The sequence below is a fragment of the Anopheles nili genome, chromosome 2 (genome assembly GCF_943737925.1).
Source record: "Anopheles nili chromosome 2, idAnoNiliSN_F5_01, whole genome shotgun sequence".
Classification (NCBI taxonomy): domain Eukaryota; kingdom Metazoa; phylum Arthropoda; class Insecta; order Diptera; family Culicidae; genus Anopheles; species Anopheles nili.
In genome coordinates, this window is record NC_071291.1 from 51,596,015 (window position 1) to 51,665,137 (window position 69,123).

Here is a 69,123-nt window from a genome sequence, read left to right on the forward strand (position 1 = left end):
AATTTGTTCCATCCGGATTGCCTCTCTAAGGGCGATGTCAATGATAATATTCCTCGCTAGCATTAGCTGGTAATGTACATTTAAGCACCCCGACGTTGCCAGCTCCCAGGCAATGTTGGAAGAGGCAGGTCAGCTGTGACTGAATCTACGTTATCCTCAACACGTTTGACGTAAGGATACGGAGATACAGGGCGTTCTACTGGTCTCTGGTGTATTACGTTCGTATAAACAATAATATAAGATTGCTATCACGTCCGCACTGCCATTTCTATGCTGTGAAATTAAGTCAAGCAAAACTGAAGACAACTTTTCAACTAAAAACCCGAAAAGAGATAAAGCAGATCGGTGAGGTTTCCTATTACATTACATTAATTATTAAGCTAAGCTTTCTTCTCCACGCAGCTGTACACGATTAACATTAAAAATTGGATAAACTTCTCTCCCTAACCTGTTTGGATTTTTCATCCATTTCGATTGTTTGTTTGTTTTCTTTTACTCATTTTGATGTTTCCTTCTCGATACGGTTCGCTCCACATTTGAAGCTTCCTCCCTTTTTTTCTCTACCGATTCCTATACTTTTACTATGTTAAAGTTGCTTTCTTTTGCTTTTTTGCTTCTTTAATTTTATTCCTTTTTTATATTTATCCGTATCCATTATGTGGTATAATTGTTTTCATTAATTGCTAGAGTTCGTGATGTTGTTCTGCTCCATTTTGCTGAAGATGTTGTTCGTTCTTCTAAGCATTCTCCTCGTTTTGCTTGTTTTTACTTTGCATTTGTTTGTTTGTTTGTTTTTTTTTTATTTTGGGTACACTGTTTACTCCCTTTATTCAATATACACCCTGCGCGGTTTTTGATGACCAACCAGACAGTCCTATGAGGGAGAAGAATAAAACAATACACACAAGAATAATAGAATCGTTAGTATTCAATAGTGCTCGTTGAGCAAAGTTGCTGGAAATTACTGTTACAATGAATGAATGTTGTCATTATAGGAATTTCTTCTTGTGGATTGAACCGTCTTTTAGATCATCTATTATCCAAAACAATGGCAAAGACTAGATATGCGTTATAAGAACAAAAATCTACCACTGATCATAATATTACAATGGATAAGCAAATAAAGCCAGGGACATAAACACGTAATAGTCACGATACTGGAGAATACTTACTTCATATAGTGCCGAAAAAATTGTTCTCCAATTAGCGTGATTTTTGTTTTGCGTCGTTCTTTGAATGAATGATGTTCTGTAAGAGATGCTTTGCGTCGATTGCTGCGTGGTATTCAGTCATGTCTCGGTGGTGGTGATGATGTTGACTCAGTTATTGTTGCTGTTGTTGTTGGTGGTAGTAGCGATTCTTGTGTAAGGTGGTTACTGCAGTTCATGCGTCGAAAAACTTCGATTTTGCATTGCGAAGGTGCATTGCGTATTGCATTGTTTTGCATGTTTGCAACATCATTCTATGCGTTCATTCGCTTCTTGCTGCGTTGTGGTTGTGATGTAGTCGTTAAGATGGTGTATGTGTGTGTTATCATCGAATGCATAATATGCAACAGGACCGGGCAAGCCAGCAATAAATCCCCACCAGTTTATTATTGGTGTAGTTTTATCGACAGTTTATAACGCCCCTCCCGTCATGTTGCATTGTTTTGTGAAGTACCAGAACAGCAAAGATAGAGGCGCACATAGCATGCGTAATGTTTCCTGTCATCAAGTGCGGTTTTGTTTTGGATTCATTCGCTATAGCTTTAGCTCGCATGTCATTCCACCGTGCGTGCTTTATGTGTTGTACTACCCGGCTGTGCTCGGTTGTTGCATATTATAACTTCTGTTTGTGATCCTTTACAATTTCTCTTCATCATTATCTTCAATGTAGTCACGCTGTTTTCCCGCTAGCAGCCAGAGTCGATCCGTGTGCGAGAGTTCTCACTGTCAAATTATTAGTAAACGTCACCTGCACATCTGTGGGTCGGATGTCGTTTGACAGTGTAGGTGACGTTTCGCGTTTAGTGCACGAAGAAGCGTTTGATCGCTTTCGCCACCGGCGGTAAGTCCTTTCCATCGAATTCGCCTCTGCCTTATAGCGCGTTGTTGTTGTTTTTATCTCTCTTGTCGTTTTGCTCGCTTTATCCTCGCTTCCAAGTTCTTTCTTCCATGCGCTCTATTTCTCTCTCTCTCTCTCTCTCTCTCTCTCTCTCTCTCTCTCTCTCTCACGCGCATGGTCTTTCACATTCGCACGCTCGTTCGCTCTCACTTGCTTACTTGCTCTATCACTCATTCGCAGTCGTTCTGTCTGTCGTTCGCTCCATCAGACAAACCACTCGTCTTTCTGTGAGGTTTGTTGCGATAAATCCGGACCTAATTGTCTTAATTTTCCAGGCACCAAATGGGACGGACTTTGGCCATCAATTTGTGTGGAATGCGGAGGTACCCTGCAATAGACACGATCGATTCCGGTACCATGCGGTTCACCGAAAAGAAGAGGTTTGAATTTGTAGTTAATCGATCGGAAAAGGAAAAGCGAGACAATAGGGATTGGGTGGCTGGCATCAAGGTACAAAGATTCTCTCGGTACAAATACAATGTGGGTACGCCCTATAAATTGCCCAGCACCCGTTTCTGATTATAGCGATCTGAAAGATCCTGGAACACTTTCCTTGTTAAGTAGCACCGCAGGTCTGCTTGAGAAGCAACGCACAGTACAGTCGGGTATATCTTTTGGGGAATAGTGGAAGCAAATCTAATTACCTAATGGTCCCGCAGGGTGATGCAAGTTTCCCGAAGCAGGTAGTGTTGTTGTTTCCCGCGGCAGAGTTGCTTGTAGATGCTTCGATGAACCGTTCGATTCTATCATCTGGTTCACTGTGCGTTTATTAAATTTTGTCGTTTTATTGCCGAATGTTCGATTCATGCAAACCCGTCAAACGCAAGCCCGGTGCAACAGAATTCACAGCAGCAGCGCAAAATCGATTCCAAAGTCCAATTCCATTTTCCAAACAAGTTGGGGAGAAATTGATTCATCAGTTTTGCAACAGTTTGAGCGACACAGTGACGGTGTTCGTTACGAGATTGAGAGTCGGTTTCCGGCATTCGGGCGGTATGGCGGTGTTTAGTTTTTACCATAACGAAACAAAATGGATGACGAAAATCAAGCATGAGCCGTATGAAAGAAAGAAGAAAAGAAACAAATAGAACCAGTATGAGACAACTTTCGTTACATGATCAGGCGAGTCAATTTAGCAGCATAAATGCACATTTAATACCAAGGCACAGGCACAGGAAGGTATATCCCAGTACGATGCAACAGATTTAAGAAGGCACTATATACTGGAGTTACTTTCAACTCTCTAATAAGCACTATGCATTTCAACCGCAATCTAACGAAACCAATATCTACATGATGCGGGCTCGGAGGACCTTACTGCAGTTTTGTGAGCGGAATTCGTTCGATTGCAGATGCTCATGCACCGACCAGCTGAGTAAAGTCCTCCGAACTCGGGCACGGTGAAAGCTGTCTTAACAAGCACATCGTTCACGGGGCACCGATCCAGGAGACTGGCGTACTTACACTGTATCGAAGAGTTCAGCTGGTTTGGCGTATTGCGGGCATTGCGCACATACACGCAGATCGTGATGCCGATGATGCACCCGCACACGACCAGGCTGCTGACGCCTATCAGCACGACCCACGTCAGGTCGATGCCGAAGATCGTGTTGATGTAGCGATCCGGGCCAGGGCAGGTCGAACCGACGGTCTCATCTGACCCATCCGGACAGTGGTTCACACCGTCGCACAGGAGATCCAGATGTATGCAGAAATCGTGTTGCGTACACCGAAAGTCCGCGCAGTTTAGCTCTGAGGCGGGCGGGAAAGAGACATGGGCACGATAAGTGTCACACACCTGACGGGGCTGCCTCTGGTGGCGTTACCTACTTGAATCTTTGACGGATGTTATGACCATCTTGAAACCGTTAGTCTCCGTGCCCCAGTTGTCGGTCACGTACTTGAAGGTGAGAAAGTTGGTCTTCGTGAACAACGCTCCCACTGATTGTTTTGTGTCCTTGCAGGTCAGGTCCGCCTGCGGAAGAGATGGGTTTTGAGAATGCAAACTTTAAAGCTCCGCTCCCCGAAACCGATTGCTCCGATAGTCCGGTGGGTTGATGGGGGATTGGGAGATAATAAATGAGATAAGTTAGGAAAAGAATATCATCCATCCAAACATTCGCTCTGTCTCGCACTCGCCCACGGGGTGGATGATAAACGGGGGTGCATAATTTGTCGAATGGATTCCACGCCATCGCCGCAAACTATCCATTCAACATTCTTGGGACAAATCTTTGTCCCGGGACTTTGAGCAGAGAAGGCAAACGAGGATGGCTCGTTGATTGGCATAATATTTAAACCGTCTGACGTCTATTGTCCTGCGTTCGTGACAGGCACTGGTTCTTCTTCGCCGCGGTAATGGCGATAAGCTTTCATAATTGTTTTTTAAACTGCCTGTAATCGCAATGGCGCGTGGAGACTTCGAACCCGATTCTCGTTGCTATCCGTGCGCACCGGTTTTAGTTGTTTTAATTGCCCACAGCTCGTCCCTTTTCTCTGTCACCATTAGCTTGGATATGAAATTGCACGTTGAATATTACTTCTCGCAAATGGTGCACGAGAAACTATCACCTCTGCAGCGGAGAGCTGGCAGCATAACTGACAAGGGTTATGAATGAAACTGCGACATGAGTCCGGTTTAAGAGATTGCTCGTTCGTTCTCCACCCGTGAGTGAATGTTTTCCGCGAGGTAATCGAGAAGGAGCCAGTAAAACCCTGCGATAAAACGCTTGTGCAAACCTTTGCCACTTACCTTATGCGTACCGACAGCGTGTGCACCGTCATATACATACAAATGATCGTTACAGTCTAGTTGTAGCATATCGAAACGTAACATAAATCTCTGCAGTATGGAGTGCGTTTGAAACGTGACCACACAGTTTAGGTTCCTTTCGTTCCGCGACAGAAGCGTAGCACCATCTATTTTTCTATAAAGTAACTGTAGAAAATGATTTTTACAGATCGACTCCATGTAATCTGAAACGAATGGCGAGAAAAGCGGAGGAAAAAAATGCGGATTAGTCAGGCACAAGCTCGTGGAGCAGATTGATTGCAATGATTAGCGCGTGGCACGTTTGTTTGACGAAATTTTGTCATCACCACGGGATGACATCGGATCGGAGGACGTTTCGTGGCGCTTAATTAACTTTCCAATACGTTCACGTTTCGGAAGCACGCAGACAAGATGAAATAAAGCCTTTCGAGCTATCTCTGAAACCTCTGAAATATTTGGAGAGAAAAAAAAATCTAAAGCACTACCGGAGCTCCACACGACGCGAACTACAACGACCAACTCCCATTCGTGGTTAAGTGTAACAGCTAAATCTCTACCGATCGCTCTCGCTTTCTACGGTGCGACCCCCTTTGGTGCCTTTCTGATGTGTTCCATTTTTCATCTCGTATCGTGCTCATTTTTGGAAACCCCTGACCCCACTCAGTCTGGTTTTTCCCGTACACCGAGGATGGGCGAAAAGTTCTCGTTTATCAATCGTGCCGCGTGTGTGCGGTGCACAAGGACGCTTGTTGAGAACAGCCACGGTAACCACAGACCCGAGGAACCCGAGTAATGCCATCGGCCATAGGCGACCATCAGCGCTTCCGGTTTGAAAGCGCCGCGTTCGGGACGAGTTAATAAAAGTTTACGGGAAACGGGATAGCGAGTTGGGTTCTTCCAGTCGATCTGTTACCGTATCGATAGCCGCAGGGGAGGGCTCTGTCGGGGTGACACGCCACGTGTACGGTCGTGTTTATTGTGTGTCGGTTTCGCTGATTTCGGGACGCACGGTTATTGTCCTTTTGAAGTTTGACCGAACCCGGCGAACCGTCCGATAACTTTGGATTGTGCGGCTCGATGAGCTGGAACGCTGCGAAATAAGCGAGCCCCGATAATGGCACGAAATAACGTGATTTCAACGGCGATTTCAATGTCTAAAACTACCATTTGTCAAGTGAACCCGGGAGAGCTTCGGATCAACCCTGAAGCCGTCGTTGCGTCAATCGGCGTAAGTTTTAAGCGATATTCTTTGTTCTTTTCCGAGTGAAAATAAGCACGTGATGACCTCTGTAAACCTCTTAGATAATGCGAAATCGCTTGAAAGCTCCATAATATCCTGCAAAAGCTCCGCTCAGCTAAACAGCACCATCGGTGGCGAATAAAGGGTGAATCGATCCTGCGTCGGTGTGACGCAGAGTATGAATCCATTTTTGCACTTAACCTCGCCTGCTCGCACCAAAATCCCTCGACCCACAAATGGGCGTAGCTTCTAATCCTCCCGCACAAAACGGGGTGCCTCGCATGTAGCGCTAGACCGTAGCCATCGGGCCTACACATTCACCGTGCGCTCGGTGGTAATTGGCTGATGATTACGGTTCGTAAATAATACGAAAACTTCCGCGCCCGCGCTCAATTATGCTCAATTAAAAAGTAATTACTGTCCGGCTGTCCGTCGATGACCTTACCGTCGTTGGGTCCTTGGTTTTACCCCTACATCCGGTCCATCCCCAGGAACGCGAACCCACGGGTGAAAAGGACATTAGCGACTGAACACCTATCACCATGGTCGTCGTGTGCGTGTGTGTGTGTGTGCGTGTGACTGCGGTTTTTATTGTTGCAGTTGCAAATCACGCCTGTGGCCGGGAACTGGCACCATTATCAAGATTTTATCGATTACATCGCATTAGTGACCGCACGCGCGACGCAACCAGGGACATTGCACTTAAATGTTAACAACGTTGAGTTTCAAGTGTTTCTGCTCCCTTTTGCCGCCGCGTTTTTTTTTCTATCCTGCATCCAGTACCGTGTTCTGCTCGGGGTGTCATCTTTCGCACATCGCGGTAACCCTCGTGAGCGGACCTGGAACGTATCCGTTCGGCGAGGACGAGGACGTGTGTGACGGCGTGCAGTGACGTGCCACCATCTAGCAGCCCCCGATAAGCTGCTGTTGACACTTCAGGGACACGACGACGGTGTTGGCGAAGAAGCCGGTGTCATGGAGGACACTCCTGACATACTTGACACGCCGGGCATTTCCTACGTGTGGATCCGTGCCCGGTTGTCGTAGTCCCGCGGACGTGGGCAATGGTGCAGTGCGTGCGGGAGCATGGTTTCGATGGCGGTTCGCTTGGGGCCGTCACTCACTTAGGCTGGGGCTAGTTATGATGCGAATTAGCAGTGCAGCCATCCCTCGGTGTGCACGTCACGACCGACGAAACAATGGCACTGGTGCGCCACGGAGCTTATTGACTCATTTAAGGCGTTTATGACGTTCGACACTTCACCGGATTCCCGGGAACGGGGTTCCCAGGCGCAAGGCAAAGTCTTTAAAGCGGCACGAGACAGCTTAAATCGGGCTGGAGGGCGAGCATCCAAAACAAACCGTCAAGAAAACAACGCCGTGCAGTCCGGGCGGGTTTTTTGGAGAGTCCATTCAAGGAGACACTCTGGCGAAAGAGAGAAAATAGAAGAGCCGCTTGGGCGCCCTAGTAACATCACGTCACGAAAAAATAAATCAACTCGGGTTGGCGCCCTCTTCCACACGGCTGGGGAAAATGTTTTTTTTTCTAGCACAAAATAACAAAAACAAAATGTTTGCTCCAGGACTTAAGTAGATACGACGTCCGCTTGAAGCTCGGTCCGCCGAGTGTTATATTGTGCAAAGTTTGCGCGCCATTGTCACCCGGGGGTAACCCAGGTCTCTTGGTCTCTTAATCTGTTTCGTATTTCTGCTTTCTAAGGTGCGCTTACCGGGCCGAACTGAGGTTTCTGGAAGCGAGAAAAGGCAAGCAAGGGGATGGCCACTTCAAAACGTATTTTTTCAGTTTGCTTTATCATTGAGGTCCATTAGTCAAAATTGGCTACTAGCTTGAAAAGTTTGACTGTTGAAATATTTCACCGAGATTTGGTTTCTAGTGAATGTTTGCTAACATTTTAATACTCAACCATTTATGAACCAGAAACACGACTATGCTTGTAGTTATGGTATAGTATCCTTTGCAGGGAACATGGAAAAGTTTGGGAAATGGTTGTATACTTTACTGCCATACATCTGGTGTCTAGGCGACTCTACTTCTCACGCTCATAGACTAATCAAAATAGAATGCTTCACTCAGATTTTCCACCTCAACTTGTGGTCTTCATTTTGTATTTTAATTGAGCTTTTTTTCTCCCTTTCCACTACATCCTATCGGATGCCTCCCTCATTGGGCTCATTCTGCGGCTGCTGCTGCTGCTGCTGCTGCTGCTGCTGCTGAAGATCCTTCTAGCTTTTATCGGTCCCTTTTTCCGACAGGTGTGGGCGGTAAAGCGGTAGCGATTTCCTCTATTTTGTTCGCTTTTCTTTGGGCTGGATTTCTTCCCCATTCACCGGCGACCAAAGGTGCGTTGGCATTACAGCGAGAAAGAGTGAATAAAAAACGGACACACACACACACATACACACACAGGATAAGCAAGAAAAAGTAAATGGTCGACGGTTTTCTTCTGATAAGGTTCTGTGAATATCCGGACCTTCCGGGACCGCACTTGGCGTGCGCGATTCCCACTTGAGCTCAACGTTGCGTGAATTTCATCAGCGGTAAAACTCCACACTACCCCCCCCCCCATCTCATCCTCTTCCCAACCTTCAGGATCCGCACTTCCCTCACACACACACACACACACACCCGGTGGCTCAGGACTGCGAGCAATCCCGGGCCCGAGCGACGATCCGGCGATGATCAAAGGACTAATGTGCCAGTTTCGATTCTCTTCCTACTTTTCCGCATGGCTTACGATTGGAAACATGGCTGCGGATGTTGTCCGCCCGGTACCGGGATTTGCCGAGCCTGGGCCGAGTTTGGCACAAAGGGCATCCCAGGCATCGTATTTAGGCGGTCGGCCATTGAAGTTGCGTTCGTGCACACGCGGAGCGAACGTACGAAAGCGCCATTATGACAGTTTGCGTCCTAGCTGGGTCGCTTGAATCCGAATCCTGACACACACTCTTCGGCCACCCGTCCCAATGGTTGGACCCGTCGGGAAGAACCAAATCCCTTTAATCATAGCAATTTATAAATTTCTACACCAACATTTCGGAGCCACCGAAAGTGAATTTCGAATGTGAACCGGGTTACGCGCCTTTCCAGGGTGGTCTCCAATGAGTCGCCACTCTGGAGGACGAATGCCGGCTTCAGCCGGAAGCTGGTGTGTCTTTGCGCCATTTTTTGGCGGACTAGAACTCGGCGGTCAATAAGCCCGCTGAAATTATGCGAATCGACAAAGCGATTGCGTTCAATGACGCTCGGGTACGGAAAATTTATCTCTACCCTTGCACGTGATTGTTTTGTGGGCTGACGCGGGTTTTTGGTTGTTTGCCAGGGGACGCACCTTCCCAGAATAAGGGTTGGAAAAAATGTGTTCCGTCAGCCTCCTGTTTTGCCTAACTCGGAACATCAAAACCATCAGCTCATGCCAGCAGGTGGAGCAGCTTTGTTTGGTTCGTAACACGCCTGCCCATTAACCTGGGTGAAACAGGGCTGCTATGTTTTATTTAGCAGTAGATTGCGATATTTTATGATTAGCTTTCGTCTCCTCACACGACTCACGTGCAGTGCGTTTTACCGTGTACCGGTTGCTCTGAATGGATAGCACCACAGGAATGGATAAGGCACCACAGGAAGCAAATATATGCCTGTACATTTATATATACATATATTCATCACGAACCTTCAGCTCGATAATGAGCTTAAATTAGAACGAATAATCCAGGCCCGGTTTTTTGCTCCCATCAGGGAGAAGAACCTTTACGGAGCCTGCTCTACCCTTACGGTGGTCCTTTTTACCAAACTTTAAGCGCACTGACGGAGTTTAAGGGCAATCAAATTACCACATCTCGCGGAGCCCTTCGCGGGCGTTTACGCGCTCGCGCTAATGGCGGAAAAGCCGACGAACCATGAGCCGCGATGGCGGTGGTCGGAGAGAAAATCGATCGAACGTCAAAGATATTTTCCCATAAAATTTCAACCCACCTCCGGCAATGCTCGCAATGAGCCAAATCTGTGCGTGGCTGTGGGCGCGTCGTCGTTAGGGCCGACGAGCAGCGTTACGATGATGAAATTAATAACCTTTCCTTATCGGGCAGGGCATTAACGGGTGTGGCTAAGGTGGAGGAGGAAGGATCCAGAGGGAGCGTGTATGTGGCAAGAAATAGCGCCACACCCTGAGCTGAGCTACGAGGGATGAGGAGCTTTTTGCAGACAGTAATGGCGGATCGGTGTGCCTGAGCAGATGTTACTGAGATCGGCTTACATCAAATGATATGCACATACGCGCTTGCTTGGACAGGGTCGGAGTTGTAGTAGGCGCCGCTTTATCTGCCTCGCAGCAATCATCGATGGTTTTGAAATGGAAAACATCCACCGACCCTCTCGAAGGACGGTTTAACGGCGGTGACACAATAAAAATAACCAACACCAATCGCACCGGCCGATCGGAATTTTTCCCAAGCAACACTCTAGCGAAGGATTCCACCGCTAGGATGACGGGATGGAAGGTGCCTGACGTTTCCAAGCCCTTTCGAGTCTCATAATCTCGCCCATCTTATTCGTAAGCTAAGCTCGTGCATGTTACGATGCTTTTCAGCTTGGTTTTGGACAGCAACGAGCGACACCACTGCGGTTGGAGTTGGAACTTTATGTTTCTAGGGGGAAAATTTCAACAGTCCCGCTCAAAACGTGGACGCTTCCGGCGTTCTCCAATACCTTTGGTGTCTTGATCCATCGATGCCGGATTTGAAATTGCCTCCAACAGGCCATAAGGCGTCTTGGTGTAGCATCCAAATTGTTCGGACCTCCCTGTGAAGTCTCGTTGGTAGTTGCTCCTGCGGTTATCGGTACACATTTGGGTTCTCGCGAACGTGGAACTGGTTGTTTGGCGCTAGTGTGGTAAAATGCTCTGGTTGATCGGATTCTAGCACTGGTAGAAACCCCACCGATGGACGTCCTACCGTCGACTAGAGGTTCGGCACCAGGGACGCGTTCCGACGCCTGTGCGTGACGTCCTTTTATGTGCTTCCATTATAAATATAGTCATAAATAATACATACAATCATATTCAATTTCCAATTCCATGACTTCTTCCGGCAAGCGCTCCGGAGCCCGGATGCTCGGAAAAGACTTTCACGGCGGGTTTTCGCAGTCGATCCGCTTTTCCGGGAGGCGGTAGAGGCCGCTAAACATCGGGACTTTCCGGTACCTTCGTGCTGGCCGTCGCAGAAAACTTTCCCCCGAGCTGCTGATGGAAAACTTCTTCTTGCGGGACCGGGGTGGGATAGACCGGTCGGCTACAGTACCCGCTAGCCACACCGGCAGTGTACCGATGGCGCCGTTTTTCGGCCCAATTTCATAAATTATTCCCACTCTAATTTTCCCCAAAGCCTTCGCACAGTGCTCGGGTGGCCTCTTACGGCCCTAGTAGGCGAGCTTGGGGTTCGAAAAGTCGACAACAGCAAACATCGATTGATCGTCGCGAAATGCACCAGCGCGTATAAACGCATCCACCTAGCCTCGGGGTTCGGGGCAGTAATTTTGGCGAGCACTGTGACCGAACGGGGAGACCAGGCACTGTTTGTTTTCTTCTTCCCGACGGGGGGTTTTCTTCACCCAACCGTGGGGAAAGCGCGAAAGAAAGCGAATCCAGCTAAAACGGCTGCAGCCTGACCTAGATCACTTTTTTTAGATTAAGCAATAGCAGTCTGGCGTCGACGCCGCCGGCCAGAGCTTGGCTTCGTGGAAATGATACATTGGGCGCGCTGCAGCAGGACGCGAAGGAAAAGTTTCTTTTTCTTCTTCCCTTTTTTTCAACCACCCAGTTTTCCTTCCAGCGCGTTCGTCCTTCCCGCGCTAGGTGGGGTCTAATATTAGAAGCAGTATCTCTTGGAATTCGCTTCGCAACCGCTCACTCCCTATCTCTGCAAGCGTATGGATGTGTGTGTGTATGAGTGGGAGAAAGAGAGAGAGAGCCACCGGGACAGAGCGCATTGTTTGTGAAACCGATCACGTTCCTTCCATTTGTTCGCCCGCCAGAGTTCGCTTCGTGGAGTCGTGCACGGGATGAAACTTTAACTTCATGCGGTTCCCAGCTGGCAAGACGATCCTCCTGCTCTGTCCACACCGGGTGGCCGCATTTATTAGCATGCCGGTACACCGCAAAGGGCTTTGTTTCGTGGCAGGTGCACCGCGCGGAATGGACTTCGCGCCCGCAATAGACACCCCATCGTCCCATCGTTCCAGAAAACGGCACCCGGGAACCGCGAGGGGTGGCGATTGTGTATGCTAATGGACACCCCTCCAAAAACCTGGCATGCATCCATCGTACCACTTTCGGGGATGGCTAATGTATGCAGCAATCGATGCACCGGTCTCACGTTCGCCTCGGGACGCTGCGTTCCTTTTTGGCCATCTTGGATGGTGTCCTTAGCGTGGGTTCGGTTTCGTATCACCGATGCTCGCACGAAAAGTGGCCTGTGTACGCGATGGCTAGTAATTATTACAACGGCGAGGACAAACTTTTGACGCTCGGTGCTAAGCGCACGCCCGCCGTTGCTGAAAGATGCGCAATTAATAATGACACCTAGAGCGCTCGGTGTCCTTTTTTTCCTTCTATCTTCAGTGCCACCTCGCGGCTTTCCTGCCCAAAAGTTCCCTCCAGGGAAGTGAGCTAGTAACCAAGCGTGTGGAGCATAGAAGAGTACGTCTTAAGTGGCGTGTGGCTGACGGTGTCTAGCGTCGCGAGTTACCATTAACTTGCCGGTCTCGTGGAAAAGCACACCGTGGCTGCGTGAGGATCGGTGGGGATGAAAAGTTTTTGGAGAAGTAATTAATGACACCCTCCGGCGCGTCGGTTGGGATGGGATGGCCATTTTCACGTGTCGAGCCAGTGCGACGTGCGCGGCCTTCTACGGTGACATTATTGACAGTTATTAATTGCCCTCATCATCGAGCGCTTATACGTATTTGTAGTGTAACGCAAGAAATATCCCGCGGTCGGGACCTTCTACAAGCCAGCGCTGGAAGCGGGGCCAGCAAAATGGGTTCGTACCACTTTACACAATAGCATAAAAAGGAATTTTTTTGATGTTTTTAACAGCCCTATATAACGGGTGGCCTGGACCCATGCCTGAACTCGTGTTGGAGTGGTAGCAAATTGAAACAGGCATGCCTGACTGGTGCTCGTTGTACTGTCAATTAGCACTGTACACAATTTTGACAATTGTAGTGCTCGAAACGTTGCAACAATTTTGTGGTAGTTTGCGGCGCCTTTTAGAACGATTACTGCGTCCGGTACGGGAGGCATTACATATTTATAGACGAAGTAGGAAGTACGACTCACTCGCCTTAACGGAACCCGTTGCCTGCTTGGCAGGAATATTCAGCTCGATAGTGGAATGAATCGTGCCATTTGTGGAATGAATCCGACTACCGGTAGTGCGGCTAAGGATGGTACTATTTTTCCCCTGCAATTGATTCCTCGCATTCCGTGCCACTAGCAGGACCATCGTTGTTATGAAACTTTCGTTGGAACTCGTTTGCAAGTGGTTGCAATCAAGGTTTTGAAATCAATCAGAGGGTGCTGAGGGATTTAAGAAAAAAAATAAAAGACTTCAGAAAAGTTCAATCAAGCTCGAACGGTTTCCGTCTCGTTCGATTGGGTTTACTGGAATGGTGTCGATTTCAACTTTCCAATCGATTCGTAAGAGTTAGGACAGTAATGTAAAAAAAACCGTATCAAAGAGCCTTCATTATGCATTCTCAATTTATCGAGGGCTCGTCTTCGCGTATTAATGATGTGGAGAAACGAAAGTACGAGCAAAGTATGCGCCAATCTACACAGGTACGGGAAGAAGCGCGCAAAACTCTACAAATGTCCGCCATTTTGACTTTCAAAGTCCAGACATCTCTAATGATAGTTCGTTTGATGGGTATAACCAGATCGCAGTATGCGTTGACGAGCTATTATCCATTAGGCAGGGTATGTTATTTCTTCCAGATTCCTTTGCGGCATGTGGCCTTTTAAAACCTTCCCTAAATTTAGAACCCACATCAAAAAGTAGTTGCTAATTAATTGGCTACAAAAATACCGAAATCCAAGGGGAACGGAATTCGTTAATTATTCCTAATTAAACAACCAGCGGGGTGTTTTGAAACGCAACTTACTACAAGAAACCCTAATTTAAGATCGTATTACCAGCGCACAGAACGACGTTTGGTAGAAGGTTACACGTTACATCATGCACAAACTCGTTAAATTCAAGCGCAAGTTCAATATTGTGGGCGACCCTCACCCTCGCATACGTGAGCCGAAAGAGAGTTCCCGGGAGTTCGCTTCTCGTTTGCCGGTAGTTGACATTTAGCTGAGCAAAAATTTCCAGCCACCCGAGTGGGTGTTTAGGAAAAAGCGACCATGGGTTGGCGAGTCTCGGGAACGATGCTTTCTGCGATTTGGGGCAAAAAAAAGTTTGCTCGAGCTTCTTTTTTCCCTCTCTCTATCTCTCTTGCTCTCTCTTGCTCTCTCCTCCTACCTGTGTACGCGGTTGTTTATTCAAGGGATGGGGGATGACCTTTTTCGGCGCACCCACAGCAACAAGTTTGCTAGCGCTCGCTCCAAAAACGCGCCTCGAGGCGACGCTTTCTCGTGAAATTGGAGCTAAAGTTTTGCCCCGATGCGGAGGTGTGCGTGTGCTTTCGTTTTTCGTGCCGTTGTTCCCTGAAGAAGGGTTCAGCATCTTGGGATCGTTTGGCGTAAAAATGCTGCTGGAAATAATCAGCTTTTTCCAGGCGCTGCCGCTTCTGGGAGGCTGGAAGCTGGTTTGCTATCCACGCAGGGGGTTTGTTTTACGAGTAAAAATAAATTCTAGTTCGGGTCGTTCATGGAACACAACAGAATAGCCATTTTCTGGCCGGTGCGAGCAATCCCGGGTGCGCTTTTGTCGAGTTACAACCAACTTAACTAGTCAAACAGTGTGCTTCGGTGGACCTGCCAGACATCAGCATTATCATTTCGCTCGCTGCGTGCATCTTTAATCGACTGTGAACGAATGAGCACAGCACAACCATTAGCATTAACACCTGCAGCATCTGCCGATTCATGAAGCAGTTAGTTGGCGGTAGTTCTCCATTTATACCAGAAGCACCGCAATGTCCAGGAAGCCGAGACTGAGAAGGTGGACGCATTTCCAACGCGGTGTAATAAATGGCACACTTGGATGGTCAATCTCGACGGCGGAAGTATACACCGACCGGCGAAAGCGGATCAAGCGGAAGTGAACCTTCTGGTGCTCGTAAACAGCGCAACAAACGCCAGTGGCAGTTAGCAGGTCGCTCGCCTCGACCATCCTCGGGATGGGATCGTAACAATTGTGGTTCTTGGGAAGGCCAGGTGGATGCCGCTTATCAGTTGCAGCCGCGGGAACTTCTGGTGCAACTTCTTTTGTTGGGTATTTCGACCTGGGATATTTTTCTTCTTCTGCAATCTGTTCCCCCCCAATCGGACACAGATCTGCGCTCTCTGGGTGCTGAGCTCCTCTGTGGGGATGCTTGGGAAGTGGGAAATTGTTTGCACTTGACGCGCAAGTGATAGTGGAATAATGGCGAAGAAGTTTTGTTTGATGTTAGTAACAATTGCTGGCCAGTGCTGGTTGTATTCTGCGTGAAACCGTCACCAGCATATAACAGCACGGATAATGCCCGTACCAGAACATGCCGGGCTTCATTATTGTTACGATAACATTAGTCGCAGGCAGCATAACGTAACGTGGAACACAGTGGAATAGCAGTTCCATTCCAAGCTGGTACAATGCATCACCACGTGGCTTCATAGAGGGCGCCACCGGCACCGTTACGGTTCCGTGTCACTTCCTGGCCGTACGGCAAATAAAAACGTTCTTCGATGGTTTGCTAAACGGGGGAGGCCAAAAAATCGCCCCGTCAGCGCCCGACAAAACCGACGTGCTCTTGTGACCTCCCGGGAACCAGGTATCGGGGCATATAAAAGCCGAATAATTACCTTCCGTGCACTACGTGCCGAAATGCTGAACGGCATAGCTTTCGTTTCGATATTTTCGGGGAATTATGACTGGGAAATGATAAATTATACCCACCGATTGCCTAATACCGCTTGCCACGCACATGATTGACTCGAGCGAAAGGGGCTCCCGCTTAAGTTTTGCGCCACATCGCACACACACACACACACACGCACGGGGTCACCGTACGGGACGCTCCCCCCCCCACCCGTCAGCCTGCCTAATGGAACGGCATTCCCATTCCCCAGTGCCCGTAATGCAGCGATATCAATCGTTTGGTGCGGCGGTTTTTTTTTCTTACTTCCTTCCACCAGCACACTTTCTTCCACTGTTCATTGTCGGTACCGCGAGACCCCATCCCCTCCCCCATCGCACCACCACCATGCACGCTCGACCGTATGACTCATTTCAAAAGCAATTTCATTTTCCAATAATACCGGATGAAACGTGATATCTTTGCGAGAAAAGCACTCGATTTATGATATTTTGCACCACGCGAAGCGAAGCGCAAACGCAATAACGACGGTTTGTGCCCACCCACTCGCACCCTCCAGGGACTTTTCCCCACCACCGGTAAGAGGGAGGACGCCAGAACGCCCTGTCGATAAAGCAACTTGAAGGCACATCCTCGCCCGTGACAGACGGACGGATAGGTTCTGATAGAGGGTCGTGGATGGAGTGCTAGTGGGTGCAATTGGGTGAGATGGGGTAGTGGAGGGGTGGGACAGAAAAACTGCTGGAGTTATTAGAAGACGCACCGGCACACTATCTACGCTTCGTTCGCTAGTTTTCCGCCAGGGGGCGCGTACGGTGGCAGCAACTGGAAGACTAATGGATCGAAATGGAAATTAAGTACGTCGTCGTGGTCGTCGACGTCCAAAAGAAAGTTCCCGGATGGTTGTGTGGTATGTGCTTTTTTTTTGTCTGGCCCTTTAGCCCTTTCTCACTCTCCATACGACACCGGTCGGAGCATATATAGTGAACGATACGTGCGAACCCTGACGGCACGTTACGACTTGTGCGTGGCGTGGATACTCCCATCGCCCGGGAAAAGGTTTGTTTTCCTATTAGCGTAACAAGATCCGTTCTGGAAATGGGATCGGAAAGGCGCGTAATGTTGCGCGTAAATCAGGCACGTGTTGCCGCTGTAAGTGCCGGAAGCTGGAAGGCAGTTTGCTGCAAAGGCAGGTGCGAGTACACGTGCTTACGGGCCGGTACCAAACGGAACGGATCGAATGCAAATTGGATCCGATCGAAGCTTTCGGTGTTGACACTGTGAGTGGAATATCATTCGAAGCCCGGCGTGCAGGTGTAAGCTCCAGTCGTAACGTCCGAAAAGGGTCCGTGTGTCGGTTCTCGGACTTCGTTACACGGGACCACGTCCATTAGGCGCTAACATGAGAGCCACCTGGCCGAGTGCGTTGAGAATAAATTGACCAGGACGATGGTCAGATGCAGCGAAAAATAAAAAAGACATCCAACACACCAAAAGGGCCAAGCTCACTCGCCTAAAGCATCCCGAGTTTGGTTGTCCTATCTTCCGGATCCGTTTCGGCGATTTGGAGGATGAAATCACTTCTGACCCGGGCGTAACCGCCACGTCCCCGCGGTGGCGACCCTTAAAACAACTTGTTTTTCTTGCTGCCCCGGTGATACTAATCCATTTTTCATCCCATCGCGCGATCGTCGACCGTGGGCTTTTTGCGGGTGGCACACCAGCCGGGAAAATGGTGCGGACTCACGAAACGGATTCGCATACTTCAGCTAATGAGTAAGACTCTTCAACGGCACCCCGGCCCGGTGAATTCCGGATGAAGCTTTTCTTCATTTCCCGCTGGATGATCTGATTTAAATGAAGTCTGGCAGACGGTTGATGAGCTTCCACGCGAAGGCTAGTCCGTTTGGAGCTGCAGGGTGGCACTTTCGTACTTCGTTTTTCGATGCACGCGATGTGGTTAGGCTAATTGTACGTGATGAGTACTAATGGCTTGGTAAACATGAGCTTATTAATAGATAAAAAAGAATGCCCCTGAGATGGCATAAAATGATGCTTGTTTTTTAAAAGGAGGTCCTGAAATCTCGTACAATGTGGCGACTAATGAGGGATACAGAAGTAAGGATTTCTCTCTTGTTGATTCTTTTCAAATTTAAAGCAAATCTTCAAGATATTCAACCATTAGATGTAATATCATCACGTCTATTATTATGTGCTTTGCGAAGCCACTAAATTTCGACGTACTTTGTAATAAGGTATAACTAATAATTGCATAGTTCGCCTCGCTAAGTGTTACATTAAACACGAAAGTTTCGTGGAACTGAAAGTAGCAGCTCCTGTTCCCGAGATGTATTCCAATTTGCGACTAAAATTCATCCGACGCGGAAGGGCTTTTAGCGAATGTGAATTTTTCATAACCCATATGTCCAAGAAAAACGTAGAATTAAACATTTAAAAACTATAGGAAAAAAAAGCGTGAGGATTATATCATGAGCAGGATTCGTAATGAGCAGAATGCTCGTGAAGTTGCCGTAGCTAAAACAATAAAAAAAATGGTTTCCTTTTATAGTCCTTGAACCTAGCTTACTCCTATATTCATCACACACAGTGCTAGCCACTAGTGCGGCTTTAAATGTCAAATGGACGCGAGCTGGGGGAACGTAAAATACTCATATCTTCGGGAGATGATATCGCCGGTTGGGCATTAGATATTCCGCCGACATCACCCAATGGATGGTTCGATTTTATTGTCAACGCATTGATCCTCTTCAATATGCGTCCGGAGCATGGGGGTTTTGCTTCTCTTAGCCTGCGCCTTTTCGCTCACAGCAGGCATTGATATGGAAATCCAATTCCATATGCCCGATAGGTGCAGGCTCCGTTGCGTTCCTTTCGTTCGTTTTCCAAGAGAATAAATAAAAAGGGCACCCTGTTTGTTGTTGTTACTTCCTTTTTTTTCTCTTTCGCTTGACGCCTTCCCCAAGCAAATCCCAGACGCCGGGCCAAGAAACCGTCAACAACCAGCCGTCGGCGGGCCCGTCCATTTATGATATTAAATTTTATTGTACAAAGCCCCGGTGGTGTGTATTTTTTCTCGTTCAGTGGAAAAGCCCCCGTAAAGTATGCAACACGTGAAGCATGCAAACGAGCGGGCGCCTGGTTACTGCTAGTACGAGCCACAGGGTGGCCCTACGGCGGTTTGAAATGTGAAAATCTTTCGTCTCCGAATTTGTGTGTGTGCGTATGTGTGTCAGTGTGCGCTTTGCTGCAGCAATTTCATCAGGCAAAGTGGCAAGTGTGCCCCATTATTTAATTATTGGGGCTTCCTAAAGCAGCCCGCATAATTACGCCGATGCGCTTCCGTCGTTCGTCGGGTTTGGTCGGAAAAGTGAAACGAATTTTTAACTCCGCGCCATTTATGGCTTCCCCGGGGGCACATTAGCGGCAAAGGTGACTTTTGTGCGCTGAAATAAGGCTCCACCGCGACATCCGGGAAGGTTCTGTTAGAACAGTCTCTGATTGATGCACCCTCGCGACTGTAAACGGTCCAATTGCATTCGCAGAGACGAATTCCACCAGATCTCCAGAGTTTTGTGCACACACACACACACACACACACACACACACATAAAACATAAAATAAACCCTCCACTCCAACATGACCACCCATTCGCTCATTCCCTGGCCTGCTTCGGTTTATTCATTTCCACTGCAAGAGTCAGGCTAGTAATCGCTTAGCCAACTTGGATGAGAAATACAGCTGGGGGGAGTTCGAGTTGGGAAAACACAACGGACGGCTGGCTGGAATTGAAGAAATGTCAACAAACTGCACAAACTCCTGCTCCGTCACCAGACGGACTGGGCTGGAAATGGAAGGGCAAGAATAAAACCGAACCACCAAGCGGGTGCGGTCGAGTTTGGTTGTGAATTTTTTTGCCTGTTTTTCTTCCGGTTCCTGCCGCCCTCGAAACACTGGTCCACAAGCTCCACCGACCGTGGCAGGTTAAGACGGACGCAAGAACCCGTTGGGTCCTTGCACGTACGTTAAAACCCTTCGGATTGGTCATGCATGTGATGTATTTGATAGGTACGTGTGCTGATTTGCTAAAACCCAAAAGCTTTCCGGAGCCCTTTTTCGGAATGACCAATACATCCCGTTGGACTCTTTTCTACACCCTCGCCGAGGGGGAGTGTGCGATGACAAACATATTTTCACTTCGTTATTTTCCCGCCGGGCGTGGGGGCGGATTTGTTTTACTATTTTATTTGCGCCCGGTACGAGTTGTGGGAAACGATACAAAAAAATACCAGATACCCGGTAAATGGTAGCAACTACGGCATGGTGGCAAAAAATCACCAACCGTTTAACAGAGAGTGCAGGAGAGTAGAGAGCGACGAACTATCCCCCTGGACGGGGGTACACGAGCCGCAGAACCGTGCGGTTGTGGCTGGTTGGAAGTATAAACTGTTTTATTTACCGAAAACACGCCGCACCCTAGCTGGGGATGTGTCGGCTTCTGACGAAGCACATACGGCGGGTGCACTATGCGCTCGGGATGGAAATGGGATCCTTGGCAGGACGTCCCTATCCGGCCCTCAATATGTCCGCTTCAGTTGCCAGTTGTCACCCCGTTCGGTTCGGTTTCGAAGGTTTCTCGAGGAAGTTTTTTTTTGTTGGGAAGCAAGAAACAACTGATTTTCGCGCAGACCGAGAAGCGACACACGTGTAGCTGCAATCCGTCAGGCCCATGTGGTATGCTTATCGTCAGCGCAGCGAGACAGCGAAAATGATAAACAGCCGGCACTATTCTGCATACGAATGTGCTTATCTGGCTAGAAGCGAGTTAGCGAGTTTTAGCGTACACAAACGACGACGGAGGCGATGATAACAGAGCCAGCAAAAACAAAAAAAAGGCAACCTCTTCTAAGTCTCGCTGGAAAGCCAGCCCCAAAAGGCTGAAGTGCCCTTTTCCCGGGTCAGGAATCTTCCACTTCGTTAGCCACAATTCGTTCGCGTTCGTATAACACACAGCTCTCGGCGCGTTTGGAGGTCGTCCCGTTTAGTTTGCCCCGTGGACCCGCTGCCGGTGAGGAAGAATCGCAGCGTAAAATCCACGGAATTTCCGTACCACCGCCTAGCCCCGGAATGTAGCCCCGTAATGTGTGCCCGGAACCACCGGGTCACCCTGTGTCATGGCCCGCGTGCTGTGCCACGCGACGCAGAGCAAAAGATAGCGAATGTCAACTCTTCAAGTTGCATGTTTTATTCAATCTTGCCTATCAGGAATTTCTGGATTACCCATCTCGCTGACGTGACACCGGAAAGGGACGACTCGAGCGTTGAGTGGGGTTTTCGCGCCGAGCCTAACCGGACGCCGTTTACAACGACGGTGGAGTCATGGTGCTGGTGGGCCAGCATTCCACGCACTAAGCACTCAGCGCCGTCGTTCCGCCGTTAGCGACAGGGGTTTTCCGGTGTCTCGGATTGCTGGACCCGAAATTCCATTCTTTACCGGCGAACGGCAGCAAGAGACATGAGCGAGAACCATCAAAATGGGGTCACGTCAAAAAATGTCAAGCACTTTTCGAGCATTTTTCGAGCAGTTAGCAAATACTTAGGCTAGCTGTCATTGCTGTCATTCGCTGCGAGCCCGTGTGAAACGTGCCGCGTATGCCGGGTATGGGTAATTTTGTGTCACAAGCAACCATTTTACAAACGCCGCACGCGGTCTTTAATTGAAACAAAACATGGTGTAATTACCTACGCCGTTTGCAGGGATGCTCTTTTCGCTAGAGAAGCTGCCGGCCTGGAGTGCTATGGTGTGTACTGCGGGGGTGAGATGTGAAACATCAAGGAAAGGGCGCAAGACGCGTTGCAGAAAATAAGTCAGAAATAAAGTAAAACTTTCGCGTTCTCAAGCCCCCCCCCCCCCCCCTTAGAGGGTGTGGTCCTGATGGGGCTGCTTTCTTGCAAAAGCAAGAGGAATTCTTTAACCGAGGACCAAACACAAACTCAAAAAACATCACACGCGTCTCAGAAAACTCGCCTCTTGAAGTGAAGAAAACGAGCAAAAGGAGACGAGAGAAAAAAAAAGACGATCCAACGAGGATAAATTGAAAAGCAGCGGAGCATCTTTTCCTTGCCGTGCGACTTGCCATAGCCGAGTCTCGGAGATGGAAATAAATCCTTCAAAAAAAAAAATACGAACGCAAAGGACACCGCGCGGTGCCTTGGGAGAACGCGCATAAAAAAGCGCGTCCCTTACAGGGGCGAGAACAAACATGCGGTAGTATATGTATGGAAGGGAGATAGTAGATGGCATAAACAAACACCGAAAAAAGAATATGTTCGCGCTTTCAAGTTTCGCTGCAGCCCTGAGAAAATCCGGGAAAGATATCCCGGTCCGTCCATTTCCCATTCAACAAGTTTTCACCACCCAATTCCGGCTCCGGTCGGGATGGCGCCGGAGGAGGGTTGAAAATAAAAACGCGCCCACCCACAAAGACGCGCTTCCTCCTGGGGCAGAGTCGAAGCAAAATCAAGCCACTTTCCAACGGCTCTCAAAGGCCGCATTTTTGGTGGAAAAACGCGCGAGTCGTGTTCCCGGGTAGGCGGTGGAAGACGAAACCCATAAAAAGACGTCCATTTCGGTTCCGAAATGAATGGACGAATGGATCTGTGGACCTAACAAACACACACCCACACACAGTCATCGTAGAGAAAGGAAGAAAAAACGAACCACGAACCATCCGTTTGGCTCCAAATCCATCCGATCGCGGGACTGGTCCGGCCGGCCGAGAAGAAACGCAAAGGATACCAAACTCCACTTCAACTCGCGCGGATATAAACACAACTCAAATAACTAATAAAGAACGCCCGGAGTTTGCTTCCGCCCGGTCGCCATCGGATTTATCCGTCCACGTGGGGCGAATAAAATCCAAAGATATTGCATTTTCACGACATGTCCACGAGACGTCACACGATGGCGTTTGGCTGGTTGTGGCGCAGGCAAGCGACTCTCGAATGTCTACATCATAATAAAGAGCAAAGAAACACCTCTACCACGCCTGGGTGTGTGCGCGCGCGCGTCCTGCCGAGGACGACAGATTTATGCTTGCGCCCTGGCACCGGGCGTTGGGACAAGAAAGTACAAATTGTGATAAAGATTAGGGCCCGGTTGGGGAGTTGTTGCGGTCGCGTGAAAAAGCGGAGTGCTCCATAGTGGTAGTTAAATCAATTTCCTTCTGTAAACTACTGCAGGTGGTATTTTTTTCTCTCTTCTTCTACGAAACGCCTTTAAGCACAGCAACACCAGGAAGCTAACAATGTAGATTGGTAACTTACACTGGGAAATGGAAAGTTTTTCCTGTACGTATAAAACCTATGCATCCAACAAGCCAATGGAAGTTGTACAAAGCTGAGGTAAAGCAATACCCGCACAGAAAGCTAAATTTACTTTTCGTTATTCTTATACAAAATAAAACGCCTAAAATAAGCGGCATTAATGGTTAACTTCTGCACCGGCACAGGTCAGATGTCACTCACAAATTCATTGAAATTAATATAGGCACATTTTTTGCACAATTTGCAAGGGGCTTTCGTTTCTTAGTGTGTCGTTTTTCTTCGCTTTAAAACCGGTTGAGAAATCCCAAAATGGACGTGAAAATGCGCCCAACACCGAAGGCTAATCCCTCGGCATCAATCTTCGCAATCTGGTGCGAGTTTTCGGTTTACCCGGTGCTTTCCGACGTTCGAGCGTCCGTACCTCCAATCTGACTCATTCTCGCGCCCGCACACACAGCGTACGTGAGAAACGTGTGGGAAACGATGGAATTCTTCGGCCCCGAAAATATGTTTTCACTTTTCCATCCGTGTGGGATAATCCGCGCGGAAGGTGAACGGAGGTCGCAAGAACCGTGCGGTTTAATGGTGGCGAAGTAACGCTATGCAGGAAAAAGGCGAAATTTTCACTCACCGTAACGAATTCCACATACCTAGGGGGATCTCCCTTGGAAGGGCTCGCTGCAGCTGTGGGGGAGAAATAATCTCGCCAATGTGGACGCGTTTGGAAGGGGACATTTGCGTAATTTCGTCACCGGAGGCCAATTGCTTAGCTAAGCGCAACCGTCCGAATGGAAAAGGATGCCATTCGAAAGTGTTGGTATAAAGTTCGTTGTATATAGGTATATATGTATCGCCCGTTCAAAACTGTCAACCAAGGGGATTGAAGGCTACATTGAAAGAGCCAACGGTGTTGCAATCGATTGCAATTCGAGCGCCACGACAAATGCGACAAAGAAAGCACTTTCCCGGCGATTGATCGCACGTATCCGTTTACTGGTAACAGCGTCTCGCCACAAGGAGTAGGTGCGGAACGTAAAAAAAGAAACTCCGTTCGACCACCAAACGCTACCGAGTTTGACAATGTCTCGCAATGTGTATAACATTGGTTCGAGGAATCGACATAAGCTTTCACGATGAGGAGGAGGTTTCACGATATTTTTATCCTTCACACGAAAAAAAAACGCAATGCTTTTCTCAACACGGACAAGGACCAAGTGTCACTTCGGATGACGTTCAATGTGACCCCGTTTATGATTCATTTAAATTACGAAACGACCTCTCTCTTGAGCTCGCTATTAACCTCAGGGCCCGCGGCGTTAGCGAGGTTAACGATTGTAAAGCTTTGGCTACAAATGGTGTTAAATTGAAATGTAAATTGAAAACACATTAGCCTTAAGTGGACAGCTTTTGTTTCCTATCTGCGTGTGTGGGTGTTGTAATTTTTGTCTGCTTCCACCCGCACGTCAGCTAAATGCCGAATGAATTGGCAATAAACCCATGCCCGTGGAGTGCACAGAAACAAAACAAAAAAGTGTGTAGCAAAAAATAAAAGTGAAACACTTTATTTAAGTGCAGTCGACCGCGATCCTTGGGCCACACGTGTTGGTTTTTGGTTCGCATCGTGGGGAAATACTTTTTTGTTCCACAAACCACACCAGACACGGGCGATAAATTTGGGGTGCATTTTCTCCACTGCCATTGCGAGGAAAAGCACCCGGGGAATGGCGTGGAATGATTTGCCATAATTATAACTGCCCGATCGCACCACCGCTGGTCGAGCTTCCGATTTTCCGATGGGGACACACTGGATCTCAAAATGGCGCCCCATTCGTACCGAGGGACGCTTTCGAAGAACGCTTGAAACTGGGCCACCGCCGGCACGACTCCTTCCGAGAAGCAAAGACGCACGGTAGGACGATAAATTTAACAGCCGGAATGAAGTTTCGCAATTGTTCGCAACTTGGTTTATTACTGTTATTATTACTTCGGATCGGAGCGCCCGATGCGGAATGCTTTCCTTCCCCGGGGGTAACCCAAACGCTGCCGGGACCAATTAACGGTGGAAGTTAAATTTAGTGCTGCTGCTGTTGCAAACAGACGTTGCAGCACAATTACCCCCTGCTAATGTTGCTGCCGCTGGTTTAAAGCCATCACCAAGGCAACGGTACCAAGGCGGCGCAGGCAATACGCAACAAATCCTTGCCGAACCATATCGATTGTGATTTATGTTTGTAAAAGCCCAATAAAAGAGTTTTACTTTAAACCAATGAAAATATATTTGATACCCCTCGCGAAGGAAGGAAAAGTTAACGGAACGTGTAGAAAATTGGGGCTTTTCATTGAGGCACTTTAAAACCTCTTTGTCTTGCGATTTGTTTTTCGGTTGTCCTTCGTGACTTTTTGGTGTCCTTTTTCTACACCTTGGACGGGCTGCGCCGTTTATCATTACCGATGTCAAGCCCATGCATTCATCAATTTATTGACAGAACGGCGTCACCCGATAGATGGCTTAAAAGTTCATTTTCCAAGCGCAAACCCTCCGCTTTCCCGTACGCCTTTGCCAGCGTCCGCCGGTGGAGGAAAACCAGCTTCCTCCCCCACCCGGGGATGGAACAATTTGTAAAGGCAGTAAAGAAAAGTTTCCATACTAATTTTCCAGTCGCATCATCGGCACTGGTGCGTGTGTCGGGTTCGGGGTATTGTTTTTATTTCGGTTCGTGCTTCCTTTCAGCGCACAGTTCCACCGACGCAGACCGCCTCAAAGACCGGGCCCAGCCTTGTCACGACGTCGGAAGCATTAATCAGTTTTTTTCCTTCTCTCCGTTTCGGTGAGTGCGCGGCATGATAATGTAATGTATTGCCAGAGCCGCTTAAGCACCGGAACTTGCTGCTTTAGTAGCGGAAGGAGTGGTTTGCGCCTGGCGATGGGCGGTTTTCGGAAGTGGGGGAGAGTATGAGAAGAAATGTGGGTGAAAATGAGACACACACACGGGTATTTACTCACGAAACACAAAAAATAGCCGGGACAGCCAGAGAAGATGTGCCCGATAATTTGAAAACCACCGGTAACAAAGTGGATTTTTATGGGTAAAAGGGTAATTTGTTAACCATTTTGTAGCGATTCAGTGAGCGTTTTTTTTGTTTTTCACTCTACTTGTCTCACAGAGCGTGTTCATGGTGTGAGCGAATCCGTGGCCTGCTGCTGGAGGCACGAGGGAGAGAGAGAGAGAGAGAGAGAGAGAGAGAAAGAGATAGCGAGCAGATTTGTATTCGCTTTTCGGTGCGCCCGCGTGCTTCGATACAATAATGAGGACGCAAATGAGAGCAAATTGAGGGACACGCTGTAACGTTCGAGCGAATTGGGATCGGTTACCCCCCGACTCTTCCACGTTCTTTCGAGGGTGGTTGATGACGTAGCAAAAAAAAAAAAAATAACGGGAATTTTATTTTATTTACCCAGCTACCATCAGACACCAGGCGCCTCCATCGTAGTGGTAAACGCTGCAGGCAGGCGTTTATAGTGCATCGTTGGGCGTTTATATGCTTTGACAGATTAAATTTAACACTCGCGAATGCCACTAATGGAAGGTGTCCTGGTTGGATGAGTGCTTTTTAAAGGGTGGGTAAATCCGCGCCACGTGCTCCACTTCTCCGCGGGCGTATTTTAATCAAGACATCCGTAAAGTAATTATCCCGCTCCTAGTGCCATGTTTGTTTGGAGGCGCTGGTTGAGGGCCAGTTAACCACAACACACGAAACACGCGAGGAGAAATCGAATGGGTAAGGATGAAGAAGAAAAAAATGACATTTCAACGCGATTTCTTCCGCACAAACACAACTCGTCTTATTCGCTCTGGTGATTGCAACCCACGATGATGTTAATAACGACCGATTATGGTGTGGCCGTGCAGGCCTGCAACCTCCATTCCAAAACCGACGGAAGATAAATCTAATTTCAACTTCCATTAATTTTTTTGTCGCATAAGTTAATATTTTTTGCGTGCCGCTTGCTGCTCACAGCCGGAAAACAGAAAACGCAAGTTTTACCTTTCTCGCACCCAGTTCTGCTTGCCCATGCCGCGAAGGATCCATCGAGGATGCATACCCACGAGAAATTCGGTAACTGTTGTGTGTATGTGTGGGTGCGTTGTGGTTTTGTCAAAGCACGCCACAGGAATTTCTTGATCCTTACCAGACTGCGCAAATGAACAGCCGCGCCTAGTTTCCATTGCGGTACCGTTTTCACATTGTGATATCCAAAACCAATCCCGGTTCGGTCCGGCCGAGTGCGTTGGGCATTTGCCAGCAGGCGTACATCTGAAGGCCACCCTAGCAGTAATATCAATTTGGCGAATCTTCCACCAGGGACCGCAGCGAAGAAGAGCGCACCTTTGATTTCGCAGGGTGAGCGAGATCTTTTTCGGGACGCAACGCCGATGTGCAACGGGCCGTGAAATGTATAACGCGGCAAATTAAATTAAGGAAACCCACCGCGCACCTTACGCGGTTGTTTGGTCGGTCGTTTTTTTATTTTATTTTTTTTTCGTTTCATTCTAGCGCGGGCTTGGGATCTCAATTTTGCTACGGCTGGTACGCTGAAATGGGACCGCCGAGAAATTTCATCAATATAAAATTAAATTTATTACTTCGACCAGATGCAACTTTGGGTTTGGCATTTGGTTTGGCGGGGAAGCAGAAATTAAATTTCATTCCATAAACAATTCCAAGTTTCGTTACACCCTGCGAGGTCGCAGGGAGTGCGGAGCGAGCAAAAAGACGGAGGGGGGGGGGGTGAAGAGAGACCAAAACTAACCCAAGCCAAGATGATAGTATTCCGCCTCGGTGGCGCATGAATGTGTACATAATTTAAACACCCACGGGTAACGAGCAGAGCAAATAACGTGGCCGAACGTTCTGCTGGTTTCGTTCATCATCAGGCATCATCATCGCCATCATCATCAACATCATCTTAGTGCCTGGCATCTTCGGTGGTGGCTTCTTCGTTACGGTTAGCCACTCGTGACATTTTCTTAATCAAAGAACACGCCGACCGGTGGCAGGGCGAGGAGCAAGAAGCGAAAGAAAGAAGCAGAAAAAAAAGAACAACGGGCAGAAATTCATAGCAGCCATAGAATTTTGATTTCCAACAGAAGAAGGCAAAGCAACCGGGAAAATGGAGTGTCTCAGCAAGTATCACGCTGGTGGGTGGGGAGAGCATAAGAAGCGAAGGAGACGCCTCACACCCACACTCACAACAAAAAAACAAAATGGCCAACGGAGCAAACCCACGGCACTGTGGAAGCCAAGTTGAAGGGCGAACGCAGCATAAAATCCTCGCCCGGCCGGTTGCAGAAACCGACGCGCCGAGAGAAGGAAAGTAATGTAATATTTGATTTTCATTGAGGATCCTTTTTATTTGCCTTACTCTCATCCCGTTGCCGCCCGGTACGTCCCTGCACCCACACACCGTCACTCGGTGCCGGAGTGCGCATTTCGTTACATTAGCATTCCACCACCGAAGGCGCAGCAGGTTGGCGGTAGGCCGTGTCACCTTAGCCCCGGTTCGTACATTCTTTGATTGGAGCTTTTCCATCATTCCTGCTGAGCAGGACAGGTTTTTATTTTCTCTTCCTGCTTCCCTCTGCTTCTCTGTTTCTCGTTTTTACCTTTACTTGCCATCTACTGGCAGGACCGGCTCATTGCACGGTGAAATGGGACGGCTTGAAAGGTAAGCCATGTTACCGCGGGAATCAGGATCACCCACCGAACCGAACCGGGCCGGATTACCATCGATCTTCCACGTCCTTCTACACCTGCGAAAGGAGCAAACCGATACGACCGCCGGGTTTGTTTTTGTCGCTGCGGCAAAAAAACGAAGAAGGTTCAATTTCTTCCAATAGTGCCAAGGTTATGGGATGTTTGAAGAAGAAAAAACCCCATCCACCAGCGCTCTGAAAGCGTACATTTCTAGCTCCATTACATGACCCACACACACACGCACTCACGTGCTCAGGATATGTGGCCGCGCGAGGTGAATAAATTACCAATCGCATGCCGCGGGCGGTCACTGGTTCGGTTTAGAGCCCAGGTGTCCCAGGAGTCAAAGGGACACACCTCGAGATGAGCTCAAAAAAGCACCAAATAGCGGTCGTCATTCAAATTAATCCATTCCCAGAACTGCCGGCGCTGTCCTGCCGGATCGTAACGCGTACAATTTATCAATCAAATAAATCATCCTTCTACGGGTACACGGTTCACTTTCGGGGACGGTTTTATTTGCCACGAATATTGTTAATAAACTGCTGCAAAGCGGCACCGCCTGGACGTGGTAGAACGGCTGGAACTAAGAGGAAAGAGTGCGGTTCCAGTTAAACACTACCGGTTGATTTATTGAACGTTCTATTCTGCTGTGACAGATCTTCGCTGCCCAGCTGTCAACTGCTCGTTGGGTGTCGCTTTCCGTTCCATTGGCGGTCTCTTTCGCACCCGTGCGTTGTCTGTCAACGACGCGAGTGATGATTAATTGACTGGAGTAGCGTAAAAGCCTGCTAGATTTTATAGCACTCAGGGCTTGTTGGGCTTTTTTCCCCCACGCTCTTCCTTTCTTTCCCTGAAATTATTTATTTTTCGCACCTACATATTGGGCCACCACGGGATGGAGGAATGCTTTCGAACCCGCGGTCGTGTTATTCCCCCCGAATGTCCTTCGGTTCGACGGATTTTTAAAACGCACAACTCGCCACACCATTTTGGTGCAAGAAGCCCGCACAATGCGTGTATCGCAATTTGCGTGGAGAAATAAAGAACGTAAAACAAGACAACAACAAAAAACAAATAGCTGTCACCCAGAACAGCATGGGATGTACCGCCGGGGATGTACACACCCTAACGCCCGTAACGCATGTGTTAACGGTAGCCCAAAGACAGCGGTCCTTCCCCTGTGGGTTGTGTTCCGCACCCCCGTCAAACGCGTGTGTGTGTATGTTTGCGAAACGCCTGGCAAAACACCACAGTGTCTGTCTGCTGCCTACGTCGTGATCTCACAGGATGGTTGTGTCACGCTGTGTTTAGGGTGTGTACTACTTGCTCCAGGGGGGATTTCGGGGTGACATCCCGCCCGGTCCCCGGGTCAACCGCAAGGATCCGTGATACACGCCTAGAGTGCCACCTGCTTGCTTTCACGCCCCATCCACGTACACCGTATAAATAGACGCGTGTGGCCGGGGTCGGCCTTATCATTTCGGTTACGGTGCCCGTGCCGGAAGGTATGGATTCACGGTCGGTGAGCAATTTCGAGCTGAAGGCAATCAATGCCTGGGATAAGCGGAATTTCACGCGCGGCATCAAGAGCCTGTTCCTGGAGTACTGCTCCAACAGCACCGTGCACGGCATCAAGTACTTTGGCTGCAAACGGCGCACTCTGTTCGAGAAGTACGTATGCTGATTATCTTCACATCGCTCCTGCCTCGAAGGATTAACATGCGGTGTTTGTGTGCACGTGTGTGTGTTTGTGATGCGATCATTTGCAGGATATGGTGGATAGCGACCTTCCTGCTATCGGTGTACGGTTGCGGCCGGTTGATCCAGAACATCTACCGCAAATGGGACCAAACGCCCGTGATCGTGAGCTTCGCCGAGAAATCGACCCCGGTGTGGCAGATCCCGTTCCCGGCGGTCACGATCTGCCCGGAGACGAAGGCTCGCAGCGAGTACCTGAACTTCACCCAGATGTACTTCCAGCTGAACCGAACCTACTGGGATGAGAATGCCAATGAAACGTAATGTTCCCCCTTTCGTAGTACTAATGTTTTGTTCGCGCTTTCGGTGTGAGTAGGGCCGTTTGGGTGAAGGATCCTCCCTACAAAAAAGCGGGTGATCGTTTCCCTGTGCTTTCTCTCTCGTAGTTACGATCGGTTCCGTGCGGTGGCGCAGGTGTGCGATGCGCACATCCTTAGCGGTGTGAGCCTGAACCAGACGTCCGATCCGGCCTGTGTGGATCTGCTGCGGAACGTTTCACTGCCGCTCGAGTCGGCGCTGTTCTACTGCAAGTGGCGCAACGAGCCCAACAAGTGCAGTGAATTCTTCACCGAGACCATCACCGAGGAGGGCATCTGTTTCACGTTCAACTCGCAATCGGCCGAGGAGATGCTGCGGTTGGACGAGCTGCACGGTGACTACGAGTACATCTCCGAGAAGCGCAAGTCCCCGCTGTGGTCGCTGGAGAAGGGCTACGCGGAGAACACGGACCTCGACACGTACCCGGTGCGGGTGTTGGGGGCGGGTGCCAGAGCGGGTCTCTACATTCTGCTGAACCTGTACGAGAAGGATACAGACTTCATTTGTCGCGTAAGCACGTGACGAGCTTCATAATGTTCGAGCTCTTATTGAAATTAGTTACGCTTTTCATTCCGTAGGGTCCTGTGCAAGGGTTCAAAATTCTGCTGCACACCTCCAGCGAGTACCCGCAGGTGTCGAAGCAGTACTACCGTGTTCCACTCCACCAGGAGGTCATCATATCCGTGAAACCGCAGATGATAACCACCTCGGATGGGCTGCGTGACTACACTCCCGAAAGGTACCGTGTGCGATGATCCTTCCGAGGGGTTTGCTTCAGAACGGTGTTCAACACTCGTCCCTTTTTTCTTGTTTTATGTGCACAGACGGCAATGCTTCTTCAATCACGAGCGTCACCTGAAGTACTTCAAGGTGTACACGCAGCAGAACTGCGAGCTCGAGTGTACCACCAACTACACGCTGCACAAGTGCGGTTGCGTCAAGTTCTCGATGCCCCGGGACGATCAGACGGATGTGTGCGGAGCCAGCCAGATCGTCTGCTACAACGAAGCTGAGGACGAACTGCTCGAGGAGGACGTCAAGTCTATCGTGGACAAATCGAGCAACTACCGGGTGAAGTGCAATTGCCTGCCGGCCTGCACGTCGGTTCAGTACGATGCGGAGATCTCGCAGGCTGACCTCGACTGGAAGAGCCTGTTTGCTGCGTACCGACAGAAGCTCGGTGATGAGCAGAAGGGCGCACAGTTCGCGAGGCTCACAATCTACTTCAAGGAGGCACAGTTCATCACGTCCAAGAGGAGTGAGCTGTATGGTGTGACGGACTTCCTGGCTAACTGTGGTGGCCTGTTGGGGCTGTTTATGGGCGTTAGTCTGCTCAGCCTGGTGGAGCTGATCTACTTCTGCTCGATCCGTCCGTTCACCATACTGCGGTCGTATCGGGTGAAGCGTCGTGAGTCAAATGTGCTATTTGGGCCTCCGTCTGGTGTCGTCGAGAAGGCGAAGGAGTATTGAGCATCGCGAACGTTCCCAGCTGCAGTCTAATCAGTACCAGAACCATGCACGAGATGTCCCCCGAGGGTGTTCGGGTGGCTTAATAAAATGTTTGATATTTTCTCTCCATCTGCAACCAGCTGGTTTCTAGTGCGTCGGTGCAGGGTCGTCCCTTTTTGTGGCATTACTTGCGAGCGTCATTCATTGTCTGTGTGGTTGCACTACCAATCTCGCTCCTGCCAGCTCCTCACCTGCATCGATATTGATGAATCTTCTCCGAACCCGCTAGCGCACGGTGTAGAGTAAAGTGCAGAAATTGAATCAGCACCACACCGAGCACTGCACCTTGATTTGCATCATTTTCCCTACGCTCAATGATGGCAACTCCGTCACCTTTCGGAACTCCCGAAAGCGCCCCGGGGGGAAAGCCGGCACTCGAAAGTTGCACCGCTCTTATCTAATTTATATGCAAATGAAAAGCGTTCGTGGTTCGGCGGTGTGGGAGCGGCCAAAGGGCGCAAAAGAACCCGTCTGATGATCTTTGCCAGGCGGTGGTCCAATGAAAGCGAATGAGCCAAGACCAAAGACACCAGGGCACACACTCTGCGCCGTCTTTGTGTCCCGACCGGTGCACCTGAACGTCCCTGGATTTGCACGGCACAATGACGCGAGCCATCGATAGCCATCGATGCCACAATCGAGTTCCGAAATAGGGCAAAATTCCGCATCGACACAGGTCGACCCTTGACGGGAGCCACCCTCAAAGCTCATGAAAAAAAGAAAACCACCCCTTTTTCCTATCGAGATCGATTTACCGGATCGACACCACCCGGTGGATGAGAAAATGAATTTATTTTCACTATAATTATGTTATCTCTTGCAAGTGCCCATCGTGGCCACGTTCGCTTGCAACTTCTTGTGTGCTTTTTGGGGTCTTTTCTCATTTGCTAAAGGCATTCGAAGAGACACCGGGCAAGGAGCACCAAGCGCTTGTGTCACAACTGAAACAGCGCACTAGATCCTCGAAACCTTGTCCACTCTAGAAGGTGGCCAACATTGAGCACGGGGAAAACACTTGTCATCGTGTGTCCGTGGTTAGCTCGAGGACTCCCTCGCCAGGACGGGAAACACCCGAATGACATTAATTCCTCTGTCCCTAATGCATCCGTGAGCCCTACTTCCAGCACTCTGGAAGGTACCTGGGAGCTCGCGACGTTTGCCTAATGCTCAGCTCCACATCAAGTCCCGAAAAGGAAACCCTAGCAGCCTTCTGGGATCTGGGTGAATTCGTTTTCGAGTCTTCGAAACGTCCCGCAGTGTGTGCTTTTGTGTGTTCCTGCTTTCACCCCAACAATGACATCATGGCCAAAACACACACACACACAAACATTTCCGGCACCCGATGTACACATGGAAAAACCATTCCGGGTAGGCCGACCGGTCAGTATGGTAACGACCGGAACGGCAACACTTGATGGTGCCTTCATCGTCCGTTTAATGACTCTTCCGGAAAGATCACACATGTTTCCGGTTGGGAGACGGGGCCGTTTTGGGAGGTACCTCGTCGCGCTTGTTGTTTGTACGATTGTTTGTCCATCGCACCGCTCCGTTCGTCGGCTGGGACGCTATCACATCTTGACTCGTGTGGCTCGGTTGGCGCGCCCGGAGAGAGAGAGAGAGATAGAAAAAGCATGGAAATGAGACCAGGGAATCCATTTTGCGACACAAACGACAAACAAACAAACGCGCAAGTTGGAAAGGAAATGCACTCCTTCCTTGGGCGGTGTGGGTGGGTGCGAAAGCAAAACTACAGCACTTTAGGGACACAGGATACCCCCGGCTGGCCGTTGTTAGGATCCGAAAAGAATGCCACCCCTTCACGAACGTACGCTCCAGTTTTACTCCTCCCGTACGGTGCTGATCTCCATTCGTTCTGTGGATAGGGGGTGTGTGTTTGTTTCTGGAGTACGCCACCAAATGGGCCACAGTGAACTCCTGCTCCTGGCTACATCCGGTGCGAGCACTTTCAGCAGGAAGCAGGATCTATCGATTGCCGAACGCAATTGGCGAGTGTCCTTTGGCATTGTTCCTTGCAATACCGCTCAATGATGGTGATGATGATGATGATGATGACGCTAGTGATAGTGGGTAGTAACGCCTTCGTTCCTGTGGGCATTCGTCCCAGACAGGAATCGGAAATCGGGTTCAATTTAACGCACAAAACACGCACACAGAAGGGGCACCGTTGCGACATTGGGACAAGATTTATTTCTGCACCGAAGCGTGTATCCCCGCGACTACCGTGCAATTAGCTAGCGTCCTCCCAAAGCCGGTCTGGAACGTGACCAGCCTGTAAAGATGTTCCAGCACCATCCATCATTACTTTATTGCCACTTGCTGCAACAAACCGCACCCTGCGGAGAGGTCCAGTATGGCCGATTTGGTCGTGATTTAGTGGCGATGAATAAACAAATAAAAAGCTCGCCCAACTAAAGCGCCCAGAGCGGCAGATCAACAAGTAAGCAGCTCGATCGAGGTGGTGATCGAAGCCCTGTGTGCAGCTTCTCGTCCAACCTCGGGTGCCGCCGGAGTGAATGTATTTATTGCCCCGGGGGGCACTCAAGCCGTCGGTGGTCGCTTCCGGATGGTTTCTTCGGGTTGTTTTACAGCAATCGAGGCGGCACATTAAGTGAGGTAATAAGCGCACCATCGTCCGGAAGATTGCTGGTTCATAAAACTAGCCCTTAAATAGGGAGGGTGCGATTTCCCAATCGCACACTTTGGGGGAAGGAAATCGAACTCGGCGCAAACCTGCTGGAATGGTGGATGAAACCAAGGACAGGACGAAAACTCGCGAATCGACGGCGTGTTTGGTGCGTCCTTTCTGACCGCTTTCCCGTTTTTCACACATCCGCCCACATCCGTCCGGTATGCTAATTAAATACACCAACATTCAATTACACGTTTCACCAGCGCCACGGAGGCACCTCGACATCCTGGAACCGGGACACAACGGTGCCTTCAGGTTGAGGTTCGGGTTTGGCATAAAAACACAACTTTCTCTACTCCCGCACACGGCGACCGGCGCTACTTAATTGCACCTGTTTCTGGTGGCGGAGAGATGGGACACAGGCGGCTGGACTTGCGTGCTGCTGCTTCCGGTCCGGGTATCGGAACCGGAATTGTGGTCGGACCCGGGACCAGGAACCAGGCTTTTAAGGGCCTTGTAGGAAAGTTAAAATTACAGCGAATAATTTTGGCTTTTCAATTGGGGTGATTTTTTTTTGTTTGTTTGACTCGCTCGTTGGTTCAATTCCGGGGTTCTTGCGCCTGGTCGGTATTTTTCTCCGGTCACGCATCCGAGAACCCGGAGTGTTTGTTTGCTCTGGTACGCTCGAAACGGAAATTGCAAATGAAAACGGGAACAAAAAAAAAGAGCTGGCCCTACAAAAGAAATATGCATTGTGGAATTATGATGTTTACATGCGTGGATTGAACGGTTCAAACATGATTGGATTTTGTTTCGGCACCAGCACCGGGCGAATAATAAAGTACCGCGTGAAAGTGGTACGTACGTTTTTACGGCAGCGTTCGTCCTTACCGTGTGTGTTTGCATGTCTTTCACGTATTCGCAGGATTTTTTCGCTCTAAAGTTTTCTCGTCCAAAAGTTTGCAGAGGGGTGATGATTTAAACCCAAGCGAATCATCGACTCATGCTGGACAAAGCACGGCTGGGGGAAAATTCGTACCACCGCAACAAAAAATTGGAATAAAAACCCAAAACCAAACAAGAAACCGATGAATGAACCGCGACCGAATGGAAGCATATGGAAAATCAAACCGCAGTCCAAAGAAAAGGCTACTGTTTTCTGCTTCGTTTCGTTTTTTTATCTCTCCTTCGCCCAAAACTTCCACTCCATTTTCTTTGGTGCAGTGGTTGATTGGGTTTCGGTGCCGGGTGGAAGTGTTTCGTTTCACTACGCCGTGAGGGCCCCCGTTACACAGTTCGCCACAAGAAGGATGGCAACTGAAAAAGAAAAACAACAAAATCTCCTCCACGCGCCTTCCGCAAGGACTATTCAACGGGCGGCGGTTGATTCCGTGGTCGAACACGGTTTGCTGCCGGCGGTGGAGCAAGTTGTTGTTGACTTGTAATACATTCTACGCCACTTTCCGCGCGTGGACGTTTTCCTTTTCCATTCATCTTCGCTTTCTTGTTCGGGGCCCGTTTCGACGGCGAGCGTTTGTATGTTTTATTGGCCCGTGACATGAAAAGCCGCACACACAAGCTCGGAACCATAATGGCCAATGATGCCGACCCAGTCCCTGGCGCAAACCGCGGGAAGGACGCCTGCAGTCAATGCGGTGCCGGGGGTTGTGCGCATTCGAATGGTTTTTGGCATGTTTCCGGTTCCCCCTGCCACGATGTGCTTTTCGGTGTTTACCCCGCAAATGCAGCGCCTGGTGGAAGGGAAGGTTTTAATTTAAACTTATTAAATGGGTTCCCTTTTTCTTGGGCTTTTATTTTTCTTCCCTGGCATTGAGTTGCGGCGAAACGTCCCTACTTCTTTGCAAACGGTGCACCCATACCCGCTTCCACCGGTACCAAATCGAGCGGAACTTTTCGGACGGCACAAATAAATGCCCAGGCACCGGTTTACCTTTGATCAGTGTTCCAGGGAAAGCAATCACATCAAAACGAATCGTCCTGCCCTGCTGGTTGCCTATTAATTTATCGCAAATCGTTCGGTCGTTGCAAATGGTGGTGTCCCGTTCCAGAAAGGCGTTTGGGCACAATTTGAGGCTCGCTGAGTGCTTCTAATTATGGCCATCGTCTTACGGGACCCAAGGCCGCCCAAATGAGAGGAATTTCAATTTCACCGAAACGAACCGTAAAGAAATAATAATGATAACGCGCTGTTTTGCGGTGTAACCCGGATCATCCCGATTCCGATAGCACTTAACCGTGTTTGCTTCCACCGCTGCTGACGTCAGCGGAGAGTTTTTGTTTCCACAGCAGTTTTCCTTTTCATTGTGTCACCCCGGGGTACTTACATGTTTTCGTTTTTTCGCCATCTACGCCGCCGAAATGGGCGACGGTGAGCAGGAACAGCAGCAGCCCTAGCCAGACGGTGCCCAGCTGTGCCCATCCGCTCCGATACGCACTCCCCCGCCTCGTTGGAGTATCCCACCATCCTCGCGGGACAACCGGGGGCGGTCTCCCGGGGCCACAGGACATCCCTTGGGACGTCGCGGCCATGCTGTGTGTGTGTTGTCCGTCGCTTGTGCGCCACGTCACTGCCCCACGGGGGCGCGATCACTTTGACGCCGATCTGGTGCTGCCCTTTGCCGGTTCATGCTCGCTCATGGCGGTTCAGAGCAAGGACACTACGATCACCACACTACACGGCGGCACTAGGTGCACATTGTTCAACACCGACCAACGGGGGTGGCCAACCTGTTTTGATCACTCGCCTGAAACGTGCCGATTTTAGCACCTGCAAACTGTCGTCTTTGTTCGTATTGCAAGCGGTTTTATATCCTGCTCAAACGAGAAATTAAAGGGCTGCCAAGGAAATGAACACTATTAGAAACTGAAACTGGAAATGCACGCATGCGGACACTAACGGTAAATAGCGAACAATCGATCGTACATTGACGTGCACTATTCTTGAAATGTCATTCGAAAGGAACCGTCTATACGTCGTCGTCCAGGGCGCTGCTGTAAATTTGATGAAGCTTCGGACCTTCGGGAATTTATTTGCTCCAAACACACGCGTAATGGGCGAGAGTGTGTCCTGTCACCGTTCACAACGCAAGTAATTTTAAAGGTTTAACATCAAAACATGGAATTAAGGAATTCACACGGGGCACACAACAACACGAACCTACGAACGTTGGAAATAATTGCTAACACACCCTGGGGACCTAGTGAATGCGGAAGCTCAAACACACGCCCACGCTAATTGGTTTGCGTGCCTTTGTTATCACCAGATCCGATCCCATTGCGCTTCTTCCCACCTGTCCACTATCAGTGTCGCATCCTTGCCGCCGGAATCCCACACCTCGGACGGTGCGTGTGACGTGGTGCACGAAATTTTTAAAATAAATTGCATGGAAAATTGATTTTCCGTACTGGTGGTGCCGTCCCGGTATTGGCGCCCCGGCGTGAGGGTGAGCACCGTCGGAGCCGCTTCCTATGGTGGGGGCGCCTGGTAGGCGTCGCCGAATTCAATTAAGTTCCGTTGAAATTGAAATTACTTCTTGCACCTCTCGGCCGAGATGCCGAAGGATGGTTGGGATGCTGCGGTAGAGCTTCTCCCCTCTCCACTCCGTCCCGTCCTTATTTCACATGTTCTCGAGCCAACGGTTCCACAGGCCATCGGCCTACGTGCGCTGGATGCGCCATTGAGCTAATGAACTGACCAGACAGGTTGCTGAGGGGACCATGTGACGGCCAGTGGAACGGAGATGAACTCGTATTTTCTTTTTTTTTTATTAATTTTGCCCCATCCGAAGGGGATCTCGGGGAAATCACGTCGGGATAATAATTCATTCACACGTTGTTTGCCAAAATGGGTCTATTGGGAAGAAGATCTGTGTCTCTCTCTTCCTCACGTTCTCTCTCTCTCTCTCTCTCTCTCTCTCTCTCTCACGTTCTCTCTGCTCTGGCACCCACTTTTAGGCCATTTTTGGACGCCATTGCCTGGGGCTTTCCGTTTCTCAATATGCCCAACAACAGACGCTTTCGGTTTGCGAAAATAGACTTCCGTGCTTGCGTGAGCAAACGGACTCGGGAGCCATCTTTCGCCGGAATTTGTGCGGGAAAAGGTTAATCTAATTTTTAGCATTTGCCCATTGCCGCAGGTGTTTTATTTAAATGGCATCCCATTATCACAGACGAGCAGGGTTTGCCGCAGTGATGTTCGGTTAATCGTAGCCGGCGGGTCGACGGGTTTATACCATCCGGTTGATGTTTGGTGCCTGAGTGCTCTCTACCAGTGACAGTCTGAACTAGTACGAGGCGCAAAAGGATTCTGAAAAGAAAAACGCACAGAAAAAAAATCAGGATATTATTATACATTCTCGCCAATATAGTGGTTTAAAAGAGGCGACTGGCACGACTGTTTACCATCGTCGGTAACTGAGAGAAAGCTCGAAGCCAAATTAAAACAATGCATCCGGGATGCATCTCATTAGTCGCGAAATAATAGACCACCGCAGGTGAAGCTGCAGCGTCAGCAAGTTCTCTTCATGGTTTATGCAACTTCCCCACGGTGCTCCTTCGCTTTTGCATCTGTTGCGCCGGGTTTGGATCGTCCCAAGGAACAAAGACCACCCGACCATCGGCACCGGTAAAAATGGGCAGAAAAAAGGGTAGCGAAAAAACGGCGAGCAAGAAACTGCAGCCTCCAGAACAAATGAAAATAAAGCATTTGTATGTCCGTCCTCTCTCCGTTTCGCCGGCAAATGGCATCCTCCTTCCCCATTGCAATTCAGCTCGGCATCATTTAACCTACTTTGGAGTTCCCATTTTCGGAAGGACCTCGTCCGGATTGGCACAGAATGGGCGCACACCTTGGCCGGTGTGCGATCTTCGGAATCGCCGGTTCAGAGCCTGCAGAGTCACCAAAGGGCCAAAAGGGGGTTGCGCGTCCGTATCGAACCGTTTCTCGACGGTGCACTTGCTCCGGCGGCCTGCAGGCGATGGCTTAACTTCGCCATTTTGTGCAACCATCTAACCCCCTCGCTTCCCTATAGGAGGGAAACACATCAGCCTGCCACGGACACGGGCACGGTGTGGTAATTGTTTGTGACAGCCCCCCTCGGGGCAGTATCCTTGGCGTGGTAAATTTTAAACCGATAACCGGGCGCCATCCGATAGTCGCGGATCTGCCCACGGCAGCCTGGTCCGTCGCAACTTATTTAGATCGCTCGGTTACACCTGCCTTCACCTGGGGCGAGTCGCTTCCCATTGCACAATCGCACTTCCGCCAACGTTTATCCCTTTTGGCGGTTCCCAGGATGGGAAGGTGGCCTGCAAAGGAGCGCCAAAGTGCCGCAACACGAGCACACGCTTCGTAAGAAAGTTTTCTTCTTCGTCGGCATTTTTTCTCTCTCTCTTTCGCTGTTGTTGTTGCTGTTGTTGCTCGCCATATTCGCCTTCACCGTCTGTACAATGCTTTGGGAAAACTTTTCCTACAAACCGACGCGCGCTTGGTGTTATTGGGTGAAATTTCCATCGCTAGTGCGAGCCGAAGAAAAACAAATTTTCGATTGCTGCATTTGGGGCGTTTTTTTCAGACTTTCATTGCTCCATTCCTAATTGTATTCCATTATCGTTCGTGCTTCGCGTTAAAAGTTTAGCTCCCCGATGCTACGTGGTGCGGAATATTGTGCTGTATCGAGCGGTTGAATGTTTGGCGCAGTTTATCAACCTGTGCATATGGGGCGGATTTATATCGCTAGGATCGAAATTCGAACCCCTCGGCAACTCCCGATTGTCGAAAAATAAGTGAAACACCGTGTGTGCGCTGACGCAAGCTTTAAGCGTCTTTTTCAGGAAAAATAGTTTCCCTCCCCTCCCCCCCCCCCCCTTGCTCGTTCAACAGATCTAAACTTCGTTCAAAACTTTCCCACTCAACTTCATAACTCATGGATGATGCCCAAAGTGTCCAGGGCGAGTGACAAAAGTTCCAGCGAAACGGTGTCAATAAGTTCACCCAAGGGGTTGCACTTTTTTCTCCTCCCCATTAAGCCACTCCCGGCGTGAAAAGCTTGTGGCAACGAACGTATGCAGCTAGCTTTGGGAAACTTTCACGCGGTCCTTTTCGAGGACCAGCACCAGCGTCCCAGCATAGATGCATCGATGCACCGATGGTCCACATTGTTGGCCAAACATTGCTTACTCGCGTAACATTCCGTACCGTCCTTGGCCGGTGGGGGCTGGAGCGCAAAATATGTTAATCATTCGCCCGGGATTTTGAAAACTGGAGGGCGAATTGTTGTGCCAACCGAAGGTCAGCCGTTGCACTTGCGTCCTGGAAAACGGCACCCTGCTCGGCCGCTCCGGTGTCCTTTTGAGCGTATAATTATGAAACAAGGGCGGCCCACCCGAAACCGGACCCGACCGGGCGTGAAGAGGCGTGCAACTTCCGCAGCGAGTGGCTGAGCGAATGTTTTGCTATTGAAATGCAAATATTTATGCGGAGTAATGTGCTCCTGCAGCAGCAGTAGCAGCAGCGAAGGAAAACCCATGCCCTCGCCTGGAAAAACGAAACGAACGAGCGTTTCGAGCGCTGCCGAGAGCTTTTGTTGAGGTTCTGGTTATTTTGTTATATTTTTTCGTTGTTGTTGCTACTGCTACTGGTACCCTCGCTCCTTTTTATTTGTTCCACAGCCATGTTCACACAGTTTGTGCATGCTAAATTAATTTTATCATTACCCCCGAAGATGGGGTTGCTAACAAAGTGGAAAGCACTCGGGGCAAGCTTTCTTTAGCAGCAACAACAAAAAAATCATCTTTCAAGGGAGCGAGAAGGAGAAACGCAATGGTTGCTTTTCTCATTACGATAAGGATGACTTTTGTCAAGTTGACGTTAACGTCGAGTGGTGTTTCGCTGTTTGCAGTGATTCAAGCGCACCGTGAGCTGTCACGCACTTAGTGGCAACCCCGCCAGCTACTCAACGAAGCCCAAAATGGCCCCGACCGAGAACGTGGAACCGAAAACCACCGCGCTAGCTTCATGTTGCCACCGGAAAACCATTCTCCATTGCGCCGGGAAAACTCGCTCCTTGAATCGGCACACCTCATCCGGAAAAGCGGTTCGTGAGTGTGCTCCGTGGTAATTAATGCCGTGTTGTTGTTGTTTTTTTTTTCATTTCACGTAGCCCGGCATTCTATTCCCAACGGAGGCTCAATTCTCTCGCTCAGCGCCATCGGAAACTGGTGGAAAATTAAATAAAATATAGCTTCCATTTTCTCGAAACCACCCCAGATGAGATGGGTGGTATTTTTTACCTCCCACGAGTGAGGGCCGATTTTTAACCAGAACCACCTGCTCACTCGGGAGCATCGGTTTCTATTCCGACACGGTTTGAGGCGATTCGTACGGTTTTCTTGGCTCATTGCTACGCCCGCCTATCAAGCTAGATGGAGCGAGATTTTCATGGAACAACACATGCCCACGTGCGCACAGCACCATGCTGCAACTGGCTGCAATGGCCGTTTTCACACACCCACGTACGGTATAGTTGAGTGAGAGCCCTTGAGCGAAATAAAGCCAAAAAAAATAACCACCATCTCAGCTCATGCTGGGTAGAACCAACGGTGCATGGTAATTCGATGCACGGATCTAGTTTTTGCCCCACACGCTCGGCTCTGCTGCTCGGCTAGGCTTGCTTCCAATTTCGGGATAGCACCGTAACGAATCGATTTCCGCATTAATCTGGTTTCGGATACGCTCCCGGCGGTGGATTCCGGGAAAAAGCACACCCGCCAGATTGCCCCGGTGTTGCTGGTGACCGTAAGCGCCTAGGAGGCGTGCGAAGCTGCAAAGTCTGAGAGTTCGTGCGCGGAGAGCTATGTAAAAGGTAGAATAAAAACCCAGACAACTCGCTTAAGGATAGAGGTTTAGCTTAATATCACTGGCTACCTGTCAAAAGCCATTGATTTACGTGCCGCTACCGTTTTGGGGGAGCGAGCCGTGGGTTTATTAAAAACTGGTAAGTAGATAAATCAAACCACGAACCGAAAGCCAAACTCGGCAGGATTCTTTTCTCCAACGTTTTCTTCTTCTTCGCCACTCACAACTTTCACCCGATAATCCACCTCCCTCCATCGCGGGGTTTTTCCGACGTTAAGCGACATCGGATCCCAGCTGGAAGCTTTAGGCCCCGGCTCGTGGCCTTTCGCCTGGCTGCCTGGTAACCTGAACCGGAACAGCAAAGTGAGAACGTGCGCAAAGAGGGCCAGAGGCGAAAACGTAGAACTTGTTCCAGGAAACTTTGCCACGAGATTTGCCAGACTTTCCGTACGTGCGTTTTACGGAGAAGGGGAAGACTTGCTGAATCGTGTTGGTACTTAATTCCGATCTATCCTGCTTTTGGAATGTACTTCTTTGGAACGTAAGACCCGTCGCCTAATCATGGTCGCTGGTGGAAAAATCTAATCCAGTTAGATTGACATTTAAAATGGTACAACCATACAGTGCCCCAGAAAAAAAACGGCCCGGCGGCAAAACAAATCTCCTGCAAAAGTCGGGGCGAAAGCGAAGAAAAAAAGCCTCTAAAAGGAAGACACATTCACCACCACCACATAAATGCCGAACGGGCGCGACACAAACATCATCGAAGGAAACCATGGAAATGAGTACCCGGTCGCTCCGGTGGTCACTCATTTTCGCACGGGCGCAAGCCCCATTCTCGTAGGCCCTGTGTGTCTATCTTTCGCGCCTTTCCGGAACGGCTGCTCCGGTGGTGGTGATAATGAATTATGAATGTTTATTACGCACGCCGCACACATCATTACGCACCCTTGTCCGTGTGCCGGGTGGCCGGAAGGAAAGAGAAAATGTGAGTAGAAAGAAAATTCGGAAGCGGTGGGCAAGCTTTCCCACGAGTTTTCCACGAACGGTGACGATCGTCGGTGTTACATTCGGTTGCGAAAAATGGTAAGCCTCGAAGACTCTTGGAATGCAACGAATCACCCCGTCTGCGGGTTTCTGTATGTGCGTGTGTGTTAATGTGTGCTATTTCTTCTCGGTTTTCGCAACCCCATCAACCCCGCACTCTCAGTCGCTAATCACTTTTGGGGTCGAATCCGCAAAAACGGCAAACGGCATCGAAATTTCGAGCGCCAACCAAACGAAACATGCTTAGAAAGCTAAACCACCCTCGTGGATATGCGAAGGCGGGCGGAGTGAAGACCGGCGAGAAAGCGAGTGCGAGGAGGCAAAAGAAATCATTTCTCCCGCAATCGAATTGGCAATTTCGATTTTTATTTGATTTCCACATTTCGAAACCAGCGGGCAAGAGGTTCTGCTCAATAATTTTAATGAGTTTTTGTCCCGCTTCCGCCCCCAAGCGGCAGGATCGGGTGCTCAACCACCCACCCACCCACCTACCGCGTAGGTGCCCCAGCCCCGTTTCGTCATTTGTCATTTGTTTCCTGAGCACCCATTTCCTTCCATTTTCCTGCTCGACGATTTCCACCATCCCCACAAAAAGGCTCGCTGATCAACCCATTTTCCAGCAGCGTTTCCCATTTGCGGTTGCCTCCCTCGAATGCCCAAAGGAGCACTGCTTGTGGAGGTGGTAAGGGGTGGGCGGTGGGTAGTGGATAAGTGGGAGGCAGGCGGGAAAATGGCGCTCACATGATTGCGACCATTTCTCGTTGGGTCTCTCAGGGAATTGTCTCGCCCCCTTAGATCTCTTTCTCGCTTTCACACACTAGCTATCTCTCTCTCTCTCTCTCTCTCTCTCTCTCTCTCTCTCTCTCTGTTTCGTCTCTCTCGCTCTCTTTTTATTTTATCGACACGCACACGCATACCGACGCGTTGACGAGACTCCCCCATATACACGTTCTGTTCTCCGGTTGGGGGAGGGTGACAGAACTCGCGCACTCAAATCCTTTTCTGCTGCTCTGGTGCGTGCAATTCTTGTCCGTTCTGCTTTTTTGGGGACGATTCGCTCACGAACGGACGGCGATTTTGTCGGGATTTTGTGGGATTTTCCTCCAACACCTCCACTGCTTGATTGTTACCACGAGAAGCTTGCAGTTCTGCATGCAAGGCGTTTGTGTTTGTACTTTTTACACAAAACAACACTTATACCCTGCTCAGTGCAAGGAGGTAGGCTTTTATGACGTATCTTTAGTAGACTTGGAGTACGTTGTTCATTTTGAGGTGCCAAATAAATCTCCGTTCGAATGGAGTCTTTTCGAATCCGCGACATAAGGCGTCGTTGGAGTGGCCATAAAATCATGGGTACTTGATTTTGTCTCCCTCGAGTGCTCTCTATCCTTCTCTACCATGCTCTATCCGTTGCCTGCACACACTGGTATTGGCCTGTGTCGTTGGTGACAGTGCGCCAGCAGTAGGCTTTGCTTTCATCAAATAAATTAAAAGTGCCGACCGACCGATGAGAGAGAAAGCAAAAAAACAACAAAAAGAAACAGCAAAGAAAAATAAAACGCCAACCAGGCACTCACCTGATGGGAAAGCGCTGTGTTTGCATTTTCGTGGAAATTCGCCCACCGACGAACCATTGTTAGAAGCAGCGCTCTCCGTCGCTCCAGCGACCAGAGGCATATCCTTTTTCTTCACTCTGGCAGCTCCTTTCGCCTTTACTGTTGTTTGTGCAAAATCTGCCTCCTGCCATTCGGCGAACCCACCAGCACCTCCAACACCACCCACAGCACCTGCAAGACACATATACACGCACTTTCGCACGCTCTCCTTCTCTCTCTCTCTCTCTCTCTCTCTCTCTCGCTTTCTTTCTGTCTCTTGCTCCATCGCACACAAACAAACTCCGAGAAACTGTGACAGCCCTCTCGCGCCAATCCGGATGGGACTTGTGAAGGGAAAATTTCTCGAAGCAAAAGCCCGCAAAAGAAAACCTCCCAAAAAAACAACCCCTATGATTTCCATTCAGCAAGCTGTGTGCGCGAAGCTCGGAACGGAGGGAAACAAAAATAATACTAATTTATGCGGCATGATGATAAAAGGAACAAGCAAAGGAACATCCACGCCACCAGGCTCCATTCACTTCCAAGCGTGTGCGTGTGCGTGTGTGTGTTGTTCGCCTCTTCTTCGCTTCTTCTTTCTCACCCAACCGAGACGAGACCGACCCGCTCGAGGATGAGGGAAGAAAAATCGATAAAAGTAGTACACAAAAGTGTCAGAGTCAAAGGTTCCTGTCAACCGGACGTTCGCCGACGGAAGCGGACTCCGTTCGGATTGGCTTCAGGCTGAGTTCTGTTTTTTTTTTGTTTTCTCGTGCCTGGCCTTTGCCTGGCTAAAGGCACGTTGCGTTGCGGAGCGAAAAACAAAAAGACCCCGCCTCGGAATCCGGAAAAGGACATTTTGCATGCCAGCAATAATAATGCCCATGCTCTTGGGCATCCTTTTCGATGCATACACACAAACAAACACACTTGCGCAAGCACACACATCCCTAGCCGCGATGTTGCGATGATGGATTGGGATAAAGGTCAGGTTTCTTTGGTCCTTCGGCACAGGGCTTACACTCACACTGCGGCTGCGATAAAAATGGATGCTTTTCGCAACAACTCTAGCACGATTTAGAGTATGCTTTTCAATGCAGCCGTTTCCGTAAACCAGCAGCACAGGTTTCGCGAGGACAAAAAGGCTCTCCCTCTCTCATATCCGGTTTTGTTCTTAGCACGGCGGAATCGCTATGGCGGATTGCAGCTTGTTTGTTGTTCCTTCTCGAAGGAACATTTCACACAACAAATCACAACCACACCAAGCTCCTGTAGCTCCTCGTGATCCTTTCCCTTTAGCATCCGTTCAAACACCACACAAACACACACCCACACACACACAAAAAGACAAGAAATCAGTTGTTTCTGGTACCCCCGGTAGCCACGGCAGCAGGCTGGAAGGCTGCAAGCGTTATGAAACAAGCTCGGTCGAGTTTGAGTCCGCAACTAAGACGCTTGGTCGCTTGGCGAACCTTTGCCGTGGTGGTTGCCGTTTTCTTCTTCTTCTTCTTCTTCTTCTTCTCTTGCCTTCCTATTTTCCCCGAGAGCGATGCGATGGAAAAATCACCTGAGCGCCCTCACGGCACTCACCAGCAGGGTTTGTTGCGCATGTCCTTACGCACCACAGGCACCACTACACGGGCCGCGGTTTGCACACCCCACACACTCACGCACTCGTTGGCGGGTGTGGGCGAGGTGTGCATCGAACGGGTGAAAAATGCGCCACCCTCTCAACCCACCCGCTTGGGGGTCCCTTCACAACATCAACTGGGCTACGATTGTGAGTCGCGCGACGACGGCACTCAGGCGCACGGTCGGTTGCGGTTGTGTGAGTTATTGAATGAAAATGCAAAATTCATCAGCGTAGGCCGGACGCTGTGAAGCCCAGAACCGGTTTCGCCCGGTGAATGATGATTCGAGTGGGGATTTTCTCGTAAAAACTCTCGACATAAAGCGGTGGGGTTTATGAACCACCCCTCCTAGGGGGTAGCGGTGATGGGGGAGTGAAAGAGAGAGTCAGAGTGAAATGAGGGAAAGGTAGAATTTTGGTGTAAAGGCGAAATAAGAGCAAGAAATCTCGCTAAACAATCAGGCCAGTCCTGTTCCGAAGGCGGGGAATAGGTTGGCTTGGAAGGGGAGAGAAAACGAGGTTCTAAAATGTGCAACCGTCGACGGTTTTTGGTGCATTTCATCGGTTTCTTTTGGTCGTGTAGAAGCTAGAAAAACCCCCGTCGATTAGTTTCAGTTTTCTTTCTCAGTCTGCTGACCTAATTAACAGCCTTTAGTGGACCAAAAGCAGTCGTGCGCTTTTTGATGAAAATATTTCGCGCCAAAATTAAACATGCATGCGTGTAATATTTTTTGCTTTTTTAATAACTTTAGGTACGGCTCATGAAGCTTTAAATAATAATACGGACGGCTTGTTTTTCGGAGCAGTTAATTATTTAATCGCATTGTTTTCTATGATGCACCTCAAAAACATAAAAAACGACCTGTCCTTTGCTACTGGACGGGCTTTTTTTTGTTGTTCTTGTTCCACCAACTAGAGTGAGTACCATCCGGTGGTGTTGCAAAAATAAAACTATCCAGAAACGGCACGCGGAGAAACGGTGTAATTATTTTTTTCCCCCATTAACTCTACGCTACTATTACGCTACTATGCAAACACCGAAGCGCCGATGGCCTCGAGGTGCATTTCTTCATGCTGCACCTCACTGCACAACGTCAGTCAGGCGGTCGTTGGTGCCGTTGTCGTCGTGTTGGTGCGAGCAGGCGGCCTAGAGGACGACCAGGCAGCGGGAAACGACGCACAGCCAGGATCAGGCCTCGGTGGAGGCAATTTTTAGTACTCCAGGCCGCGTAGCGTTGCGTGAAAATCGATTTTACGGCGATACAAATTCCGGCCTACGGACGACGGAACGCCACGCTTTCCTCACAACCCATCACCCCAGCTCCAAACTTTTCCCAAAGGCCCACTCCTCCCCCAGCAGACGTAGACGCACACCCACACACACATGGTAACGCGTGCCCGTTGTCCTTTGCACAGGACGAGCGCCCCCACGGTCATATCGCGTGCGTCGCAAAGCGCTGAAAGAGAAGCAGAAAGAAAACGAGCGAGAGTGAGAACACGCACACAAAAAAACGGGAGCGCGATTTCACTGTTGGCTCGCCGTAAGGACATTCTCATCCACCGGGGGTGTTAGTTGGTATGGAGGCGCTCACGTGAACTCGTTTCGCAATGCTGACCGAAAAGGACCGCTCACAAACACACCGATTAGGGTGCTCAATTCGTCTGTGCTCCACTTTCTTTTACGTTTGCCTGGCTTTTCTCAGCAATGGTCGTAAATTTCGCTTTCTCGCTTCTTTGCGGAGCAGTCTGAAAATGTCTCTTTCTCTCTCTTTCTGTCGCGCGCGTTGTCAGTGGCTTGTAGATGTGATGTGTCTAGTAAATCACAGGCGGCCATATTTTACACAAACATTCTCACGGGTAGGGAAATAAAAATCTCTCTCTTTCTCTCTCTCGCTTTCATAAATAGAATGAAATGAAACACCAACGCCATCTGACGGAAAATGTTGAAAAGAGTGATTACTAATCCTTGATGCTAGAACAGAACTGCGTATACTTGAAACCAGACGTTTAATTGGATATTTGGTCACATCTAAAATAAGAAATACACACGCGCTATGAATTATGTATATTAATTTAGCTCACTACAAATATACCAACACGCGTTCATATAAAGAAACTTCCATCTTGTACACCTACAGAAAGCCCTTCCAGAAGTCGACAAAAGTGGAACGTCACTGTGTGCCAGCTTGAAGATACTTGCAAGACGTTCATGTACCGCTCGATTGCTCGATTCATTCTATAAATAGCGTCGCGTCTTATCAGCAACGAGGCGTCGATGGTTCATCAGATTGGCTCGTTGGGGCGATTGCAAGTGCTTCAAGAAAAGCGAGAGCGCTGCATTTGAATGCACCTCAGTGACTTTAAAGAGAGCATTACGAGTCGGTCGGAGAGCAAAAGCATTCCCATGTACTAACCCTTCATAAAAAGACACTTTCTTTATTGTCCGTGTATGCTAATTAGCCAATAATTTGCATACATCGTCGAGATCGGCAATGGTTTGCAGTGGTCTCGAAACTACGCACCCCAGGTTAACTAGTTCGGGCCGTTTCGTCTGGTTCATCTGCCCTTAGGACTGCGGCTTACTTTCGAAGTAACTTTCGTCTTGCTCTCTCTCTCTCCCCATCTCTCCCCATCTCACTTTACAACTCTACTGTAAACTATTGCGACGTGTCTCCATCGGGATGCGAACTCCGAACCGTCCCGGTCGAGGATGATCCGTGATTGCACACCCGTGGGCTCAGGAAACCCCAGACGCGACGGCCCTTTAGCGGTGGGCACTTTTGCAAACGCTGTAGTTGGCGAGACCATTTCAAACACGATAAGAATGCAGTTTAAAAGTGCATCTGATGCACCACCGCCTGGTGCACTATCAGCGATTGCAAGCGATTGGCGACGGGTGGCCTGAAGGTTGGACAACGTTGGATGGGGCTCGGGGCAACCAAAGGGCAAGCCAAAGTGCTGCTAAGCTTCAAACGCCACTTCAAAAAGGCTCGTTGCATCGAGTTGCATGCATTCATATGCACTCTAATAAAAACATGCAATGGGCGTTCGAATGTGTATGTGTTTTGCGGTGTATCAAAGAATATCAGATTAATTTGAGTATTCGTTTTCTGAACCATCTAGAGCGAGACTTCCTTCCATTTGCATGCTGCACTTTAAATCCGAGCCGATTATCGCCGGCCTCAGCAACCACAATCAGATCGCTTCGTGTAGAGATGCCGCACTGATCAACCGGAGGTCCCGGAAGGACAAAAAGATAAAGACCAAACCGGGATTTAACTCGTGAAGGTCTCGAATACCGCACGAAAAAACGCTAAAGATCGGTACGTTCGAGACCACAGCGAATCGATAAAACAGGCCGGCTAATTTTGACCAGCACAAACCTTCCCGGTTCGATGGGGCAAATTAGGGGGGAGATGGTTAGGATGACGAAGGGTTGCTCAGCACACCCCTGGAACCAGGGCCACAGGGGAGGCTGAGGTGAGAACGAAATCGACCATCTTATCGTAGACCAAAAGGGGCGGGTTTCTTCCTGCGTCTCCCCAACGATCGAACCAAAAGCAAGGCAATCGAATTGAGGGATCGTTTAATGAATGGAAGGGTAAAACAGTTTTTTATTGCCCTCTACTATACCCACCCGAAATACCTGCCAATCGTTATCGAAGCTCAATTCAAAACTGCCGTTTGATAGGGGCGAGAGTTTGATAACGTCGTATTGGGGGGTTGAGGTTTTTTGTTGTTTGTGTAAGCGATGGAAGGGGGATATAAATTGGCTAATTTTAAACGAAAGTGGCTGGGAATGGAGGTTAATTCGAAGTGGGGGTAAATTTATGATTTTTTCAAACCTATTTACAACTCGACCCAAACTCACTTGCATCATTTTTAGTCCCCTTTTGCCAGTTTGGAGCTTTATTATCGTTATTCAAAGCCACTTTGGTCTGAATGGGGTATTTTAAATGTAGATCAAGAGCACTCTCATGTGCCCTTCGTTTTGCAACCACCAACCAGACTGTTGCATTTGGCTGTTGCAACCACCTCCCACCCTCTCTGCGAAGGGTGTAGGTAAGATTGAGTTCGACGTTAGTGCGCTTAGTCACGCAGAGATGAAGCAGAACACGAGACGACAAAAAAAGAGAAACCAATAAACCAAAATCCCAAAGGACATCTGCATGATGATGCCAGCGGCGTTCGATGAGGCTAACCGATGAAGTACCACCCGTCGGCACCTCGATTGACCGGGCGACAACTTGTTGCTGTTGGCCTTCCTGGCACGAATCACTTCATCCAGCAAGTGCCACCCTGTTCTCTTAGCATGCGAAATGCTCGAACACGGAACATGCAAACCCGCAGAGGCTCACGGACGTGTGCCGGAGTCGGGGACATAAATCTGCTCGCCTTTTTTTTTTTGGAATGGAAGGGCCAACCGACCAGCCGCAGTATCAACGCAGAAGAGCAACCGAACGACTCCCGTTCGAGGGTAATATGAAGCAATAACGATCGCGAGCACGTACGTTTCTTGTGCATTCATAAATCTGACGCGATGCGACGAAAGCCCGCATGTGGTGCGTCCGTGTCGACAGCAAAGCCTTTCAGCTTCGCGGATGTGGAAGACCTCAAGCCGATGTTGGCGTGTCACGTCCCATTAGCCCGAGTGCACCGTATTTCATCTCCATAGCGTCTACAAACGCCGCATCCGACGTAAACAATAAGCGGACGCCTGGTGTCCGTAGCTGTCAAACGGGCGGTAGCTGTCAAGTGAAAACGCACAGCAACCGGTGAGCAACAAAGCGCAAACAACGCACCCACGTGATCATGTACACAACCATCCAGGCCTTGCGCAAGACGTGGTGCTGACAGGAAGGACCGTCCGTGCCCGGCGAAAAGAAGGGAAAAGAAATGCCAAAAAAGGGGAAACTACTACTGGTTACGGTTCCTACGGCAACCGGGTGGTTGCTCCGGTTGGTTATTTCGAAATGCGTCGTTTCCATAGCTGGCTGTGACGTTGGACCTCCGGTAGGGCAGTCCTAGCTACCCTTTCGAAACGAGCTGACGGGTTTTCGGGTTGCTTTTCCATCAAAGCGGATTTGTTTTGGCCCAGGTTTGTTGTAGGTTCTTGCAAACCTACCCCAAAATTCCTTGTGAAGTCGATCGTCGGCTGGTCGAAATTGTTTGTGTTACCAAATTCCCGTACAGACACGTTGCACGGCTGAATGGCTAAGAAGGGAGGAGTCCAGCAGCTCCAGTCGGAAATTAACACCGACGACGAGTTTGAGAAGTTCCTCGAACGTGACGGATTGCTTGGTCAGTCGAAGGATGGAAGCGTTGTCTTATCCCTCAGGCGATATCATGAATCTCCTTCTTTCAGTTATGGACGTGTATACGGAATGGTGTGGCCCGTGCGTCGGTATGATCGGCAGTTTGAAGAAAATCAAGCTAGAACTCGGTGGCGACAACTTGCAGCTAGCCATCGTAAGCGACAGCCCATTGTTGGTTTAAAACACATCTACAAAACCTCCGTGTTTTTGCTTTCTTTAGTGCAAATCGGATGAAATATCGGCGCTCAAGCGATTCCGGAATAAAAGTGAACCCACCTGGCTGTTCGCGTCGGTGAGTAACAATCTATGCCGCCGAGTATAATAGCTAATTTGGCACACACAAACTCCGTGCTGTTTCAAAATATTCCTCGATTTATAACCGATTTGTCTTGGGAGTATAATTTGGCTTAAAATTAAACTGACATGATACTGCTCAACGTAGCACCGTTCGATGGTTGCGTGCTAAGCCACTATTCAAAGGGCTTCTATTGAAAATGGATGGATTTTAACGCTCGAATCGAAACTCCGTTGGTTGCGCCGGTTTTTGGCTCCATTAAATCTATCGCTTTCACCGGCCAAGCTGACAAGAACCAGCTCCGCAACCAAAACCAAAGACGGTCGACATAATCGGAGGCCGTTTTGTGGTCGCCGTCCCGAAAGCCAACAGAAACCTATTGCCCAAACTGTTGCTGAAATGTGCCTCTGTGTGTGAGTGAAGGGGGTGGGGAGTTTTTTGCAAACACAAAAAAAGAAAGGATAAACCATAAAAACCTCTTCTCGTGGGGTTTTCGCTCCGCCAACAAATCAGCTACGACGGGTTTATGCAACGAAATGCCGATCGCTGAAATGGTACGACATTTGATGTGGAACAACTGTCCCAAAATTGACAACATTATGACCATACTGGTGGGGGGAACGGTTTCTGAGAACGAAGCAGGCCATCGGAAGGACACACCACAGGAACGGATTGCATTCTCCATCGTTGGTGTGGGTGGGCGGACTCAGCACGCGATCGAACCCCATAAGGGACCGTATGCTTAAAGCTGCACTGTACAGTGTTTGACAAGCTGTACGAGACACCTGGCAGAAAGTCGCAAAATAAAAATTTAATTATTGTTCCCTTTGGATGGGTAACTTGTCTTGGTTTCGCAAGACACTTCAAGGGTGGTTCAGGGCGATTTTGTAAAAGGATAAAAAATCCTTGCAACGATCTAATGCGTGTTCCAACGAGTCGTCCTTCCAAACCATTTCCACACCGTTTCTTCGGTGACCCTAAGAAGGCTCATTACAAACTTTCCTCAACATGCAGCCGTTAACCTGATTTTCTACCTCACGCGGTCACCGGCGCGATTACTGAAACGGAGCCTTGAAGGCCCCACTCGTATCCATCATGTGGCCGCCGGTGTCCTGTCATGTTACAGACGCAAGGAAAACGGAGCTTTAATTAAGACACGAATGGCGCTGGGAGAAAGCTACAAGCTTGCCTTTGCCCAACCAAACCAACCATAAAAGCATAGCAAGGAAAACGAGGCACGAAGCATAATGCCCCTTTCAGGTCTATTTTTAATGCGAAACTAACCGCGGAACCCTTCCACGGACCGTTTTTGTTGCAAGCAAATTGGCACAATTTCTTATCGAAAGGTCACACGTCATGCCGCCCGTAATGCGAAGGATTCGGTAGAAGAAAAAAAAACCGCCAATACTAATCGATACCGCGTCATGGGGTGAAAGTAAACATTTTTCCCACCCCAAAAGAAATCGGAAATGTGGCAACAAGCGTTCGTTCGCAAACACAGGAACGGTGACATAAAAATCCAATCCCACCGGTCCGTTTACGATGACCGGGTGGTTCATAAATAAACGGACGCATCCTTACGGGTTGTGTGCTATCTCTCTCTTTCTCTCGCACTCTGAGCGAGGATATCGTCCTGGATTAAAGGCCGCCATTACTGATCGCTTCCTGACTTCCTCAAACACGCATACACACAGCACAGTGTAAACTAATAAAATGAAATCAATCAATCAATTAAATCCATAAAAGTAACATGCCATCAAACCGTGCCCGGTAGGTTTTTCCAGTTTGCGAGCGTCCTCGTAAAAATAGGACCTCAAACGACCGGTTGGAGAACGGCAATGTTTGACTTCGATTACAGCGTAGGCAGGATGTGATTGAAATTTTTCGTTTTGGCTTTCGAAGCTGAAACAATTCACCGCTTCGTTTGTATGTAGGGCTCAATAGTATGCATTGATAAACTCTGCAATCTTTTGTTATGTTGTTTCGCGTAGTAAAAAGAAATTTTGTTCCTTATGTCCATGGGTTTTTGGGATCCCAGCACGGTAAGATCGTAAACCTGATGTTTGGCACCAACGTGCCGAAGCTGATCAATCTCATCACCGAGGAACTGGACGTCGAGTTGAAGTGCCGTGCCGGTGAAGTAGAACGTACGTACTACGAGCTGTGGGAACTGACACCGGACGAGCAGGAGCGCGAAGATGTTCGCCAGGAGCGCGAAGAAGAGGTAGCCCGGATCGAGAAGGAGGCGGCCGCTAAAAAGCGTCTCGACTATATCACGCACGTAACGGACGAGATCATGACCAACATCCCGGATATGGGCATTACGCTGTTCATGCCACACGTGCACAAGGACGTCTTCAAGAAACTGCACGATCATGCGGAAAAGCACGATCTGCACATGAAGGAGAAGCGTCTGGTGCATCTCAACCCGAAGATGCTCGAAGTGTTACACTTTGAGTGCGAGAACCGGCTGGCAGACGACGTGTTCGAGCAGATCTACTACAAGGACATCCAGGCGTACGTGTGGAAGCTGAACGAAGGCGAAACGCGCCCACCGGAAGAGGTGATCGGGGCGTTCGTGAAGGTGATCACGGAACCGGTCGAGGTGCTGGACGCGGACGGTAACGTCGAGAAGGTGATCCCGCGTATGATCGAACCGCTCGAGATGCTGTACAACGCGAACGATGGTACGTGGAAGATGGTAGCGAAATTGCCTCCACAGAAGAGCGCCAGCTCGATCGCAACGACCACGTCGTCTGAGTCGTCACAGAACGCGTCCAAGGAGACGTTCGATGAGGAGTCCTGTCCGATGCTGATCATACCCGGTGTTTGGACACCGACGAACCGGCGAGCGAATGCGGCACTGTTCTACTTGATTTTCCGCCACGTAAGTAGCACTCCAAAGCACACCGCAACATTCGTTCTGACAGGTGTTATGTCTCTTGCACGCAGCTTACGGAGCACTTCCTGCCGCCGGATCCTGTTCCCGAGCCGCCTCACATTTGCATGGTGTTCGACGCGTACAAGAAGCGAGACGTGCTCGAGGTGGCAATGAACGAGAAGTACAAAACGCAGGTGATGGCGTTCGGGTACTTCAGCACCGGTGATCCGAAAACGGCGGAGCTGATCGCGAAGACGACGGAACGGTACACTACGAAGCGTCCGAACGTGAACGATAAGCTAATCATGAAGGTGTCGAAGGCGACGAGCCACGCGATGTTGGCCCTCACGGCGATGGGTCCCTGCTACGTCAGCCAGAACGCTGTCGAGGGGCAGGAGGAGTGCGCCACCCTGTTCCCACCGAACTACAACTTCGTGGAGGAGGAGAACGAAACGGGTGAGGTGGAGAAGAAGAAGCACAAGAAGAAGCGACGCGGTAAGAAGAGCGACACGTCGGTGTCATTGGCCACGGATTCTGCCGTTTCGACGACACCTTCCGCGGAACCGGGTGGCGACGGGCAGAGTGAATTGGCCACGATTGGTGAGGGTTCGACCGGTGAAGAGGGTGAGACGACGTCCTCCTCGCAGAACTCACCGGAAAAGACGGGAGGCGATCCGGAAGATGCCGCAACGGGAGGGAATTAAGAAAAACAACAGATAACCTTACATATATAACATGATCGTGAGATGCTTTTTCGTTCCGTTTCCCCGAGGGGTTACGGAACAAACTAAAATCTCGCTCTTTATTCGGTTCTCGTACTGCGAATTGAAATCCAACCTAACTATACACGGACCAGTGCAGCAACGATCATTGGAATGGCTTTTCCAGCAGCGACACGACGACCCCTACAATCGCATCATGCGTATTCGAACGAATCCGGCCTGGTAGCCGACCGCGTAGTAGAAGTACGAGCAACTGTTCGGGTTCCAGCGGATCTGGTTTATACGTACGGCGGGATACTGGTTTAGATGGCCACGGCGCCACGTCTTCACTTGTAGTGCTTTGGTGCTCATAGCGGAGGGAACCTAGGGCGGGAGCAAACACGAACGTTTGAAATCAGTTACTGAGTTTAATCTTTAAGCTTTTCATAGGATGTTTGTAGTGTGTCCATAGCCCGTTGAAACGTTAAATGTAAATAAACATCACAAGATAGCATGTTAAGTGGGCGTTAAATGTGTTGACAACTTACTTTGTCGGTGTCGGAAAATACAAGCCCAAAGTTTTTGGAGTAGTTTTCATATGAGGTTAACGAAACCGTTTCATCAATTTCGGTAGTCTTAACGGTGACTGTTGTTGTTAAAACCTGTCAGAATAGAGGAAAAAGCGTTAAAGAATTTTAATAACAATTCCAGAACGTTCATTGGCATGTAATCGACAATTTACATCAATTCACGGGATGCACCGAACAGCTTAAGCGCTATCGTCTGCTATTCGTGTCAATGCGGTCACAGGTTCGAATCTAGTTTTGTCTCACACCCACCATCGAAGAGATGGGATGAAGAGAGAGGAATAATGGGGTATTTTGTTTTTTTTTCTGTTATTTTTATTTACCAAGCCGGTCTGAACTAACCCCGACATGAATCTTACAAAACACGAATGGAGACATCCTTTCAAAAGGACGCCTAACAATGAACCAAGGACAAATGTACATGTACATATGTTAACTTTTCTTACCTGTGCGATCTTCTTGTTACTTATGCCGTGCACAAGCGGCATCGGCCGATGACACACCAAATCACCGCCATTCGTCGCGACCACATTTGTAGAGGTCCAATCATTCACGCCGATATCCGTCGCCTCAGCGCTGATCGTGAAGAGCGCAAACATCCGTAGACCGATTTCGCGCATTTGATGCACCGTAAACGCGCACCGGTCCAACCAGTACACATCATCGTACGCGATCATCAGCACCGGGAAATGAAGCAACCAGCGCATGGCCGCGATGCGGCTGCGAGCCAGCATACTGCACACCTCGAACGGTTGGTACTGGCCGCAGCGCAGATCGTACACTTTCATCCGTCGGTCGGCATTACACACGACGAGGTACCGTGATCCGGACCCGTAATGTAGATCCAGCGCCGTAATGCAGCTGCTGGAGGAATGTAGCACCTTGTGAACGGGAAGTAACGTCCGCACCCCGTCCTTAGTGCCGCAGAGAAGCGTTGCCTCCGTGGTGAGGTTCCACACCGCGACGACTCCGTTCGAGTAGCCGGCCGCTAGCACGGCGTGGCCTCTCTCGCGGGACCACGAAATGCACACCACGGCTCGTCCGGTGAAATCACTCGCCGCACCCGAGGTTGAATGCTGTTTTAGGCTGAGCGAGAGGCGCATCACCGGCTGGAGGGTCACAATGCGAGGTGTCACAGCGGGTACTTGATCGGTTTGAGTTTCCACTAAGCTAGGATTAATCGCAAACAACCGCACGTCACCGTCAGAACCGGCCACAGCCAACAGACCCAGCCTATCGAAGGCATCGCCACTAGTGACTTCGTTGTAGCAGCCACTCGGGCAGAAGGCAATCTGGAGAATCGGACCAAAGTCGCAAGCGATTGCGAACGACAGCTGAGGACAACGGACGGCTTGTTTTATCGACAAACTAAGCATCGGGAGAGAAGCAACATTTCAAACATATCAAACATCAGCAACAAGTTAGTCGTGTGTCTACCGTACATTAGACACGTTGGCAGAAACTTACCCAGAATTTTGAACAGGACCAACGTTCCAGATCTGTATGAGGCACTTGCGCGGTGGGTACGCTCCGGAGAGCTCTTCGCAGTTGTAGTACTCGTCGTGGTTCTGCTTACAAACCACGGCCAGAAACTGATCACAATCGCTAACGCCATCCGGGAGCGGAAGCCAATCAAGCGACACAACAGGACCGCCACAGTAGAACAGGGACTCGCAACCCTGCGCTTCGCCCTGTAACGTGGCCAGCTGGCGCCAGCTATTTTCGAATGTTGTCGTCTTGTAGGTCGGCTCGTACATCGCCGCATTACACTGGACGAACCGCATCGAGTGGGCGCTTGCCGGGAGATAGCTCTTCAACGCGCTCATCGACAGCAAGCGGATGTCCGTATCGGGACGCAGGTTTGCGAACAGAAGTGTGATCGAGAAATGCTCCCGTCGGAAATCGAGCATCCATCGTACGGACGTATATTGAAAGTTGGACCTATCCGTCCGATACTCGTTCGATTCCTGCATAACCACTAGAGAGTGGACGAGTAACAAAAAAAAAAGAAAAAAGACCCCAATCAATCAATCAATTCTTTCTATATGCACTCGGAACTAGCTTACTTTCTCTGTACACGTCGGTGTCATCGTTGGTTACGGTACTGTCCGCGACCTCACTTCCGGTGGCAACTTGCTTGCCCGCGTTGGACCGCTTTCCTGTCGCTTTGTCTTTGCTGTTATTCTTCGACGCCTGCTTTTTATTTGTCGATCCGGATGATTTCTTCTCCTTTTTCGCACAAACAAAGTCGTCATCATTCCCTTCCTGTGTGCTGCTGTAGTCCTCGGTGCTGGGATCACCGCTCATCACGTACAGGTCGCTTGCACTGTCGCTTTCTGCACCCGTTATCGACGCATGCAGCTCTGCTAACGCTCGCACCTCCTCGGGATGCGTTTTGTTGAGATGTGCATAGACCGCGCTACGTTTCGCAGACAGAAAATTGCACTTGGCGCACTGGAAGAGAGCTTTGCCCTCCGTGCTGCTGCTGTAGCGATCACGGATGTACTCCGACGATAAACCGGCGAATGGGCACTCCTCGACGGTACAAACGACGTCGTTCAATTGTTTCAAGTGCGTCATCCAGCACTGCAGGATGGCGTTGCTGACTGTCCGGTCGGTCACCTCAACCACCAGCTGTTGCAGCGTGGAAAAAAAGAAAGAAAACACACAAATCAGTTCCGAGTTACACTCCAACCATCATCCGGGGTTACTCTTGCCACCATACCTCTTTGAGTTCCGGTACATGCGTTTCTTTGGCAAGCTTTTTAATTTTATGCTCAGCACTGAAAAGAAAAAGATTGAATAAGCCGCACGATTTCCTTTTGGGGGAAGCGTTTAAGACTCGATCACTTACGAGGCTACGGATTTTCGCTTCTTCCGCCCACTGGCGGTGAGATCTGTCTGTTTACAGATGTCCTCGACAATCGCACTGTCGTCCTCGGCAACAATAATCCCCATCGCACGATGTTCTTCTTGCTCCCGTTTCTGCTGTTGCTGCTGCTGCTTCAGCACCTTGCAGTGCTGCAGCCGGTGGCTTTGTAAACTGACGGCTTTCATCCTACGGTGGCAATGTTCGCACGAGACGTAGTTGAGCTGCTGCTCGTCCTTCGACAGCCCGCACATTTGCATGTGCGATGCCAGTCCCACGAAAGATTTCTTAACCACGCCACATCGTTCGCACGCCACATCGTTCCGTTTGTACAGTTTCATGTAGCGCATAATCGCCGACGAAAGTGTTTTAAAGTCCCTCAGATCGAACGGCTCGTCGATGTTCACCCGGTACGTTATGCCGTTGTGATGAGCATAATGTTCGTCCCAGGCCGGCGCTACTACCTCCTTCCCGCAGTTTGCACACTTGAACGTGGCCGTCGGATCATCGCTCACATTGCGCTGCTTGGACAGCTGCTTTGACGCTTTCCCAGACTTGGTGGACCCGCTTTCTTTTGACTTTGGCGGGCGGCCCCGGCCCGGTTTTTGAACCGGTGGCGCTGGTACCGGTTCCGGTGGAGCGAACTCCGTAGCCGTGGATCGCGTTAGCCGCATGCCCGGTTTCGCCGTTTGCAGCACCTGATTGTTCCGCACGCTGACCACCTCCAATAGACGCTGCTGGATCGGCTCGATAGCGGCCGTTGCCTCATCCTCCGACGGGACGATCTCGCTGATCACGTAGTGGTCATCTGTGTTGGAAGCTTTAAGGGAGTTGGAAGCAATAGACGAGACAGAGCTTACATTGGGGGCGCTAGTGGTAGCAGATACGGTGGTGGAGGCTGTTGGAACCGTTCGTTCTCGATTCTGACAAGCATGCCTTGCCACGCGCATTTTGCGACGCAGTTTGGGCCTTTTAGCAGCCAACAAGGATTTCGCATCACCAGAGGAAGGATGCCCGACACAAGTATCGTTGTTTTCGTTGTCGCTGCTGCTGCTACTGCTGCTTCTGTCCGGGTGTATGCCACGATTCCTCGTTGCACGACGTTTCGAACGAGTTGTTAATCTTTTTCGACGCTCTTTTGGCTGGAATGAAACCTTAGTGCAGTCTGAACCACCATCGCCACTACCACCGCCAGTACTAGCGTACATCAATGTGCTGTTGCCAGAAACAGTACTTTTATCCAGAGGATTTTCGATGGTATTCTTTAGCTGGCTGCCTGCTATCTCCTCCATCGACAGTCCATCTGAGGAACAGTCAGATACAACTTCATTTACTGCTGCGTCGCAGTCATCGAACATCGATCGGACCGCTAGTATGGTCCGGTTTGTCATATCCTGCTTTTTTCGAGGACACCGTCCAGGGGCACTCTTCGTTGCACGTTTGCAAAGGTCTACTTTCCGCTTTCTGCTATCATCAAACATTGCTGGTGATTCAGTAGTCTTCCTTCGCTTTCGCGGCATCTGCAACGTATCGTTATCGGCCGCAACGCCTATGAGAGTATCCGATGATTGGTTCGTTTCCGTGAGTGCGGCTCGTTGCTCGATGTTCCCTTTTTCGATCACGTCTTTGCTCGTTGTATCACAGTTGGTGCCATTACCGTTGTCCGAGAGAGCATCAAACGAATCAACGCCCTTCTCAGGTACGATGGATACCGGGGTATTATCACAGGTTGTAACGATCTCTAGAGTGGGTTCATCTTTGTGTTCTACCGACAAATCAACAGATCTGATTGACGGTGACGGTGACGGTGCGTTATCGCACAACGCAACATCAACGTCCGTTGCACTGTGCATCTCTGCACTCGTATCACAGATTGTGGGGACTCGGCTAATTGCATCGTCTGGTAAGTCGCGTTCGAAAGCTCTGCTATCATCCCGCATGTTTGCATCGTCTGCGTTAGTGCTAGTGCCTTCAATTGCTTCAACATCTATTCGAGTAGTCGATTCCTCTACATTTACCGGAGTCATGGCTCGCTTTGATCTTTCGTCACCTGACGCAACGTCTCCTGATACGTCGAATTGTTCTGTCTCATTAGGTTTGGCAAGAAATGGACGTAGAATTTGCTCAACTAACTCCTTGTTCAGCCCCGTGGTCTGGTTATTATCTTCGGATTCACGCACCTCTTCTGGTTCTTCTTCATCGTGCTCTTGGACCGGCAGGGACGAATTCTGCACTAACATTTCTTCGTCACTACCCGACCTCGATGAGGCGGACGAAACAATACCAAACCGCCGTTTTTCCTGCTTAACTATATCCGCGATCAACGCCTCATAGTTTACGTGTTTCAGCAAGAGTTGCATAAAAGCATTTCGATTGTTTTTCCGTTTTTTCTTCCTTCTTTTCTCACGTCGTATTCCCGCGAGTGCAGGGTGCTCGCGACTGTTACAAGCGGAAAGCGATTGGAAATAAAGCAGATCCTCGGGGTTCGCTTCACAGTCCTGTGACAGCATTCGAGTTTGGCGCATTAGATTCGCCATAGCAACCATAACGTCAACGCCGGTCGTTCCATGCTCGGCCACAGAAGATGCTGGATAGGATGGTATTTCTTTCGGTTCGCTTGACATGCTTACAGCATCTTCGGCATTTTTGGGATCTTCAGATTGATATGATGGCACATGGCATGACGGCATTGTGTCGTGTACATTTTCCATTGGCTCTTCGTGTACTTCCACTACGTCTATATGTGTCTGGTTTTGCACCTTTGGTGTAATAGAAGCCTCAGATTCATGTTTGGTCTTAACTATTGCATCATCTGAAACGACTTTCTTAATGTCGGCCATATCACCACTACTCGAAGTCACGTTAATCGAGGACTGTATCTCACACAACGGTAACGCATGATTCGCTTCTTCGGATAGATCGAGCTTTTCTACATCGACCCGATCTTCTTGATGTAACATATCGTTTTCTTTTGTTGTAACAACGACTATTTGCTCTGTGTGGAAAGTAAACTGGTTGGGCTCTTTAGTAATTTGGCTTTCGATGTTTGCCGGCGAGCCGTTTGAAGCTTGCAGGTCCACAAAAGTATCATTTATCGCTACAGCGCCATCGTCAAAAGTTTCTTCCTGATTCGACCCAAATGAACACGTTGCTGCGGAGGCATCATCGGCCACTATGGACACCGAACAAAAGCTCGTTGGAAAAGTTTCTTCCCCTTCATCCGTGGCTAAATTTTCTCCCGGTTCCAAAAGTCCATCAATGACGCGAGTTCGAAACTCGAAATCCCGTTCCGCAGTTTCGATGGACGAGTTGGAGAAACCCAAAAAGCTCTTTGTTGCAAATGAGCTCTGCGTTTCACAAACGGGAGGTTCCGGCGTTTCAGTACTCCTTCCAATAAAATTGGTATCATTTGAATAGTCCTGAGCGTTAAACGTTGAATCGTATACGGAAGTATCCGTTAATTTGAAAACGTCCTGCGATTCTGATGGTTTGACATAATTGTTGTTATTTGTTCCATCCTGTTGCTCGACTGTCGTTTCGTGGCTTTCCGTCGGAACTGACACAAGAACATTGTCCACTGCCGTGTCTGATAAAACAGCTTGTGCGGTGTGTGTTTCCGTTTGTCTTTGATAAACAAGTCTGTAATGATAATCATCTGCCATCAACGCGAGCTGAGCAGTTGTTTCAGCCGATTGGATATCCTGTGTAGGGGGGGCTTGAGTGGTTCGAGTATGCGATTTTCTTTGGTAGCAACGTCCGTAGCGAACACTATGTTCCATTTTTGCGATCTGGCACGATTGATTTCCCGATGTTGTATGCGCTTTTTTGTAATCATCCTCGATACAAGCGGTATCCGAACCGAGCTCAGATTTGTTTTCCAAATTTTTCAATGCCTTGGCCCGTAACTTATTCCGAATACTCAACGAACAGGCCATTCCTTTCCTATTGCCATCCTGATGGATGGAAGAAGTCGATGAAACGGAAGATGAAGTGGACGATGAAGATGACTGATTGTCTTGCTCTACGTAGCAGTGGTCGATCACAATTCTCGGCACGACACGGGGATCGACGTTCTCCGTCTTGCTGCTAGAAGTGCTGACAATGTTAGATTCCATCGACATCGAAAAGTGTTGTGAAGGTATGAGGCTTTGCGTCTCGGAAGCTTTTGGAGCCTTTTCCGGAAGTGTCGTAACGGTTACAAACGGCGTGGGCATTGGACGCGGGGCCGGAGCGAATACAGGACGCCCCAGACAAGCGGACGATATTGGTTTCGATAGGACGGTGACACTCACCGAAGGTTTTGGGAGGCTCGGTCGCGGATCGATCAAACGCGCAGCACTGTTAGGATGAAGGAAATGCTTTACCGGGGAATGATTGGGATTAGCACCCAAATCCGGCGGATCTGGTCGATGCAGCACGTACACTTTTGGGTACTGACTGACATTGGCCTGCACCGGTACGATAGAGGACGGTAAATTCTCACTATCAACGGGCAATGAGTGCAACTGGAGCGGTGTTACCTCTGGGGATGAGACACTTAAGAAGTTTGCGAGATTAATGGTTGGAACACTCCCAACCGGTATCGGTCCAAATGACGGGATAATATTTCCAGTACAAGCAGCTCCACTGGGATTCGAGATGACAATACTAGGCAGAATGCATTGTGAAATTATGTTCACCTTTGGATCACGCCCCGATGGTCCAATGGTGTTTGTGGTGAGCGATACTGTCCCGTGATCCTGCCCAGGTTGCAAGATCCTCTGCGGGGCCTGCAAAACGGTACTTGTCGGTACTTGTGAACTTGCCGATTCGGGTACCAAAGAATTGCTACACTGTTGTACTTTCACTGACGATTGGATAGGGGCAGATTCTGTTGAACTATGGCTGCTTTCAGGTATTGTTCTACCAGTACACGCTTCTGTCCCAGTGCCAATTGTAGATAGAACCGGGTTTGCGTTTTTCGTCTTCGCCGTGCGTTTCACTTTTCCTTTCGAAGATCTTTCCAACAACAGCTTTATCTGCGGCGTAAGAGGAATTTTTTGTACTTTTTTAATCGATGACTCTAGAACCGAAACCCTATTAGCAATGGCATTCTCCCGAATAGACGCATTTCCAGCAACAGTTTCCGCAGCTACCAGTTCAATGGGCTTTTCCTCCGGTTGGGCTGAAACTTCCGCAGCCGCTAGCTGCGTTTCGGCATTTATCTCTTTCAGTACACTGGAGAGGTGAGAAGCATCAAAGAGAGGTTTTTTCGATGTCGTTGCAACAGAATCAAGATCGATCACATCAGTTTTTCTGGAAGGGCACGAGATTACGGAAGAAGGTTGCTCAGCATTCACAGACAATGTATCGAGATCGGTCACATCAGACTCGCTAGCGGTGGATTTCAGCGACGAGCAAGGCAACGTTTCTTGGGTTGTGCCCGGATCAGTAACTGGCTTATTCATAGGTGAGCTATGGACTTTAACTTCCATAACGGTGCGTGAGGGGGGTTCTCCTGATTTCGACTGGATCGTCTTCCCATTAAATCGTTTCGGTTTGGTTATGGCCTTTGCGAGACTTTCTTTTAGCTGTTTGTTCGAAAGAAGCGTTCCCAAGAATATTGCTCGTTTAATTTGTTTCGTACCGGAGCCCGTACCAACGGTGACATTTGGCAACTGTTTTAACGTGTGATTATTTTCTGCTGGAACTGTGAGATCCCTTTTGGTGACATCTGGTGCAGTAGCTGAAGAAGGTAACGTATTTTGACTCGCTTGACTATCACTGCATTTCGTGAGAGCATTTTCATGTGATGATTCCGATAGCGTAGTTGATTTTACGCTTTGCCTACCTAAAAACAAGGTAGAATTTTGCGTTTCGTGACGTTCTTGAACTAGTTTGTTTTCTTGGGTATCAGTGGAAACCCCTGTACAATTTTCTGATGGTTCCGATGTCACACGTGATGCCATTACCAAAGGACGTTCCGATTCGATCGGCACGCTCGACGTTTCTACAGTTTGTTCCGTAGATTGTGATAGCCTTTGTGAGCATGCTGATTCTAAACTTTTCTCTTCCAGTTCGTCCTCTTTTCTGTGCTGTGAGTTGCGGTTTTGCGTGCTTACATCATCCGGAGGCTCGGAGACGGCATTTCTGCACACTTCCACATTCCCATGCTTCGGAGTTTTGCTCTCCGCATGCCCATCCGATTGGACATTCTTGTTGGGTGAGTTCGATAGCTTGAGAATCGATTTCGACGCCTTTGGTGGTGTGGGAAGTATTGACACTTTCGCTTTTATCCGCCGAAATGCACCCGATCTAGTGTTCGTGGATTCACTTTCTTTTTCATTTTTTGCATCGGTTTCTTCTATCACTTTAGTAGACGGAGAACATCGAGCTGTTAGTTCCGTATCTGGCGGTTGCACCGAGGATTGCGGTTGCGATGCGATTTCTTCTGATGTGGCGTTTGGATCGGCCAAGCCTTCCATCCTATTCACAGGTGCTTCATCGCACGGTGCATCTTTTGTTGGTTTGCTATTACCGACTTTTTTCGCCACCACGGAAGGAACAATCTTTTTTCGTCGGAAATATGAACCACCACCCGTGCCTCGAACGGTAGAGGGAGTAGATGCGCTTTGTTGCGGCGTTTTACCGATAGCCGGAACAGCGATGCACGCTTCATTCACTATGTTGCTGTTATCACTATGTCCTTCCGTGGTGGGGGGCACGGCGGGATGGGAGCGTAATTTTCGACTGACCAAAACTGGCAATTCGGCCATTCTGGCAGAGGTACGAGTGCGAGCGGTAGTAGCAATGGAAGAACTAACAGCAGCAGCAGCAGCGACTGAAGAAATACGCTTCGTTTTTTTGGCTGTGAATTGATGGGAAAATGAGTTAGACCGAAACACTGCGTAATTTTGCGATGCTGACTATGGCTATATAGCGTTGAGTTGAGTTCTCTTCCTCCATCCTTCCAATTTGCGATCATTCAAGCGGTCAGCTAGCCGGTCAAATTAAAATGCATCGCCCAGGATGGGAAGAAAACACTTTACGCAAAAAAGCACGTGGAAACTTACACAGCGCTACAAGTTCTAGGCTAGGTAATATGGCAATGATTTGAGCAGCACCACACACAACACGCGAAGAAAAGTAGCTTTTTTCACGCACTACACTGCCTCGCGGATTTTTCAAAACACGTTAAAGTTTATCACCTGATGGAATAGGGTAGTGTTTGACTCCAATACCATTCCACACGTAGTGTAAGGATGATGCACAGTATTTAGATTCGAACCTTGAACCACGTAAGTTGCGTGTAAAAAGGCAACCGTTCATGCCACGAGCACACAATCCTACTGCTCCAGCGAAACGCAATCAAATAGCGTACTATTCTGACAGCGCTAAAAATAGAACAGCTCGATGTCAGCGCGTCGCTCAAACTGTCAAAGTCCCACCGGGTGTCAAACCTTGGCAAGATGTACGTTTGGCGAAACACACGATGCAGCCACCGATCAAGCCGCGTTTTTATCACTAGCCTTCCGCTTCACAAACGGGTTCAATTACCTGATATCTCGGACAGCAGCATGTTGGTGAGGTCGGCTTGGTCCATCAAATCCGTGGATATTAATTCAGCATAATCCATGCTGATTTGTGCAGGCGTTTCTGCATGTTGCTCGCCTTCGAGTTTTGCCTGGCGCGGACACTGTTGCTGCAGCGCCACGAATGAATGCTCCGTTTTAATGCTCTGGATGGTCGGATCAACATCTAAGGCATACGACGCAGAAGTTTCCATTGTACCTTGCCTCTAATAGGCACGAAGTTAACTCGAGTCGCGCTCCCGAAACGATATGTTCAACTCACTTCTTACAAGTAAAACATCTATTTAAAACAAGGTTGCACACTACCGTACGCACCAAGATATCATCGTAACAGAAAAAGAAAGAGAAACGATTATCGAAAGGTTAAGGAGAGGCGGTAGGGGAGATCACTGAACGATTGCACTCAAAACTATGCCCGACATGGCCACTGATTGATCTACGATAAGATCAAACATTACCACTAAACGACGCGGGATTTTTTCAATAACTTCTTTCGTGTTGACGCGGAAAATGTACCAAACAGAGCTTGAATACTGTGGAAATGTTGCTGCTCGCGTCTTGTTTACTGTTTTTGGAGGATGCGTAATACGCTTGATACCTTTATTTGAGCCGGATTAAGCTATGGACAGCTTGCTTAAATAACAGCCGAAGCGTCTTAAAAATTCCACATCAAAATATCCAGTTAAAAGTTAATTCAGGAGCTTCGAAATTCCTAACCTTTTTACCTCTTTCGTGACGCAGTAAACGAGAGGTGTCAATATAGTGTTGAAACAATCGTACTACGAAAGGTCGGTTGGATGACGATACGGTATACAGTTATATTAGTTTATCGCAAATTAGTAATGCTAGAACAGGAAAGAAGCTTTATTTCAACTACAAAATGCCCTGAAATGTGCTACAAAGTAAAGCAACTTTTCCAACGTTGGGTATAGCCTAGGAGCGCCGTGCTGAGGGACCAAAATATATCCCTGGCGCTTGGCGCGTTTCTTCATGTCTTAAATATCCCACTCTCGGTGTTGAATGCGTCAACAGCACAGCGAACTTACACATCGCACACTTATGCCGATGTCCAACATCAATTTCGCAGCCGTTGTTCTAGATCACTTTTGTACTAAACATTTCACATTGCTTCAGCATTGCTCGTTTTTATTTTAAAACTTATAAGATTTATTTGATTTCCATAGATCAGTTACGTAAATGTATTTACGCAGGCATTATGTACCGTCGAGTACGCTGCTGTCAAACGGTAGCAGTTGTCAGT

At 49.2% G+C, this 69,123-nt stretch overlaps 3 protein-coding genes across 3 annotated transcripts; 2 read left to right on the forward strand and 1 right to left on the reverse strand.

Moving 5' to 3' along the window:
• Positions 1 to 725: 725 nt before the first annotated feature.
• Positions 726 to 38,048, reverse strand: LOC128720024 (enteropeptidase). The gene is made up of 7 exons (XM_053813670.1): positions 37,844 to 38,048; positions 4,859 to 5,082; positions 3,937 to 4,081; positions 3,571 to 3,858; positions 2,751 to 2,864; positions 1,173 to 2,434; positions 726 to 874 (listed from the first exon to the last, which is right to left on the reverse strand). Exons 1-6 carry the CDS (start codon positions 38,046 to 38,048, stop codon positions 2,370 to 2,372), a joined length of 1,041 nt encoding a protein of 346 aa, XP_053669645.1. The 3' UTR covers positions 726 to 874; positions 1,173 to 2,369.
• LOC128720023 (pickpocket protein 28) lies at positions 30,771 to 32,809 on the forward strand. The gene is made up of 5 exons (XM_053813669.1): positions 30,771 to 30,934; positions 31,033 to 31,281; positions 31,408 to 31,849; positions 31,918 to 32,078; positions 32,164 to 32,809. Exons 1-5 carry the CDS (start codon positions 30,771 to 30,773, stop codon positions 32,807 to 32,809), a joined length of 1,662 nt encoding a protein of 553 aa, XP_053669644.1.
• A 14,805-nt stretch (positions 38,049 to 52,853) lies between the features above and the next one.
• Positions 52,854 to 56,838, forward strand: LOC128725590 (uncharacterized). Its single transcript, XM_053819349.1, has 5 exons — positions 52,854 to 52,944; positions 53,009 to 53,112; positions 53,179 to 53,250; positions 55,292 to 56,140; positions 56,206 to 56,838. Exons 1-5 carry the CDS (start codon positions 52,854 to 52,856, stop codon positions 56,836 to 56,838), a joined length of 1,749 nt encoding a protein of 582 aa, XP_053675324.1.
• Positions 56,839 to 69,123: the final 12,285 nt, after the last annotated feature.

What these genes read in the sequence shown, in the direction of transcription:
- LOC128725590 (XM_053819349.1), top strand. Translation starts at nt 52,854, where the DNA reads ATGGCTAAGAAGGGAGGAGTCCAGCAGCTCCAGTCGGAAATTAACACC. An exon ending in ACAACTTGCAGCTAGCCATC is followed by an intron (nt 53,113 to 53,178) that starts GTAAGCGACAGC and finishes TGCTTTCTTTAG; the next exon opens with TGCAAATCGGATGAAATATC. An exon ending in TCTACTTGATTTTCCGCCAC is followed by an intron (nt 56,141 to 56,205) that starts GTAAGTAGCACT and finishes TCTTGCACGCAG; the next exon opens with CTTACGGAGCACTTCCTGCC.
- LOC128720024 (XM_053813670.1), bottom strand. Translation starts at nt 38,048, where the DNA reads ATGGCCGCGACGTCCCAAGGGATGTCCTGTGGCCCCGGGAGACCGCCC. An exon ending in TGGCGAAAAAACGAAAACAT is followed by an intron (nt 5,083 to 37,843) that starts GTAAGTACCCCG and finishes CATTCGTTTCAG; the next exon opens with ATTACATGGAGTCGATCTGT. An exon ending in AACATCCGTCAAAGATTCAA is followed by an intron (nt 3,859 to 3,936) that starts GTAGGTAACGCC and finishes CGCCCGCCTCAG; the next exon opens with AGCTAAACTGCGCGGACTTT.
- LOC128720023 (XM_053813669.1), top strand. Translation starts at nt 30,771, where the DNA reads ATGGATTCACGGTCGGTGAGCAATTTCGAGCTGAAGGCAATCAATGCC. An exon ending in GATGAGAATGCCAATGAAAC is followed by an intron (nt 31,282 to 31,407) that starts GTAATGTTCCCC and finishes TCTCTCTCGTAG; the next exon opens with TTACGATCGGTTCCGTGCGG. An exon ending in CGTGACTACACTCCCGAAAG is followed by an intron (nt 32,079 to 32,163) that starts GTACCGTGTGCG and finishes TTATGTGCACAG; the next exon opens with ACGGCAATGCTTCTTCAATC.